We start from the raw sequence: 72,089 nt of genomic DNA, 5'->3' as shown, positions 1-72,089 counted from the left end.
ACTCATTAAGAAAACCACAACTGGATACAATGCAGAGATCCCAAAGACCCCAGCCCAGTGGATACATCTACATCACAGCTCCTGTATCTGCTTGGGGAACATCCTTGAAGAAGCCATGGGAAGACTGTAAAAGCCAGAGCACCAGGAACTCTGCTGTAAGCCTGTCTTTTTTTTTTTTTTTGGTTTTTCGAGACAGGGTTTCTCTGTGTAGCTTTGCGCCTTTTCCTGGAACTCACTTGGTAGCCCAGGCTGGCCTCGAACTCACAGAGATCCGCCTGGCTCTGCCTCCCGAGTGCTGGGATTAAAGGCGTGCGCCACCACCGCCCGGCTAAGCCTGTCTTTTTTAGAAATAGCTGTATAAACGAGACCATGACAATGACAATGTCAGTAGACATACTAATGTGGAAGGGGGAAATTCCCTAGACAAAAAACATAGTCTACTACTGAGGGAGAATTAGCCTTTCCCAGGGATGAGACCCCCTAACAGGCTACCTAACACAAAGTAGTCAGTTCTGAAACCACATACATGTAAAAAACAAAAATGGACTCAAATACACATATGCATACACACACACATATACACATATACATATATACACACACATACATACACACACACACACATATATATACACACACACACACACACACACATATATATATATATATATACACATATGTGTGTGTATGTAACAATAGTCAATGAAAAAGAGGCTATCAGGGAAGTATGGGAGAGGTTAGAGGGAGGAAAGATAAAGTGAAAACTTATGTAATTATACTTCAATTAAAATTATAAAAAGATTATTGAGATCATAAATTATGTATTTTGCTTTGTATTGGTAATGATGTAGACCCAAGGTGAATTAATTATTTTAGTTAAGTATTAAGAAAACTGGGGGAACAGGAGATCCCAGCTGGATCAACAACAGAGAGGGAGAACAAGGAATAGGAGACCATGGCAAATGAAGACCACATGAGAATAGGAAGCAACAAAGTGCTAGAGAGGCCCACAGAAATCCACAAAGATACCTCCACAATAGACTGCTGGCAATGGTCAAGAGACAGTCCGAACTGACCTACTCTGGTGATGGGATGGCAAAACACTCTAATTGTCGTGCTAGAAACCCCATCCAATGACTGAGGGATCTGGATGCAGAGATTCACGGCTAGGCCCCAGGTGGAGCTCTGGGAGTCCAATTAGGGAGAAAGAGGAGGGTTTATATGAGCAAGAATTGTTGAGGCCAAGGTTGGGTAAAGCACAGGGACAAATAGCCAAACGAATGGAAACATATGAACTATGAACCAATGGCTGAGGGGCCCCCAACTGGATCAGGCCCTCGGAATGGGCTTGATCTGTTTGGGAGGCATCCAGGCATCCAGGCAGTGGGACCAGGGTCTGTGCTCATTCCATGAGTTGGCTGTTTGAAACCTGGGGCTTATGCAGGGTTGCTTGGCTCGGCCTGGGAGGAGGGGACTGGACCTGCCTGGACTGAGTCTACCAGGTTGATCTCAGTCCTCGGGGGAGGCTTTGCCCTGGAGGAGGTGGGAATGAGGGGTGGGCTGGGGGGAAGGGAAGGGTGCGAGAGGGGGGAGAACAAGGAAATCCGTGGCTAATATGTAGAACTGAATTGTATTGTAAAATAAAATAAAATTTAAAAAATATAAAAAAAAAAGAAAACTGATCTTGCTGTTTAGTGATGGTGAGTGAACTTGAGTTGGTGGTTGCTGTCCAAACTGGACAAGCAGGACACAAAGAAAAGTAACTGCCAAACTTTGCCAACACAGGGTAGGACAGCTCTTCAAAATTTCCTGCTTCACAGAACAGTCTGTCAGATGTTCTAAGCTTGTAGGCTGAAGATGGATGCCCCAACATTACAGAGGAACTTTGGTTGACTGTTCAGGCAGCCAGATGTCCCTGCCATTAGATAGCATTATACCCTTCTGAGGTCTTTGAGGGAGTTAAAGACTGAATAATTAAACTTGTAGTTTTCTTTAGTTAAAATAAAAAGTAAATGAGGTATAAAACTTAGACTCCCAAAGATAAGATAGATAATAGAGTATTTTCTCTAATTTTGCCAAATACAAATGGACTGGATAAGTAACTGTATTTCTTACTTAATAATTGTTTTTTGTTATATATAGTTGTACTATGTTAAAGTTAAGACCTTCTTTTTATTCCTCCATTTTTTATTAAGAAATTTTCTACTCACCCTACATACCACCCACAGATCTCACCTCCTCCCTCCTCCCACCCTCCAGCCCTCCCTCTCAAGCCACCCCCCATCCCCACATCCTCCAAATCAAAGTCTCCCATAGAGAGTCAGCAGAGCTTGGCACACCGAGCTGAGGCAGGTCCAAGCCCCTCCCTGCTGCACCAAGGCTGTGCAAGGTGCCACACAGCATGCACTGGGCTCCCAAAAGCCTGCCCCTGTATCAGGGATGGATCCTGATCCTCCGGCCTGGGTGTCCCCCAAATATTTCGAGCTAAGCAACTGTCTCCCATATACAGAGGGCTGAGTCCAGTCCCATGGGGGCTCCACAGCCACTAGTCCACAGTTCATGGGTCTCTACCAGTGTGGCCAAAGACCTTCTTTTTTAATTAGATAAAAAGTGGGAAATGGCCGGGCGGTGGTGGCGCATGCCTTTAATCCCAGAAATTGGGGAGGCAGAGGCAGGTGGATCTTTGTGAGTTCGAGGCCAGCCTGGTCTACAGAGCGAGATCCAGGAAAGGTGCAAAGCTACACAGAGAAACCCTGTCTCGAAAAAACCCTGGTAGCTAGGCAGAGGCTATAGGCAGGACAACTAGACAGAAGATGCTAGGAGGAAGAAGGGTGGAGTCTCAGGAGTCATGAAAGATGCAGAGAGAAGCAAGATAAACATGCTGTGTTGAAAGAAGGTACAGCTACATTGCAGAGGCTAGATAAGAAATATGGGTTAATTTAAAATGTAAGAGTTAGCTAGTAATCAGCCTGAGCTACTGGCCAAGCATTTATAATTAATAATAAGTCTCTGAATGGTTATTTGGGAGTAGCTGCTGAGACACAGTGAAACTCTGTCTACAGGTGATGGGTTCTGGGATGAAATGAGAGGATAGATTGGATACAGAAGAAAATCAATTTTATTGGAATCTGAGCTTTAAACCTACTTATGGTGTGAGACCATGTGGTATGATTAACAGTGACATGCAGTGTACTTGACCTTATAAATAGCCTTTACAGAGTAAATTTAAATACAGGACAGTTTTTGTTTGAATTTTTTGTTTCTTTTTCTTTTTCTTTTTTTTTAATTTCTTTTTTGGTTCATATAATAGCAACTAGTTTTAGGATTTTGAAAGATAAACATCAAGAAAATTGATTTTTTTCTATAACTTTAAATAGTTAAAAGTTAGTCTTTGTTAATTCATATGTATGTATACATTAGTGCCTAGGAAGAAATGAATATGGCTTTATTTTTCAATTTTATTCAATACAAAATAAAAATTAAGCTAGCTACTACTTGTTTCCATTTCTCTGTTCCTGCCTTTCTCTCTGCCTTTGCTTTCCTTGCCTCCCACTGTCGCATCCCTTCTTTACTTCCTTTCTTTCCCCCTTCCCTCTCACTTCATTGACATCCCATAAACAGTAGAGACCTACCACTGACAACGGCGTGAATCTTCTATTTCAAAAGTCGGGAAAGTCCAGCCATGGGAAGTGGGGTTGCATCCTTTTACCTGAGGGTGGTTCCATGGAGGAACAACTGGAAATACAGGATGACATCCCGAGCTAAGGACTTCCCCAAAGCAGCACCTCCTTAGTGCATCACACCACAGATATAGGTAGAAAGCTAATTTTCATGTTAGTTCTAGAGCTGAGGAAGCAAGTCCAAGACTAATATTTACAGTAATATAGACAAATTAGAGTTAGAAGAATGGACTATAAATCTGTTGAGTACTTCCTTGGTGTTAAACACCATGCTATTATCATAGTGTCTTAATTAAATTTCAGTTAAAGGAATGGGGTGAACTGAGGTTCAAGGAGACTATGAAAAATAATGGAGGGTGCACTGCAGATTGTAGTTTTGGTAAACTCCTCAGGCCTGTCTTTCTTCCCTTTACCCTCAGCAGCAGGAAAAAAAGACCTGAAAAGCAAGTTATTATAATCAATGATTGTTACTTGGTTAAAGCAATCAAGTGTTCAAACTTTATGCTTTTATTGTATAGTCATTTTCTTTGAAAGAGAAGGAACAAGGACTTCTCACCCACAATTTCACTTTTCAGAGATGTTCTTAATTTGTATCTGGCAGTGTTCTGAAACTTTTGGAAGAATATGGCTAATGTAGGTATAGCTTACTATTTAAGTCTGGTTGGTTGGTTGACTTGGAGTTGGAAGAATGTCTCAGATAACCTTCCTAGCGCATGTACACACATACCCATGGAGACATATATGTAGGTGAACTATGTTATTATATTTAATGTATAAATTGTATGTATGTATTGATTATTTTTATATTCTTAAATATCAGAGTATCTGAATCCAGGAACAGAAAAATGAAAACAAGGAGTAGCTAGCTTAATTTTTATTTCATATTGAATGAAATTGAAAAATAAAGCCATATTCATTTCTCCCTAGGCACTAATGTATACATTTGTATACATTAGTTCCATATCCAGAATCTAATTTCTAGTAGTAATTAAACAATTAAATTAATTCTAAGAATAGTTTAGAGTTCTTCTTTGTAAACTTCAGTGTTTCTAATAATTTTGATAAATTATTAAAACTAGATTTATGGCCCCACCTCCCAAGATTTTGGTCCAGGAAGGCTGGAACAGCATCTGAGATAGGCATTCCCCACAAGCTCCCTCTTGGGCTATTTGGCTTTAGGAAGTGAACTGGGAATAGGCTTGAGATGTTAAGACAATGGAAATCTACATATTTTCTTTTTGGTATTCAGCCTTCAGCTATAGGTGAGAGGATGGACTTCATTCTCTTTCTTTGATGAATTCCTGTCTGAATTTAACTTCTAGAATGTTTTGACTATTTTTATTCCAAATAGTATCATGCATGTTGAATGAAATATATGCTTAATATCTTAAAAGAAGTAGCTGCTAGAGACTCTCACATACTTCAAAAACAGAGTTTTTGTATCAAATAAACATGTAGATGTTCATCATAGTAAAAGAGAAGATAAAGAAAACAAGAGATAATCCAAAAGTGATATTTCTGCATAATGAAAATTTCCAAATAAGGAAGCTGCCTAAATTCATGCAAGTAATTCTGAACATGGCCTAGATTCTTCTGTACACAGCTTAAATTTAAGTTCTTTGTTGGATTTTTGAGAAAAGAAAATAATCTACTGAGAAATATTACTGAGACTGATTTTTTTAAAGAATTGAAAAATTATTATTATTATTATTATTATTATTATTATTATTATTATTATTAATTCAAGACAGGAGTTCTCTATGTATCCCTGGATGTCCTGGAACGGACTCTGTAGATCAGGATGGCCTCCAACTCACAGAGATTTCCCAGCCTTTGCCTTTTGAGTGCTGGGATTAAAGGCGTGTGCCACCACCTCACATGAGACTGATTATTTTGCTTTCAATTCTTTTACAGACTCTAATTTTCTCATGCATGAAATAACACCTTTTCCTTCCTCTGTGTGCCAGATCTCTGTTGCTTCTGTATCCAGTGGCCAAAACAATCCCAAATTGCTTCTTTTTTTTTCTCCTATGTTCATCTTAAGTCCCTCTTTAGTATCCAGTCTTTACTGTTCCTGTTATTATAGCTCAAGATCAGCCCTGTCTTGGCACACACCAAGTCATCTAACTTCCCTTGCATGAATTTGCCCATGGAGAATACCCTCTCTCTCTTGTCCTCATTGGGAATCAGAAGAGAGTACTGATTTAGAACTTGGGTTCTAATAAAAGTCAGATCATAATGCAATCCAAGCTATGGTCCTTGAACAACTCAGTCATTCTAGATGGTCTTTGTTGGTTTTCTTATCTAGGAAATGGGACAATAACAGAAATGTTCATGGATTTGTGTTGGGACTGAAACTGGAAAAGGCATGCAAAGTACTTTGCCTGGTTCCTGGCACGTAATGAATACAACAGGTGACAGCAATGACTATCTCTACTACTATTAACCAACCACACATCTCCCACCTCTTTGAAATTGGTTTCCCCAAATCTCTCTTTAGTGTATGATTGATTACTGCTGATAAGCCCCTTCAGATTTTTCTTTCTTCTTTAAAGCATTTAAAAGAATTTTAGGCATTTTATCCGATGCATAAAATAAAAGTTTGATGGGAAAGCCAATAATCCAAATACTCCTTATACTACTCTCAGCTACTAACCTACCATATACCACCACTGCCTCTCACCATCCCCAGCATTCCCAGCTTCCAATCACGCCACCATCATCTCTTGCCTATTGCACTGGTTGCTTCCTCTGTGTCCTCTGTTTCCTCCTTGATGCTGTGCCATGTCTCTGGAATAATTCAGTCATAAACTGAAAATTGTGCCTCTCTGATCACAATTACTTGATTTTGATTTTTTTTTCTTTTGAAACAGAGACTGGGTTTCTCTATATAGTTCTGGCTGTCTTGGAACTCTCTGTGTATAGACTAAGCTGGTCTGAAAACTCAGATATCTGCCTGCCTCTGCCTCCCTAGTGCTGGGAATAAAGGCATATTCCACCACTGCCCAGCACAATTACTTTATTTCTACCTTACTAAAAGTAAAGACAAGGTCATCACAAGGACACAAGCACATGCAGTACCCTATACCCTTCCTTTATTGTAACTTTGTCTCTCTGGTGGCTTCCTGTGGTACACATTGTTTGAACATGGTTTCCCGTTCTCTCCAGGGGCCTTGCCCTTCCTAGCTGCTCATCTTGCTCCCTATACCTGGAATTGCTCTTTTCTCATATCTCAGGTTATGCTCAAATATTACCTTTCCCTTAGGTCTTTCTCTGGTAATCTACTTTAAAATTATAGTTTCCACTCCCCCATCTATCTTTTCTATCTCCTTTATATTTTTTTCTTTAGAATATTTTAATATGCAGCACACTATATCCTTAATCATGTTTTCTTTATTATCTCTCTGTATGTAATGTATAATTATGTGTACATATTTATTGTTAGAGCAGATGAGGCAGTCAAATTTGATATGAATGTATAAATACTTTTAATATTTTTTATATATTATTTTGAAGCAGAAAATAAACACCAACTTTGTTATAACTACAGCAACTAGAGTTTACCATTTCCCAGAAGGAAAATAACAAGAAAACATCAGCATCTAGTAAATTGTGGAAGACCAAATGCTCCTATCACACGTGTTCTGGTGACTCTGCTCCACACCAAAGGCCATCAAGGACAATTGCCATCATAGTATGGCACATGAGAACTTTTCCCTGTGGGTGACTTCATAGACAACTCCTCAGATAAGAGGCTGAAGGATCATTGATTCAGTGAAGGATCATTCATTGAAGAGCACTTCAGTGTAAAGAGCAGGGCCTTGCTCTTGAATGGAAAACAATAACACCAACATGAACTAACTCATCACGTTTTCTCAGATAGTCTGCCAGCTTTGTCTATGAAGACTTACTTCCCATCTCTACTCTTTTGGACAAGAGAAAGAATTGTTCGCAAGGGGCCAGCACACCGGCAGACAGTTCTCTGGTGCTTTCACCCTGGGCTGGCATACCTTTTAGTTGGTAGTAGCAGACATCTTTTCTGGCATCTACAACAGCTTGATTTGGGGCTGGGGGAAGGTACTGCCAATCATCTCTTCTTGAAGCTATATATTTTTGCTTTTATGTAATAGGTCTGTCATAGAGCTGCCCAAGTTAATAAGCTTTGAACCGCATTTCGATCCTTCTCCTGAATAGTGCACTACTGAATGGGCCTCCATAGACGACACAAAGACTGTGGTAAAAATCCATAGCTGTGCTTCATAGTGGTATTTGCTCCACCCATGACCCAAAGAAGGTGGTCCTTAATAGTGGATCTTAATAGTGTTTCTCATATACAAATACTAGAGTCACAGATCACACACTTGATATCATAGTTCATAGTCTTCCAAAAGAAAGACCAGCTTTCTTGTGGCACAAAATCAAACTTTGGTCTACATTGTTTGTTTGTTTGTTTGTTTTGAGACAGGGTTTCTCTGTGTAGTTTTGGTGCCTGTCCTGAATCTTGCTCTGTAGACCAGGCTGGCTTCAAACTCACAGAGATCCACCTGGCTGTGCTTCCCTAGTGATGGGATTAAAGGTGTGTGCCATTGCTGCCTGGCTAACTCATTTTATTATTAAAAATTGCACATACTGAGGAGCCACACCATGATTGTGGTGTTTGTATATCAATCTAGTTTTGTATTTTTTACTTTTGTGCTTCTTAGTTGAGTTTCTATTGCTGTGATTAAACACCATAATCAAAAGCAACTTGGGGAGAAAAGAGTTTATTTCTTCTTACAACTCTAAGTCACATTCCAAGTTAGAGCATAAGAACTCAGGGCAGGAACCTAGAGGCAGGAACTGAAGCAGAAGCCATGGAGGAATACTGCTTACTGGCTTGTTCCTCAAGGCTTGCTTGGCCTATCTTCTTATACAACTCGGGACCACTGCACCAGGGGTGGCACCACCCACACTGAGCTGGACCTTCCTACATTAATTATTAATCAAACAGATGCCCCAAAGGCCAGTCTACTGGGAATATTTTCTCGATTGGGCCTGCTTCTCAAATGACTCTAGCTCGTGTCAAGATGACAAGAAGCTAACAAGGACATGTGCCTTCTTTAGGCCCTTGCTCACTTGGTCTACTTTCATTTCCCATATGTACATTGGGTGTCTAAAGTTTCCAATGAATGTTATTTCATTTGATCTTGTAAGGTTTCATCGAGGTCACTAAATATAGAGGATGTAGGGAGGGCAATATTCCATAGAGAATTTCTCAATTATTCAACCATTTCAGACTTTGTACAGCTTTAATCATCCAGATTATACTAATAACACTTGACTATTCTCCATTATGAATTGCTCTATGTATTGTATTTTTGTGAAATATTATGAACTCACTTACACATAGAAAGCATGCATGTACTAAGAGAGAATGTTAGGTACATAGTAAGAACTCAATAAAAATATGTCCAATTGCTCAGAGGAGTCATGATATCTTATCTAACATATTTTTCCTTTTAGTGGTCTGCAATTCACTTACCTATATATTTATATTTAGACATTTATATTATATATAATTTGTGGTGATATTTTATTTGTGCTGAAATGTGATATTTTATTTGTATGTTAATAAATAAAGTTGCCTGGAGATCAGAGGTCAAATAGCCATAAAACAGAAGTCAGTCGGTGGTAGCACACGCCCTTAATCTGATCACATGGCAGGCAAAGTCATGGTGACACAAGCTTTTAATCTCAGTACCAACCATAGAGACCTGGAGGGACAGGCAGTGATGAGGAGGTCATGTGGCTGGGCTTAGAGCCAATGAGAGGCAGAACAGGAAGGCAATAAAAATACGGGTTAGACGGGAAGAAGCTCTCTCTGTGGAAGCTACTGATGGTGGTAAGCTAAAGCTAGTCATGGCTATTGCTCTGATCTCTTTGGCTATCACCTCTATATTTGGCTCTGTGTTTTTTATTTAATAAGACTGTTTAGAAATTCATCTACAATAAATGATTTGAAAATAACTACCACCCAATTTCACCTACACTCATGTATTCACATGCACATATATGTATGTTACTGAAGTGCTCAACACAGTCCACTGGGTTGAGAATCAATGACTATGTACTAAAAAGTACTTGATTTCTTTTCTCTTTTAGAAACATTAATTAGAAATCTTAATTAGTGACAATATTTGATATGTGAAATCAATAATGTCAACAAAATAATCAAGATTTGTATCGTTTAAAGTCATTCAGAGAGCTCAATGCTTATCTCTCAAATTTTGAAAAATAAAGTCTTCTATTTAAGAATTGTTTTTATTTGTATTTGTATGTGTGTCTGTGTAATAATACTAAAGCAAAAGAGGCTATTGACTTGAAAGTGAGGGAGACATGGAAGTTGGAGGGAAGGAACTTGGGGAGAACTGAAGGATAGGGACATTGAATCTATTTCAATTAAAAACACACTTTAAAAATTACTAACCTGTTAACCTAGTATAAGAGTGGCTTCTGTAACTTTGAAATGTGTCATGAAAAAGTGTCAATTTTTTATTTCCTTTACACTATAGAGGTGCCTCATCCTTTCTAACCCTAATGAAACATGTATCAATATTTTCAATTTCCTCTCTTGGATTTTTTTCTTCTTTCATTTCTTTATTATTGGTAACTGAATAGCAACTAATGGAAACCTAATATATTTGAGGATCTATTTGGCAAAAACATTTTGAATATTTTATCAAAGCTTTCTCAAGCATCTCTATCACATACAAGTCCAAGAACCCTCATTAGTGAAACCCAAACTGAAATTATAGATAGTAATTCCTCTAAATCTAATATTATACTTTTATTTATAAACCCATGGTTTTCCCTCCAGGGAAATCACTAGATCATTATTTAAATTCCATGCCATTTTTTCATTTGTTTACTGAGAGTAAAGCACCTGAATATTATTTTTCAGACAGCACGTGACAAACTGATAATACAGTGACAGCAAAGGGGATTTTACATTAATGAGTTTAAGCTATGGAGAGTGATAGAAACAGGAATTATTTCATATGTAAAAGTTTTCTATGCATTCTTAAAGAACGTGGATGTACAAACTCTGGAAGTCCCAATTTTCTTCCAGATTGCATTCTTTCTTTAGTGACTATAAAAGATACCTTCTGTTAATCAAGTAAAACAACTTAAAACATAATTCTCATTAGATTTTTTGCCTCAGTATTTATGGGTAAAAAAATCGTGGATCTAGGAGTGATCATGATATTTGGTCCTCCATTAAAACACATTGAAAAGCAGTCTAGAGGGATTAGGAGGACTGTTCAGACATACAATTCCTCAAGAAGAACTGTAATCCTTCAACAATAGAGACAATTAAATGTTGTAATTGGAGAAATACAAACTCCAATCTGGAAAGAACATGGCATAAGCTGTGAAGGTAGTATGATTTGACAGATTACTGATCTGCTTTGTTCTTGACTTTTTTTTTTCATTTTGAAACTTAAATTAGAAATTTTAATTAATGACTATATATATCTTTGATATATAGAATCAATACTATCAATAAAATAATCAAGATTTTTATCAAGTTTTAAATCATTCAGAGACAACAATGCTTATGCCCAAGATTTTGGAGTATAAACTTAAGTCTTTTAAGATTTGTTTGTGTGTGTGTGTGTTTGTGTGTGTGTGTGTGTGTGTGTGTGTGTGTGTGTGTGTGTGTTTTGTGTCCATGCAGATGCCTGTTGAAGCCAGAAGAGGGTATAAGAGCCCTTGGAGCTGGAGTTACAGGTTGTTTTGAGCACCTGACATGGGGCTGGGAACCTACTCACATCCTCTGGAAGAGCAGGAAGTGCTCTTCACTACTGAGCATCTCTCCGGCCCCCAAGGTCTTTTTAAATTTATGGCTTTATGTACTTGCCATTTCTACATCATTCTCTTTCTTCCGATGCCCTTCCTTTGCTCATTTCTCTGTGCTTTTTATTCATCCTCATTTTCTCTCTGTCTCTCTGTCTCTGTCTCTCTCTCTCTTTCTACACGCACACACACATAATATATATATTATATATATATATATACATATTCTTTTTGACTTTATATTTTTAAATAAACACTGTCATTTTCCTCAGGAAAACATCACAGTAAAGTAAATAAGATGCATCTAGAAACCTGAGGTTAAATCATGGATTAATTGAGAGGTATAGTCTTGGATATCCCTTGGGGATAGAGAGAATTGGCATTTTCTAGGGTAAACAAAACAAAAAATGTACTCATTCACAAATAAAATTGACAAATATGTCTATGTAGTCCATCTCAAATCTTTATGGAGACACATAGCCTTAGCTTTTGAGGAATTTATAATTCAACTGGGAAATGAATTAGTTAGTATATAGCTATCCTGAATATGTTAAGTTTTAACTGCAATCATTGGCTAAAAACATCATTGGCAACTGTGACTCAACTATTTACTTATATTAAACCTGATTAGGGGTGTTGGTGAATTTACCGCCAACTGAAGACACCTGTTTAGAAATGGCCTTATCCTGCTGATGACTTAAGGATGCCCTCTACTGGTTAGTCACTTCAGTCAGGACAAGGAATGAAAGCCCTGGGTGGAAGTAGGAGCGATTTTATACCAGTCATGAAAATACTTAGTTACAGAGAGTTACTTATATTATAAAAACTAATATTTAAAATAAATATATTTAGGTCATTTAAAGTTGTAGGCATCTGCAATTTTTCAGTCTGTTTTAAAAATTTGCGGTTTTCAAGGAATGAAATGTATGTATAAGGGCTGCTCACTTCTTTGAGTCTTGACAAAGGCACACCCTCATTTAACTACCACCCCAAATAGGGTATAGCACTATCCCACCATCCTCCAGAAGGTTCTTCATCTCCTGTATGTTTCTGGTCTATAATCATCCTTTCTCATTTACCCAAGATGATATGAATCTTCTTGTCCTTATCATTGTAGGTAAATTCTGCCTGGATTGGGACTTAAAGGATTAACTGAGGCATGGAATATGTATTTTCCTGTCTGACATTTTTTCTACTCAATATAGAAACATTCAGATTTATTCAAGTTGTGTTTAAGAATATTCTGTTCTTTTGATAGACTGAATACTTTTCATTACATGACCATATCATTCAGTATTATTCAGGGATAGGATTGAGTTTGCAAGCTTCTTTCCAAGTGACTTGTGATTGTGGGGCTGAAAAGCCTGGTGTCCATAGGGCTGTCCTACACATAGGAAGCTCAGGTTAAAGTTTAGGCTGCTAAATGGCAGGAGGACTTCGAATTCAGGGATGATTTGTGACCTCTTCAGGGCAATTATGCCTTATTTGGGAACCCTCAGATTTTTCTTGCAAGTCCCCTACTGAATGAATGAGAGGCATTCATTTAGAGGTAAGTATACTTTACAAAAACTCAACTGAATGTAAATTCAGTAACATTAAAAGACTTTCATAGTAGTATCTAAACTAATGTGTCAACAAATTCATGGGCATCATACCCCAGCCAATTTGATCCACATAATTTAATAGTCATAACTGTTCCACAATTCATTTACCAATCTGAGCTTCATGGTCACTTGGATTATGGTATGGATTTAATAATTGGAGTCCCATCACCTAGAACCTCAGAATGTAAATGTATTTAGAGATAGAGTCTTTAAAGATATAAGTTAAAATAAAATATTTCATATGGGCCCTAACCTAATATTGAAAATTTTTCTTTTAAAAAGAAGAAATTTGAACACACACACACACACACACACACACACACACACACACACACAAAGTTGAGGGGGTGAAACACTATGTGAAAACAGAGGGAGAATACAGCCATCTTTTCTAGGACAGAGGTCCTCAGAAGAAATGACTCAGCTGACATCTTGATCTTGGACTGCTACCTTTCAAAATTATGTAGAAATCAATAGAAACCATAGCTTATGAAACCCAGTCTGCATGATGAAGTTTTGTATGCTTTCTAACAATGGCGAATAGAGCTTCTTTGACTACAAAGCTAGTTTTGATAATGTATATTTTCATTTCTCTTGAAACAAGATGACTGCATCAGGGAGCATGCATTTGGTTTTATAATTTGCTGTATTTTCCAAAATATTATATGAGTCGTTCACCTTCCATGACACTCATTCTTCATCCAGAAACTATTACATGGAAAATTACAGAAACAAACAGTTTATAAGGTTTATATTGCGTAGCATTCTGAGTAGTGTGATGAAATCTCAGGTCACTCTGCTCCATCCTGCCAGGAATGTGAATCATCCCTTTGTCCAGCATGTCTATGCTTCACACACTAGCCACCAATGAGTCACTTATGCGCTGCAGTACTTATATTTAAGACACTCTTACTTTTTTCTTGATAATGACCTCAGAGCCAAGAGAAGCAATGGAAAACATTTAGCTTATGCCATAGACAAGTTTGTAAAGTGCTTCCTTTAAGGAAAATGTTAAAAACTCTCAAGAAGGAACTATTAATCACACCAATGTTCCAAAGCTCTGCAGAACAATGTGATGATTTGAGAGAGGACCTGAAATAACATACCTTTTATCACAGCACCTTATTACAATTGTTCATTTTATTATTAGTTGTGAAAATTTTATTGTGCCTAATTTATAAAATTACATTTTGTCATAGGTCTGTATGTATAGGAAAAAATAAACAAACAAGTATCAAATGCATAAGATTCAGTTCTCTGCCTGGCTGCAGACCTCCCATGTATACCTTGAAACATTCCATGGGCAAGGAGAGTGCTGTATCCATGTCACTTTTCTGCGTCAGTAGCGGCATGAGAGATGCAAGCAGCTTCCACCCTCATCAGCATCTGCTACCACTGACTCTGGTGGGTGTAAAACCTACCTCACTGTGGTTTCTATTTGATGTGCTGATGAACCATGGTGGTGAGCATCTTGCCACATGATCATTTTTGTCAATTTATTTTTACTGTGCATCTGTTCAACTCGGAGTAGCTCTTCCTAGCTCTGGAGCCTTGTCCTCTGGCAGCAGTACATGAACAAACATAATATTTTTTTTCTCTTATGATGGATGCTTTTAGTATTCTGTGTAAGAATCTTCTGCCTATCTAAATGTCTTAATTTCATTGACCTGTAGTAACAAAGTTCTACAAGCAGAGTAGCTTAAAGAAAACTAACTTTATTCACTCACAGTTCTGCAAGCTCAAAGTTTAAAACCCAGGTGCTGCTAGGGTTAGATTTTGAAGGTTCTGAAAGATATCCCATTTTCTGTCACTCTCCTGGATTCTATGGTTGCCGGACTACTGACATTCTACTGACATTCCTGACTCCATGTTCATGACAGTCTCCCATGTGTCCATCTTGTCATCTTATAAAGACCCTACTTATATTGGATTAGAGCTTACAGTATTCCAACATGACCTCCTTTTGCTTGACTGATTAAATCTGAAGAGATCCTGTGGTCAGACACAGTAACATTCACTGGAGGTGAGGACTTGAGCATATTCATTCTGAGGATACAATCTGACTCATAAACAAAGCCATGAGCCTGAAAGATTTTTAAAGATGGATGAATCCAGCCTTTATAATTTGGTCTATGATCCATATTATACATATATATTTATCTATAATATAATTGTGAAACTAGTAAAAGTTTATTATTTTCAACTATATACCCAGTAGCCAAAGAATTTTTTCTTAAGGACTCCTTAATATATTACCTTAAAATCTTATTTCAAAAATGTATTGACCACAGTGTACAGGACTATTTGTGGATAATTCTCTGCTTTATTGATATACTTCTCTATTCTCACATCAATATCAAACTGCATTGATAATTATAGGTTGCTTTTGAGTTTTGAAATTGAGTAGTACAAACCTCCACCTTCGTCCTTGTATTTCAAGAAAGAGTAGTTCAGATTATCTGCACTTGGAATAAATTGTAAAATTGAAAAATGTATACTAAGTAGCACAGAGAGAGTTCAAACTAGAGGTCAATTGGGATGAAACTAGAGGTTATTTGGAGGAGGGACATATTTAAGTTATATGCATGAAATATCTTCTTGAGTTGCATGCAGCTGAAGTATGTGGGTATAAATGTCAGTACTGAGAAGACAGTTTGACAAAATCATTTATCAAAATAACAAGAGCAGGTTCTACCATCGGACATCTATCAAGTCAAATTTCAAAGTAGCATCACATCAAGGTAATATACACACAAATAATTATGATTTACTCATCCTTGTCAGCCCAGAAATAACTGTTGTTTCAATTTTAAATCAAATTAACTAAAATTCTTTGGCTTTATTTTAAGAATGTACGTGGCTCTAAGAATTTTTTGTCTTTTTTTCCATTTTATTGAAAATAGATTTTTTTCTCACATAAGATATACTGACTAAGGTTTGCCCTCCCTCAACACCTCACCGTTCCACCACCCCCATGTCCTCTCCCAAACATATCCACTCCATTTCTGTCTCTCATTAGAAAACAAACAGCCATCTAAGGGAAAATAATTATAATATAGTTTAATATAATATAATAAAAACTGACACTTTGAAATAAGACAAAACAAACAGGAAGAAAAGAACCAAGGAAAAGTACAAGAAACATATAGATATAGAGACCCACTTGTTCACTCACTCAGGAATCCCAATAAAACACTGAAGTGGAAGACAAAATATATATGCAAAGGAGCTGTAAGGTAAAAAGAGAGGAAAAATATATAAATACAATGGAATAAAAATAAAAATAAGATAAAAGCCCTGACAAGGCCATTATGAGACAAGGAACCTCCAAAGATGCTGCTTAGGTCCTTTTCTATTGGCCATCTACAGCTGGGCATGCAATCAACCCTTAAGAGTAGTTTGTTTCTCCAGTGATTATCCCAGGGAAGAAACTAAATTTTCATTTGCAGGTTATCAAGTAGAGATTGCTTCTGGATTAGGGATCGAGGCATATGCCCACTTCTTTCAGCTCTAAGATCCTTCTAGTTCTGATGAAGACCCATGCAGGCCCTGTGCATGCTGCCAGACTCTCTGTGAGGTCATGTGCATACCAATCCTGTTGTGTTTAGAAGGTCTTGTTTTCTTGTTGTTCTCCGTTCTCTGTCTCTTAGAATCCTTTCTCCTCCTTTTCCAGGGGGTTTAATGGAGGTATATCATCCTGTTTAGGGATGACTGTTCCAAAATCTCTCACTCTCTGCATAACGACGAACGTAAGTCTCTGTATTTGTTACTATCTGCTACAGGAGGAAGCTTCTTTGATGATGGCTGAGCAAGATACTGATTTATGAGTAGAGCAGAATATAATTAGGAGTGTTTCTACGTTTTTTTTTTTTTAGAACTCTAGTATTTGCTTTTATTCGAAGTCCTTGTGCTATCTAGTCTTAGGTTCTTAGTCACCCAAGCAATATTCAGCATGAGTTCCATCTCATGGAGTGTATCTGACGTCAAATAGGACATTGATTGGTTACTCTCACAAACTTTGTGCCACTAGTACATCTTGCAGGTAGCACACCATTGTGATTACAGGGTTTGTGGCTGGGCTGGTGTTTGTGTTTCTCTTTCAGGAGTTTGCAGGATATCTTCCTGTACCAATGATGCGAGCACATAGAGGTGAAGGCTCTGTGGAGGGACTAGCTTGACTTCTTTGTGTTAAATGAGTGTTGTTTTCAGGAACTGGGGCTTAAGCCAGTTTGCGGAAAGCAATCTTGGCAGCAAGCCTGAGTTGCTTGGGGATTTTTATGGAACCCCTTTGGTTAACAACTCAATTAGATGTAACCTAATCCCAGTCATGGAAGCATCATTTGTTGACAAGAGATGTCCAGTGGTGCTCTTTCTCTCCCATCATTAGGTGATTTCATTTAGATCACATTTATATATGTGTATATTTCAGGAAGTGTATACTGAATTAGGTTTTCACACTATCCCTCAAATGGCTCTTAACTTTAGCTATCTCTTCTCATATTCCCTCTTTGGTTCCCTCTTCCCTCTTTACTTGATCCTCCCATTCCAGTATGTCCCCATCAACTCATAACTATCTATTCTATTTCTCTTCCTGAAGAAGATCTATCTTTCCTGACTGGTACCTTACTCTGTAACTAACCTTTGTGGTTCCATGTATTATAGCTTGGTTATCATTGACTTAACAGATAATATTCACATCTAAGTGAATGCATACCATACTTGTCTTTCTGGGTCTGGCTTACCTCACTCAAAATGATTTGTTTTTCCTAGTTCAGCCATTTACCTGAGAACTTCATGATTTCATTTACTCACAGCTAGTAAGATTCCACTGTGTAAATGGACCACATTTCCTTTACCCATTCATCTGTTGATACATTCTAGGTTGTTTCCAGTTTCTGGCTATTATGAATAAGAGCAGCAACAAACATGGTTGAACAAGTGGTTCTGTGGTACCGTCCTTTGAATATATATGCCCAAGAGTGGTATAGCTGGATCTTGAGGTAGATTGATTCTCATCTTCCTGAGGAAGCACCACACTGATTTTCATAGTGACTCAACGAGTTTGCACTCCCACAAGCAATGTATGAGGGTTCTTCATATCTCATAGCTTGCTAGAATGAGCTATCATTTGTTTTACTGATCTTAGCCTTTCTGAGAGATGTAAGATGGAATCTCAAAGTAGCCTTGATTTGCATTTCCCTGATGGCTAAGGGTGTTGACCATTTCATTAAGTGTTTCTTGGCCATTTGAGTTTCCTCTTTGAAGAATTCTCTGTTCAGATCTGTATCCCAGTTTTGAATTGGGTGTTTGTTTTCTTGATATCCAGTTTTAGGAGCAGTTTATGTCTTTTGGATACTAGCTCCCTATCAAATGCCTAGTTGGAAAAAAAAAACCCACAAAAAAACCCCACAAAAAAAACCCCAAAAACAAAAAACTACCTTTACATATTCTATAGGCTGCTGCTTTTTCCTAATGATGGTGTCTTTGGCCTTAGAGACATTTTTCAGTTTCATTAGATCATATTTATTAATTGTTGATCTTAGTGCCTGTGCTAACAGTGTTCTATTTAGAAAGTCTTTTCCTGTGCCGATGAGTTCAAGACTAATTGTTATGAATTTTCACAAGTGGGGAACCCCCAGCTGACCAGACCAAGGTATCCCAAGTGTGAGGGAAAACATACTGGGCAGATGCAGCGGGGGTGGTGACACATGGAAAGTCATTCACACCTAGGTGCTGTATCCATGTGGAGAGTTTATTATAACAGAGAGATGAAGAGAAGGATAGGAAAGAGGGAGAAAAGGGAGAAAGCGGAGGTGTGCATGCCTCCTGGCAATGAAGAAAGAGAGAGAGAGAGAGCAGAAGAGAGAGAGGAAGGAGAGGAGTTTTTCCTTAAAATGAGATTTTTATGTCAGGATGCAGGACGTCCCCAAAAGTTTCAAGGGGTGGGTCAGAATATTAACACTAATACCTATTTTTTTTCAGTCAGTGTATCTGGCTTTATATTGAAGTCTTTGACCCATTTAAAGTAGAGTTTTGTGCAGGGTGATAGGTATGGATCTATTTGCAGCCATCCAGTTTGATCAGCACCATTTGTTGAAGATGATTTCTTTTTTTCCATGCGTATTTCTGGCTTGTTTTGTAAAAATCCAGTGTCTGCAGGTATATACATTTATGTGTGGGTCTTCAATTATATTCTGTTAATCAAGGTGTCTGTTTTCTGCCAATACTATGCTGTTTTTATTACTATAGCTTTGTAGAACAATCAAAAGTTAGGTATGATGATACCTCCACAATTTTTTTAATAATCAGGATTGTTTTAGCTATCTTTTTTGTTGTTTGTTTGTTTCCATATGAAGTTGAAAATTGTCCTTTCAAGATATGTGAAGAATTGCATTGGAATTTTAATGGTATTACACCAAATTTGTAGATTGCTTTTGGTAGGCTGGTCATTTTAAATGTATTGTTGGGCCATTATGTGGTTTGGCTATCAGCATAACTGGGGGCCTATAAAACATTTAGCCAATGTTCCTTCTGTTTTTATGTTGTGGAATAATTTTATGACTATTGGCACCAACTCTTCTTTGAAAGGCCAGTCGAATTTTGAGTTAAGCCTTTGACCTGTGTTTCTTCTCTTTCTTTTATTTCTATTATTTTTAGATTTGGTCTCTTCATAGTGTTCCAGATTTCCTGGATGTTTTGCACCAGGATTATTTTATATTTAACATTTTCTTCTATGGAGGGATCCATTTCTTTTATTGTGTCTTCAATGCCTGAGATTCTCTCTTCCATCTCTTGTATTTTGTTGGTGAGGATTGCCTCTCAGGTTCTTCTTTGAGTTTCTAAATTTTTCATTTTCATATTTCAGTCTGTTTGGTATTTTTTAATTGATTCTATTTACCTTTAGGTCTTGAGCTCTTTTTATTCAGTTCCCTCAACTATTTGTGTCTTTATAGATTTCTTTAAGGGATTTATTCATTTTCTCTCTGTCATATTAATAAAGACTATTTTAAGGTCTTTTTCTTGTGTTTCAGCTATGTTACAGTTCTCAGGGCCTACTGCAATAGAGTTGCTGGCCTCTTTAGGAGACATACCATCTTGGCTGTTACTGATTGTGTTTTTATGCTGATATCTAGGCCTTCATGTTTGGGAAGATCATAATTCTAAGTTCTGATTATGTGGCCTTGTCTTTGTTGAGTGCGTGAGTTGTTCCTTGATTTCTGTTGTCCTTTCTCAATCTTAGGAGGGTGTGGTGGCTGTGTGTTGCCTGGTAAGAAATTCTTCTGGGATCCTGCCAAATATAGCCACTGGGGTTTCTGGGTAAAATGTGTTTCTAGGTATCGAGAGCTGACAGAAATGGGGTGGGCAGGAGAGACCTGGAGGGTGGTCCACAAGAGGGAAGGAAGCAGGGTGTTCCACTAGGATCTGCTTAGTCACCTGGGAAAGGAGGCAGAGAATATGGAGAGGCCACAACAGAGCTGGGGATGAGATTGGAGCATTGGATATGGAGGATAGAAGGGAAAGTGAAGATCTGAAGCTGGCCTCCTTACTCCTCTGGCTGATGAACTCTCTGGTAATGTCTGCTGGAGTTGGGGGCTGGGGCAATGGAGGAATGGTAAGGAAGGTTGGAGGAGATCTGTGTGCTCTGCTGGAGATGGGGGCAGAGACTGTCGAGATGCCCCAGCAGGTGGTCTTCTGCGGAGCTGGGGATGAGACTGGGGGATTGGATTTGGAGGAGAGAAAGTGAACATCTGATGCTTATCTACTACTCTATGATAGCTGGCCTTCTTGCTTCTCTGGAAGGCTTGTACACAAGGTTCTCTGCCTGCTGCTATTTAGGGCTGGGACAATCAGGTGAGTGAGGAAGAAGGTTGGAGAGAAAGATCTGTGTGCTCCACTGAAGATAGGGGCAGAGATGAGGGGCTGGTCCCAATAGGTGGTCTGATGTAGAATTGGGGATGAAACTGGGGTACTGGCTTTCGAGGAGAGGAGGAAGAGGTGAAAATCCCCAGTTAGGCTACTTGCCAAGAGTGAGATCTTGCATCAAAAATATTAAAAACCCTCATATATGTTTTGGAGATTCATGATACAATTAATCCTAAATAGTCTATGAAAATTTCTATGTTACTGAAACCTTTTGAACTATATAATTCTTACCGTTTCCCAGCTTTACAAGACCACAAAATATTTTCATCTTACTAAACTATGCCTAAAAAGGTAACAGAACAGTAACACTTGTTTATTGTGGAAAGTGTGGATGAAGCCACTTGCTGGAAGTTCCAATTAGCAGTTATTTTTATCAACACAGAGAAAGCCTGAGTATAGTATTAGATTTAGTTGGTGTGTCTATGGCAGGTCAGAGCCAAATTATGGAATAAATTGAATTCTCTCATTAGTGACTTAACAGTCAGGCTCTCATTAAAACCACACATGTGTTTATGGACAATATTTTACTCACGGGAAAGAAGAAAACACCATCCATATTTAGTTAGCAGACTCCCAGGAACATTGCCAACAGCTTGCTGTGCTCTTGTGCGTTGCTAGCAACAAGAAGCCGTGTGCAGAACAGCCCAGAATAGGAGTCTTCTGCAGTTTCTCATCTCAATGGGGAGTGCTGGGACTGAGATTAACGAGCCTGGAGACACAAAGTAGTTTTTAACCACTGCAAAGTATGTTCTGCTCCGAACCGGAAAGGAGCGTGAACGCAAGTGGAGTGCCTAGAGTTCTCCAGGCGTTTAGGTACAAATTAATAGCAATGAGTGCTACAATTCCTTGAAATAATAAAATATTCATATTATTTAGGTCTACCATCTTTATTGCATTTCAAGCCCACCATGCATATTTTTTTTTTCAGAAAATAGTGATTATTTTTTTAAGTGGATGCATTTAGTAAATGGCAGTTTTCCTTCATCCTTAAATTCTGATAGGAAACTATTTCTTAAGGGTTTACATTTCTTTAAGGTACAGGGGGAGGTGGCATATTTTGTCCACATGACTTAAATTACCGTGATAAACTAAGAACAGTAATTTATTTGGGTGAGTTCTTTGAAAGAATGGGGCAGTTGATGCCTGATGGATTGCTGTTTACTGAGTACTCAGGATTCTACTAAATTTCTGTGAGAAAGAGAATCCAAATGCGGGGAATTTTAGGTCTGTGCCCTGGATGAGAGGGCAGTTGGGCAGAACGCTTGTGATGGACAGTATCCATTACCAAGGGAGCAGAAAAGTAGTCCGTTTTGACACGGCCCTGGGTGTGTGTATTTGCTTGCTGGGGCTGCCTTAACAAAGGCCTTAATACCACTCACTGGTGGCTTAAACAACAGAAGTGTATTTTTGTGCAATGCCAGAGGCTGGGTGCCAGGCACCAAAGTGCTGTCTTGGCTGACTTCCGTGGCCTCACTCTTGGGATTGGAGATGACTGTCCTGCCACTCTATATCCAGATGTCTTCCCTTTGTGAATGCCTGGGGTCCATTTCCTCTTGACATCAGTGATTCAGAGCCCACTCTTATGACTTCAGGTTAATGCAGTCATAATTTTGAAGATGATGTCTCCAAACACTGAGATCCTGGGAGTCAGAGCTGGACAAATGAAATTTAAAGGGACATACAAACTCACCTACTTTATTAAAAAAATAGGGCTTTCAAATATGTATATATTTGAAATATATATATATATATGTTTTATATATTTCAAATATAAATGCATATATATATATATGTAATGAGGTCTTGGGGGAATCTATAAGAGAAAATTTTATGGGAAGTGGTGATATTTTAGTTGATCAGTAATGAAATGGAAACCTTGAAAATAAGAAAAAAAAGAAACCATTTTTTTGGAAAGGGAGGGCCATGTTCCCTTGGGACTGGAAGTGAAGTTCTAGCCTTCTGTGATAGAGTTTCCTGTGGCTGGAGGACAGATGGAGGAGAAGTGTCAGGGAAGAAACTGGCTCAATCATTTTCATCAATCATCAGTCACTGTGCAGAGACACCCGAAGAGCAGAGTGTCATCAATAGATTATTCTTGTTTATCATGTTTAAAGTGAAGCTAACCATCTAAGATAACCATGTTGTTGAATATTTTAGAAAACAGCTGGTCTGATACTTCAAACCACTGAAATCATAAAAGGCAAAAAAAAAAAAATGGTTCATGTTGGGTCACTATTCCAAATTAGTAAAGAAATGGAGCATCTGGTTACAATGTGGGATAGGTGACTGGGTTGGAGTCTGGAGAAGAAAACACGCAAGTTTTTTTTTTTCATTTTTCTTTATTAAGAAATTTTCTACTCACTCCACATACTATCCACAGATCCCCCCTCCTCCTTCTTCCCACCCCCAGCCCTCTTTCCCAAGCCACCCCGAATCCCCACATCTCCCAAATCGAGGTCTCCCATGGGGAGTCAGCAGAGCCCAGCACACTGAGCCTAGGCAGGTCCAAGGCCCTTCCCACTGCACCAAGGCTGTGCAAGGTGTCACACCACAGGCACCGGATTCCAGAAGCCTGCCATAGACCAGGGACAGATCCCGATCCCCCCTGCCTGGGGAAAACACGCAAGTTTAAAAAAAAAAATGGAAGATGTTATTGGCATTATTGGGAAAAATTTAAAATGGACTGCATTACATAAACAGCATTCTTACATTGATAGTATTGAATTACTATAAATCTCCAGAATGATACTGCTTTTATAACAGAAAATAAGCTAGAGATATACAGGGATAGGGATGAAGTGTTCTGGTGTTAAAAGCAATTCTCAAATGATCCAGTACAGATCACACACACACACACACACACACACACACACACACACACACACAGAGAGAGAGAGAGAGACAGAGAGAGAGAGAGAGAGAGAGAGAGAGAGAGAGAGAGACAGAGAGACAGAGAGACAGAGAGAGAGAGACAGAGAGAGAGAAAGAGAAAGAGAGACAGAGAGAGAGAAACAAATCTAAAGGTTAGCCTGGGTTATAAGGACAAGAGTTATGTAGAACTTTCTTGTACCATTTTTATTTTTATTCCTATAGATTTCGAATTTTGAAAATAAAATAAAATATAGGAAGTACAGAAATTTCAATTAACATTTGGATGCTCAGTTTTTGTCTTTTATGACTTCTTTCATTTATTGATAATCAGAGAGCACCTGTTAACAAATGGCTGCATGGTGGCTTCGTGCTGAGTCTATGGCTGTTACTTTTCTGGAAGTATTTGCTTCATTAACCACATTAATGTAGTGTGAGCTCATTTTAATTCTGAAAATGATTATAGAATTTTAACAAATGTTTTCCTTGAGTGATAGCTTTGTATCCACTTGTACTCGACATTTCTAACATAGCCCCAGCACCTACTAGTAGTTCAAATATTTTCTTTTATAATTCTAATTCTTTCAAACACTTATTCTTGTTTGAACATATGTATGAGTGCATGCCATGGGTGTGGATACCTGTAGAGGCACAAAGAGGGTGTTGGATCCCCGGGAGCTGGAGTTACAGATGGTTGTGGCTGCACAGATGGGTTCTGGGACCTGTACATGGGCTTTCTTAAACAACAGCAAGTTCGCTTAACAGCTGATCCATGTCTCTAGCCACGTAAAATATTTTCTTTTTTTAAAAAATTCATTTTACATAACAACCACATTTCTTCCTCCCTCTCCTCCTCCTGCTCTCACCTCCATCCCCCGACCCCCATCCACTCCTCAGAAAGGGTAAGGCCTCCCATGGGGAGTCAATAAGGCCTGGCACTCAGTTGAGGAAGGACCACCCCCCCCCCCACCTCGCGCCACATCAAGGCTGAGCAAGGCATCCCACCATAGACAATGGGCTCCAGAAAGTCACCTCATGCACCAGGGATAGATCCTGGTCCCACTGACAGGGGTCCCACAAACAGACCAGGCTACACAACTGTTGCCCCTGTGCAGAGGTCCTCGTTTGGTCCTATACAGGTTCCTCAGTTGTAGGTCTAGTGTGCGTGAGCTCCCATAAGTTCTAGTCATCTGTCTCTGTGGGTTTCCCCGTCACGACTGATCTTGACCCCCCCCCCCCTTGCTCCTATAATCCCTCTTCCCTCTCTTCGACTGGACTCCTGTAGCTCAACCTGGTGCTTGGCTGTGGGTCTCTGAATCTGCTTCCGTCAGTTACTGGATGAAGGTTCTATGATGACAATTAGGGTAGTCATCAATCTGATTACAAGGGAAGGACAGTTCCGGCACCCTCTCCACTATTGCTAGGGGTCTTAGCTGGGGTCATTCTTGTGGATTTCCTGGGAATTTCCCTAGCATCAGGTTTCTCCCTAGCTCCTACATTTATTTGTAGGTGCCCATGAAGTAGTATACATTAGCTTTCCATGAAATAAAGCTCAATAAATATATATTGAATACCTGTAACTTCCTGTGACTCAGGTAGGCAAAGATACTGCCCTCTGTAGAGCATATGTTGAGCAACGTATTCCAGCAATGATGAAATGGTGATTGTCATTTGGCATGGGAGTGATAAGAAAGCGTCAGGCTTTTTTGGTGACCCATGTGACTCAAAAGCAGAAACTCTGATGAACTTCATGAAGGTCACAGGAAATGGATATCCTCTAGCAATCCTGTCTTCTGTGAACTTCCATCAGTGGATGCATCTCCTCATTTGAACTTGTACTTCGTGGTTCCCCCTAGGAGCAGCCTGTCAGGAAAGCATTGGCTACACCGATCCTTGGTAACATTCCTTTGTTAACATCTGGAAGGAGTCATTTTTAATAGGCTTTTAATTTATAAAGATGATTAATACCTGAGCAGACAGAGATCCGTTGTTTATCTTAGAGGAGCCTATGAATGTGTGTTGACTCACTCCATCCTTCATACCCTGTACCCACTGCGATCTTGAGACTGTGTTCCAAGACCATGGTCAGGCCAGTGCCAGGCTGTAACCATAGGACAAAACCATGTAAAGCATTGCCTAGCCTTAACTTTGCCGAGGAAGCACACCATTCCAAATTAGTCTACGGTTTTGCATAAGAATTGTCAGAGTTTATCTCCACCATGAAGTGAGCATTAATAGAAAATTCACCTCATGTTAGATATGGTCTACATAATGCAACCACAAATTAAGCAAAATTGGCATTGGTGAAAATTCAAACCATAATTTAACTTATAAGCCCAATAACTAAAGAGAATCAGAAAGTGGGAAGATTAGAGCTTGATTTTTTGAAAAGAAAAATAGAACCCTGATAATTCTTAAAATAGCACACCGGGAAATACAAAATAGAGGATACTTTCTGTTGTTAGGGGAGGCTTTGGAGACCACTGGAACAATTAACTAATTAACCATGACAAAAATCAAAAGCAAATATTGTAACAAAACTAAACTGGAGCTGCTCTTACAGTTTAAGATTAACAAATACTTTTAAGATGAAACTTACATAGGGTCTATGAGAGGTCTGAGGATGAAGCTTAGTTGGTAGAGTGCTTGCCTAGCCTGCGTAAGACCCTGGGGTTCGACCCTCAGCACTGCATAAAACTGACCATGGGCACAGGCCTGTGTTCCTAGCACTAAAGAGGTGAGACACAGAAGGCTGGGAAATTCATGGTCATATCCTGCTGCATAATGGATGGATGGTTAGCTCAGGCTACATGAGACCCCGTCTCAAACAAACAAAAAATTAGGAGAGGGAAGTCAGAATGAAAACGATGAGAGAGGAGCTACAGTGAAGATTAGAAGTCAACAATAAGGAAGTGTAACATTGGAAAGTTACAAAGTGATGTTATTAAAGACACATTTAAAGAAATATTTACACTCCAAGTTTTAGAGGCCTTCACTGAAGAAGAAAGTTTAAAAATAGCCAGTCAATCCTCCATTTTAAAATGTTTGCTATTGGGAAAATAGCCATCAATTAAATCCTCAAAATATAATACCATAAAATTTTTGTTATAAGAATGATGTAATAACCACACATGTGACAGATCGTTGAAGTCCAATTTGTTAATTTAAATCATAAATAAAATTGCTAGACCATTGGCAAGTATTACACGATACCGAGAGACTGTAATATTCCCTGCTCATTTGCAGATCAAGTCTAGTATGCTATTATCTCATCACTTTATGTCAGCACACTAGAAGATGAACACATACTATACAAAGATAAGTAAAAATTGCAAAGACCCAGAATAAATCATACCACTTGAAAAATATCATTACAGATGCAGGATGCAAAATATTTTATATGCAATTAGTATCAGTAAAACTCAGAAAGTTGATGGCTATAGGCAAGGCGCAGAATCATTGCATTAGGAACAAAGAAATTAACAAGACACTTTTATAAAAGGTATAAAAGCATCAGATACTTAACTCTAAATCCATGTGTGAACACTGTGAAGGACAGTGTAAGATAGTCATCTTGAATTAAATACAAAATGAACGTAGGGGCCCTGCTACTTTCACAGACTCTAAGACTCTAAGACTGGGCGTTCTAAGAAAATTGATTGACACCTCTCAGCTGAATACCAAAAGGCTTCAAAAGTGTTTTCAGTTACATCAACCTGTCTGTCTGTCTGTCTCTTTCTCTGTGTAATTGAGTTAGTTGGTTCTTTCCTTGAACCTTGTGGGTCTAAAAAATGGAACCCAGGTTTTCAGAGTTGATGGCAGGTGCCTTTTTTTTTCTTTTTAATTTTATTTTTCTTTATTAAGAAAATTTCTACTCATTCCTCATGCTATCCACAGACACCCCTCCTCCCTCTTCCCACCCCCAGCCCTCTTTCCCAAGCTACCCCACATCCCCCAAATCGAGGTCTCCCATGGGGAGTCAGAAGAACCCAGCTCACTGAGCCTAGGCAGGTCCAAGCCCCTTCCCACTGCACCAAGGCTGTACAAGGTGTCACACCACAGGCACCGGATTCCCAGAAGCCTGCCCATGCACCAGGGACAGATCCCGATCCCCCTGCCTGGGTGCCCCCCAAACAGTTTGAGCCGAACAACCGTCTTCCGTATCCAGAGGGCCTAGTCCAGTCCCATGGGGCTTCACAGCTACCAGTCCACAGTTCACGGGTTTCCACTAGTGTGGTCTGTCATCTCTGCAAGTTGACATCCCTCGCCTGCAGTATCTCTCCTCTCTCTCATCAGTTGGATTCCCGGAACTCAGCTTGGTGCCTGGCCATGGATCTCTGTATCTGTCTCCATCTGTCACCGGACAAAGGCTCTATGATGACAGCTAGGTTATTTGCTAGGCTGGTCACCAGAGTAGACCGGTGTTGGCACCCTCTGGACCACTGCCAGCAGACCAAGGTGGGGTCAACCTTGTGGATTCCTGAGAGCCTTGCCAGCACCCTGCCTCTTCCTATTCCCATGATGTCCTCATCTATCATAGTATCTTCCTCCCTGCCCTCCCACTTGTTCTCATCCCTCACTCCTCGCCCTCTGCTACCCCCCCTCCACACACACCCAGTCCACTCATGTAGATCTCATCCACTTCTCCTTCGCTGGGTCATCCATGTGTCCCTCCTAGGATCTTTTCCTGTTAGCTAGCCTCTCTGGAGTTATGGGTTGCAGTCTGGCCATCCCTTCCTTTCCATTTAATATCCACTTATGAGTGAGTACATACTATGTTTGTCCTTCTGGGTCTGGGTTACCCCACTCAAGATGATATTTTCTAGATACATCCATTTGCCTGCAAATTTCATGTCATTGTTTTTTACTGCAGAGTAGTACTCCATTGTGTATATGTGATGGCAGGTGCCTTTACCCATGATCCATCACGCTTGAAAACCCCAGTGGGTTTTCCAAAGTGATTTTTCTGTATTATTATCAAATATTAATTATACAAAATAATAGGCTTTATTGATTACGACATTTCCGTGCATGTATTTTAGGCACTTTGGTCATGCTTTGTTTTTAATGTTTTGTTTCTTTGTTAGTTTATAGGTGTGTTTGGGGAAGAGGTATAAAAACTGAAAAAAAATTGATTTCTTAGCATGGGGTCATTTTTTTTGTAGACCTATGAGATGTTTTTCTGATGTCTTGAGAAGTTCCCTACACTTTGCTCTAGCACCTAGTAGGTAAGCCTGTCTCATTGGGGCCTTGGTCTTTGTATTCCCAGACATATGACCTTTCCATCATAATGCTTTCTGTCCCTGTTCTAATAATTCACATACTGTTTAATTATAAGTTTAAAAAACTGTATATATGTTGAATGACTTTGCTTTAAAACTTATATACATATGTGTTGGAAAACATAATTGTCATAAAACTGTGAAGCTAAAGATATTATATTTTACCTGAAATATTTGCCCTCTATAACATACATATGTTCTATCTATCTATCTATCTATCTCTCTCTCTATCTATCTATCTGTCTGTCTGTCTGTCTGTCTGTCTGTCTGTCTATCTATCTATCTATCTATCTATCTATCTATCTATCTATCTATCTATCTATCTATCTATCTATCTATCTATCTATCTATCTATCTTTTTGCTCTTTTCAGTGATTGCTGGAACAAGGGAAGCATGTTTGAATATGATTTCTGTGAGTTTTGAGAAATCAAGAGAAGTTAGGCTCTATTACAGATTTTCCCCTGTACTTTTCTGCCCTCTAGTGGCGAAATAGCAAAGAACAAAGAAAAATTCCAAAGGTCAAAGCCAGTCAAGTTTCTGAAAAACTACTGCTTAGAGAAAGAACAAGGAAAGAGATACCATGATAAATGAAGGCACCATGGGAATAAGTAGAAACAGAGTGCTAGAGAGGTTCCCAGGAATCCACAAGGGTGACTCCACCATAGACTACTGGCAGTGGTCGAGAGGGTGCCTGAGCTGACCTACTCTGGTGACTGGATGGCCAAACACCCTGTCATGACAGAACCCTCATCTAGTGACTGATGGAAGCAGATGCAGAGATCCACGGCTAGGTCCCAGGCAGAGCTCTAGGAGTCCAATTGACAAGAGAGAGGAGGGATTCCATGAACAAGAGATATTGAGACCATGATTGGAAAAAGTACAGAGACAAATAGCCAAACTAGAAACACATGAACTGTGGACCAGTAGCTGAGGAGCCCCCATGGAACTGGACCAGGCCCTTTGGATAAATGAGACAGTTGTTTAGCTTGAACTGTTTAGGGGGGCCCCAGGCAGTGGGATCAGGACTTGTCCCTACTCCATGAGCTGGCTTTTTGGAGCCTGGTGCCTATGGTGAGCCACTTTGCCTGTGGCCTTGGCGCAGGGAGGAGGAGCTTGGACCTGCCTCAACTGAATGTACCAGGCTCTGTTGACTCCCCACGGGAGACCTTGCCTTGGAGGAGGTGAGAATGGGAGGGGAGGCTAGGGGGTAGGAGGAGGGAGAACAGGGGAATCTATGGTTGATATGTAAAATGAATAGAAAAATCTCTTAATTAAAAAAAAAGTAACTTCTTGGATAACCTATTTAGGAATTAGAAATCTTTCACCTGCTAATAACGCACATTGACACAGTACTGATTTCTGATATTACTGTGTCATAACTTAAGGAGATTGAAGAAAAAAAGGACTAATACTAAAATAATTTTCACATTTAAAAAGATAGTAAAATAGAGCTGGGTGGTGGCGGCGCACGCCTTTAATCCCAGCACTCGGGAGGCAGAGCCAGGCGGATCTCTGTGAGTTCGAGGCCAGCCTGGGCTACCGAGTGAGTTCCAGGAAAAGGCGCAAAGCTACACAGAGAAACCCTGTCTTGAAAAACCAAACAAATAAAAGATAGTAAAATAATATAAAAATAAATTAAAATTATAAAAAAATCGATTAATTCATTGACTAATTGTTCACCCTGAGAATAACCTTCCATGCTTTTACCTGTTTTATTTGTGTGACAATTCCAGAAGGTTCCATTTTTATAGAAAAAGAGGTTCTAGTTAGTATAGCTAAATCACTCAATAAGAATATCATTATCTTATTTTAATTTTTAATTATTATTTAATTAATAACAATAATAATAATAACCACCAGCATTTTAAATGTGTTTTAGTGTCGGAAACTCTGTAACGCCTTTGGTCTGTGCTGGTTTAGTAGGGAGCAGAGAATGCACTTAATAGGCAGTGGAAGACACAGAGTGAGATCCTTATAGTGAGTGGGTAAGAAGGGGGCGGGGGGGGGGGGGGGCGGGACCTTCAGTGGATCTTCTAGGATTCCTGGTGATACAACATGCTGCTGACTTGCTGGAAGCTTCCACCTCTGATGTCATCAATGCAGCTAGGCCACATAGTGAACAAACCTGGAATGTGAGTGCAAATCCTTCAAGCTACTTCTGCCATGCATTCCGAGTCAGCGATGGGGAGTGTGTGGGGTGCACATCTTTAATCCCAGTGCTTGGGAGGCAGAGGCAAGTGGATCTCTGTTAATTTCAGGAGCTTGGCCTGTATACGGAGTTCTGGGCTGGTGAAGGTAAGACCCCGTCTAAAACAACAGTGACAAAAAAAAAAAAAACCAAAAAAACCATAAAATAAAATAAAGCAGAACAACAGGAGGATTGGCTCTGAGAAATGAGTTTCCTGTGATGAACATGACCACATGATTCTTAGACCACTGAGTCTGGCTTGTGAGATGAATGAGTTGGAGGCAGGCCAGGGAAGCCATACAGTGCTATAAGTTGGGCTTGATGATTCATGCTGTTGGCTGTCTAGAAGAACAAAATGCTGTCAGAAACATGGACGCAGATGTGCTCATGAGATTTCAAATAGAAATTATGCTAGTCTCGGGAAGTGGGCTACAGGCTCTTCATGTTATAATTTTGGCAAAAAAAAAATCAATCTGGTTGCATTTTTTCCGTATCCTGAAAATGCGAGGGAGACTGAATTCAAAAGTAATAGATTAATTTACTTCTCAGAGGAAACTATAAGGCGGCACAATGTTCAGGCTGTGACATAATTATGAGTGGTTTCCGTTAGTCATGCTTGTAGTGAGAATTGGGAGCAAAAAGTAGAGCAAGAAGGTGTGAAAAATATGTGATTTGATATGGATGCTTTATCTATCTATCTATCTATCTCTATCTATCTATCTATCTATCTATCTATCTATCTATATCTATCTATCTATCTATGGTTGTGCTACTGGAAACGGAATCTAGGTTCTCATGCATGCTAAGCAAACATTTTACCACTGAGCCATATCCTCAGTTCCTTTTTTACCTTTTATTTTGAGGCAGGGTCTAACTACATTGCCCGAGTGCTATATCCCAGGTAAACCTTGAACTTTTGATACTCTGCCTCAGCTTCCTGAGTACCTTGGATTATAGACTTGCATTATAAGGAGTAGAAATTAGTGCATTTAAAATTAAAGAATGTAGATATATGTATGTGCATGTGTTTATGTGTATGTAGGACATAAATGCAGAAAGAAGACTGTAAGTTGGGCAAGAAATAGAATATATATGCCATAAAGGCAGAAGGGGGAACTATTTAGGAGCAGGAAGGGGACCAGGAGAGGGGGGGATATTGGTGGGGGAGAGCAGTGAAGACAGAGGATAAGAAAAAAGGAAGATGATATGACAGGTATGAAAATGTCCCGTTAAAATCCATTCCTTTGTATACTAACCAAAACCATGTTGTGTTCAAGGCTAGTGTAGAAAGGGGGGGCTGCAATTGCGTGAGATTAACACTATTCATAGAAGCTGTTGGGTGGCTGAGATGGCTGAGTGGGTAAAGGTGTCTAAGGATCTGCGTTCCATCCCTAGGACCCGTGTGGTGAAGCAAGATAATTAACTCTGACAAATTGTCCACTAACCACCACATGCATTCTGTTGCATGTATGTATGCAGACACACATATTCACACAGACACACACACTCACACATAGATGCATACACATAATGCACACAAAACACATAAAGATTTAATTAATAAAGTAACTTGAATATTTTGCGCTGCAGCAACGGGAAAGGTGCTTTGAGGGCAAGACCTGACCCATGTCAAAGGCTCCAGGGTTTAAAACTGAAGGACAGTCCTGTGAAAAGAGAGTGTCCCAGGAGCACCTTGCTCTCACAGGGCCACCTAAGAAGAGCTGTCTCTGGTTCAGCTGCAAAGACACTTGGAGGCTGCTGTAGCCACGGCCCAAGGGAGCACTGTTGTATTTCAAGCTGGCAGTAGAACCTGGTAGCATCTATGCCGTGCTGGATTAGCAGCTATGCAGAGTGTAGGAGTTACAAGGTCATGGGGGCTTGTACCGTGGCTCTAGTAAAAAGCCTTTGAGACTAGCCAGGTCAGGATCACATTTTATTCACTGAGCTCCTAAGTGAGCTACTACTCATGACGCTGGAAAGGAAAATACGAACTTGCAATGGAGACTCGAGGATGTTGAAGATGCCAAAATGTGTAGCATTTGTGAAGCAGAGCTGCAGGAGGCACCATGAGGCTCCTTGGAGATCAGACGGTGCCACCTTGTTTCCCAGCTGTGTGGAGCTACAGGATTTAATGTCTGTCCTGTTGGATTTCAGTCTTTCGTGGGTCTGATCTTTCCCTGCTCTTCAATTGCTCTTTCCTTTTAGGAATAGGGACGCTTGATCTGTGTCATTGAAACAGGATAACTTGTCTTTTGATTTTACAGAAGCTCATAGTTAAGGGTTTTCTTGAGTCTTAGAAGAAATTTCAGTCTTATCAATAATGCTGAAACTATGAAGACCATGGGGACTCTTAAAGCAATGACAGAAAATTCTATATTATGATATGGTCTATGAGCCCTCAGGGGTTGGTGATGTAATGCTATAGTTTGAAGGTAAAATTACCCCCTACCCTGCCCACAGGCTCTTGTGTTTGAACGCTTGGTCCTCATCTGGAGACATTGTCTTGGAAGTTTTGGAGCCTTTAGAAGGTTTGCAGATGGATTAGGTCACCTTAAAAGGTCCACTGCTCCAAGGATCGGGGGAGGGGCTTGGACATGCCTCAACTGGATGTGCTAGGCTCTGCTGACTCCCCATGGTAGTCCTTACCTTGGAGAAGGTGGGAATGGGGTGTGGGTTGTGGGGGAGAGACTGGGGGGCGGGAAGAGGGAAGAGAGGGGCACCTGTCATTGGTATGTAAAATGAACAGAGAATTTCATCATCATCATCATCATCATCATCATCATCATCATCATCAAAAGGTCCACTGCTTATGACCCTACTCTCTAATTCTGGTTCTGCTGTCCTATAATAAGCTCTGCTACACAACAGTGCTCTGAGTCACTCTGTCATGTTTCCCCAGCTATGATAGATTCAAATCCCTCTGAAACTGTGAGCCAAGGCTTCTCCTGCCCCCTGAGCTTTCCTTCAGCTATCCTGTCACAGTAGTGAGAAAAGTAACTAATATAGATATCGTTATTATTTCTAATGTAGAATAAAGTGGATCCCTTCTCATTCCACATTATCCATGGAGTTTCATCAGGATGAAATGCAGCTTTGGTGAGAAATGAGCTGAGGTATGTTTATTAATACCCGTGAATTAGTCAAACCTAGTAGGCTAACGGCAGTTTCTAGAACTGGAGTATAACTATAGTTTGCATATTTAGAAGAGTTGAGGGGCAGAATCTGCTCAAAGCTGAAGAACATTAGGTAGTGGTGAAGAAGCTAGAAATGGTGTTTGTTTGTTTGTTTGTTTTTTAAACCTGTGCAACCTGACTTGGTCACTGAAAGACCTTTTATTTTAAACCAGAAAGCACCTAAAGAATGACATCCATAATGTTCCTCCGGCTTCATGCATGTGTACACATGTACACATGCTCTCTATTCCACAACACATACACACACACACACACCCCACACACACAGAAGATGAGAAATAGCTCATAGATTTAAATTTTAGGAGTTGAAAGTTTGAAATTGTCACCATTAAGGATTTAATGTTCTTAATAAAAAATTGATTCCAGTCTCTTTGAATGGCATGGGGAATTTCTTTTTAATAAAAAGTGTCTATAAAAGAGCTGAAGTGCCCTCAAGTGGCTAAACTCAAAAAGAGTTTATTTGAAAATGACAAGCCAAGAAGAAAAATTGTTTTGAGTCCAGGACTTTTAGTTTCAGATCCTGACAACTGTGTTCTGAAAGGCTGTGGTGGCTGCAATGGGTGGTGGAATTCCTGCCACCACTGCTGCTGAATTATTTCCGCATGCAAACTTGATGTGCACTAGGGATAGGTAACACCCTGAGTTTTTGTTTATTTTTTTTATTGGAGTCTGAATCGTGTTGTTATGTGCACCAGTCTCCTTGCATTAATCCTCCATCAAAAGCACAAAGATTTTGTATCCTGGGTTAAGTGGGAAAATAAGAGTTTTGCTTTTCATTCGGAACATCCACTAATTTATGCGCCAGTTATTAATTCAGCACCTGTTTTCCACGAGCAATGCAGTAGGGCTTTGTCAGCCGGGTAGAAAATATCCTCTACCTCACTGTATGCAAAGGGTGTGTGTAGAGTGTATACTAAAATAATACGAAGTCCAAATGATGTCCAGCCTATGAGCATAATTTCCTCCTCTCTCTCCTTCCTCCAGCCTTTCCCATGCCCCTATTCCCTCTCAAATGCAGTCTCTTTTTCTTTAATATTGTTATTTATATACATTATACATACATATATATGTGAATAAATAGACAAATCCAACCTACTGAGTCAATTTAGTATTGCTCATATGTTCTTAGGGTTGACCACTTGGTATTGGACAGCTGATTGAGGGCTCAACCCTAAACAAGGGTCATTCTTCCTCTCTCTGGAGTCATTATATACCTACTGATTTCTTTTCTTTTTACTTTATTTCTCCTGTCAGTTCTCCTCACAGTACATGAGTGGGTTTTTAAAATATAGGTTCAGTTGAATTATTCTGTGCAGTACTGCACTGCTCAAAAATTCTTAGTGGGTTCCCAAAGAACTTAGAATAGAGTGGCTAAGACCTAGTTTGTGTTCACGCCAGCTTGATCCATTTGCTCCATTTCCCACCATGCTTTGGGTCCCCTGGGTTCTTTCATGTTCCTGTAAGCACACTCAACCTCTCCCTCCTGAGAGTCTTTTTCTCTACCTACTTTGCTTCCTTATCATTCAGACAGCTTTCCCTCCCTCCCTCCCTCCCTCCCTCCCTCCTTCCTTCCTTCCTTCCCTCCCTCCCTCCCTCCCTCCCTCCTTCCTTCCTTCCTTCCTTCCCTCCCTCCCTCCCTCCTTCCTTCCCTCCCTCCTGCCTTCCTGCCTCCTTTCCTTCCTTCTATCCTAACTCCCCACAAATGTCGCCTCAGTCTATTTGTACCAACCGTATCTAAGCTGATAGCAAACTGCTGGACACACTCTGTCATACTTCAAAGTTCTTTATTTCCCTTTCTTTATCTTTCCCCCCAACACCCCTGTGCCTCTCCTTCGTCTCTTTCAAATTCATGACCTCTTTTCATTAATTGCTGTTACATACATATATGTATATGCATATGCTTATATGTGTATATTCCTAAATACATAAATACAACCTGCTTAGTCTGAGTAATGTTACTTGTATGTATGTACTTGTTTTCAGGGCTGACCATTTGGTACTGGATAACTAATTGATTTGCTCTTCCCTGGGAAAGACTATTTCCCCAGCTCTCAATATTTCTTAGTTTTTCTTTGTATAGAGTTTAGGACTCATGGGCTCTTCCATGGCTGACTTCAATGCATTTATTGTTGTTAATTTCAAATTTCAAATTGACAAGAAGCAAATATCTAGTAAGTACATAAATGCATGGAAATTAAACAATGCATTAGCCGGGCGGTGGTGGCGTACGCCTTTAATCCCAGCACTTGGGAAGCAGAGCCAGGCGGATCTCTGTGAGTTCGAGGTCAGCCTGGTCTACAAAGTGAGTTCCAGGAAAGGCGCAAAGCTACACAGAGAAACCCTGTCTCGAAAAAAACAAAACAAACAAACAAACAAAAAACAAAAAACCAATGCATTACTGAATGATGAATGGGCCAAATGGGAAAAAAAACCAAGAAAAAAAAGTTCCTGGAACTAAATGAAAATGAAAACACAATGCAACAAAGTCTCTGAGACACATTAAAGCAGTTCTACAAAAGATTTATATCTCCAATCTCCTATATTAAAAGTCAGGAAAAGTCCAAATAAATGGTTTATGGCACAACTCAAGAACTGGAGAAAATGAGACAAATCAAATTTAATCCCAGTCAATGGCAAGAAAAAAAAATCAGAGCAGAAATGAATGGAATATAAGAAAAAAGTACAAAGACTAAAGGAATCTAAAAGATGATTCTTTTAGGAGACAAACAAGATCAATAGATTTCCTGCCCAACTAATGAAAAGAAAGAGAAGACACTAATTGAAATAACCAGGAATGAACAGGGAAACATTATACACCAAAGAAATTCAGAATAGTATAAGGGCACACTTTCAAGACTTGTACTCCATGTCAGAAAATTCAAAAGAAAAAGACGCAGTTCTAGATTTATATGAACCCCCAATGTTACACCAAGAAGAGATTGGCACCAAAATAAACCCATAACAAATAAAGAAATAGAAAAAATAATAAAAAGTCTCTGACTGAAGAAATCCAGGCTCAGAGAGATTTGTAGCAGACTTCTACCAGACTTATAAAAAGAGCTACAACCATTACTTTTTAAATTATTCAAAAATGTAGACACAGAGGAGTACTTCCAAACTCCTTCTACCAAACCACTATCACTAATACAGAAACAAAATATAGACACAGTAAAAAAAAAAGAAAAAGTATAAGTCAATATCCCTGATGAACACAGATGTAAAAACCCTCAATAAAATACTTTCAAGCCAAATACAGGAATATTTCAAAAGATCATCTACCACAACCAATGAATATATGGTTCAACAAAAGTAAGTCAATAAATATATTAAATCATATAAAGGAACTTGACAGAAATACTGATCTCAATACATGAAGAAAAAGTCTTTGCCAAAAGTCAATGTGCCTTCATGATATAAGTTCTAAAGAGAATAGGGCTGGAGTGAACATACCTCAAAACAGTAAGTCCATATATGACAAACCCACAACCAACCTCATCCTAAATGGAGAAAACTTGAAGCAAAACAGAGTTTAAACACTTTGAAAGAAGTAAACTTGGAAGTGTGACAGAGTTTTTGGCAGCTTACAACAACTTAGATAGGGTTGGCATGGATAGACTGAAGTGACATTTCAGGCAAGATAGAAAGGACGGGAGGAAGGGAGGGAGGGAGGCAGGCAGACTGTCTGAATGACAAGTAAAGAAAGCAGGTGGAGGAAAAGGAAGATACAAAGACTCTGACTGTGTTTACAGGAACATGAAACCAAGGAATCCAAAGCCTGGTGGCAAATGGAGCAAATGGCTCAAGCTGGGGTGGACACAAACTAGGTCTCACCTACTGTATTCCAATTTCTTTGGGATGCCACTGAGGTTTTGTTTTTATCTTTCAGTGTTTTTAAACTGAAATAAAATTACATAACTTTCTGCCCATCTTCCTCTATCTAGCCATTCCAATGTCTCATGTCCCCTTCAAGTTGATAGCCTCTGTATCTTTGATTATATTTGTTACATACATACATGCAAATAGATAGATGTATGTTCATGTACAGATACATATATATAACCTGCTGAGTCCATTTTTTTATTATGGCTTAAAACCTGACTGCTCTGTATTGAATAACCAGTAAAGGGGCTCATCCCTGGGAGAGGCTAATCCTCCTTCTCCCTAAAGTCAATAGTCATCTGTAATGCATTATCTAGCAAGAAGTGGCATTCACATATTAGTGACAACCAACAGCTGTCTAATTGGACTCAAGGCCACTCAACAGGAGGGAAATCCCACCTAGTACTGAAAACCCAGCCAGCTTTTCAAGGCTAGTGAGGTCATGGATCTTTGTAAAGAATCTTCTCCGACTACCTGGCTAAAATAGCACAATTCCTTTCCACATTCTAAATCTTATCCTTAAATGCACAGTACCACCCCTCATTAAAGAAGCTTCTCTTTACAGCAAATGGAGACTGTCTGAGTTCCAGTTTTATTTATGTGATGAGACACCCTGGGCGAGCTAACTCATAAAATAAAGCATTTAATTGGGAGCTTGCTTAGAGTTTTAGAGGGTTAGTCCATGATTATAATGGCAGGAAGCAGACAGGCATGATGCTGGATCAGTAGCTGAGAGCTTTACATCCTAATCTACAAGCAACAGGTAGAGAGGAGGAGTTACTGGGCCTAGTGTGGGCTTTTGAAATCTTAAAGCCCACTCTCAGTGACATACCTTCTCCAATAAGGCCACATCCATTCCAACAAGACCTTACTTCCTAATCCTTCTCAAATAGTTCTGTTAACTGGTGACTAAGTGTTCAAATATATGAGCCTATAGAGGCCACTCTCATTCAAAACATCATAGAGACCATCATAGAACATCACAACTGAACATAATGCAGAGATCAACAGATCATGTGGAACCCAGTTCCAATAGATACCTCTGCATCACAACTCCTACATCTATGGCCTAAGGAACATCACAAACCAAGTGTCAGAAAGATAGTAAGAGTCAGAATACCAGGAAGTCTGCTGTGAAATAGTGTCTCCAATAAATTGCTATATAAACAAAACTGGAATAACAACAATATCAATAGCCATGTTATCATGGAAGAGGAAAAATTTCCCCATTGAGGATTTTTAAGTAGTGTAGTACAGTATAGAATAATCCAATCTGGCTTATGCTGAAAAAAAACAACAAAAACAAACTACTCATGTACTATGAGGATAATTGACTCGGTGGGGGGGGATTCAAATCAAAGGAATAAAAGGATCAATTATCAGGTTATATCAGAAGTTCTAATTAGTTAAGATATTAGCTTGAGCTAATCTGGTAGACATGAAGGCATATCAATGTGGAAATAATGATGATAATTAATTAATGGAAACTTACAAGTGTTGTCCATGAATTTGATGTGAAGGAAAAGAGAATGAGAGAATTAGGGTTACATCAGCATTCAGTGTTTTTACGAACGATGGTATCTCTTATTGTGATAGGCAACCCAGGAGCAAGAGTTATCCTTTAGACTTGTTACCTTTGAGATACATGTGACATGATTATTGAAGCATCATAAGCAGTTATAAGAGTTTATAACTCATTGCAGAATTAAAAATGAGGACTATATATTTAGCAATCCTAATTTATCATGACATACATTAAATCCTTGAAAATGAATGAGACTATCTATCCAGAGTTGAAAAGAACAGAAATAAGCTGAACTGTGCATTGTCTATTATAACTTCTTGAGATTTGATAGATACATCATTAAAATCATAAAAGGAGACTAAAAGGAGACATGTCGAAAAGCTGAAAGTGTGTTGCTGTAACAAATAGGAGCATTTCTAGGAGTGGGTGCCAATTATGTAGAATTCCAATGGATGTGAAATCAGAGAGGAATTGGAGAATCCATGTTGAATTTGGCAAGGAGGAAGTTTTGAAAACCCTGATGAGAACTATTTGAGAAAAGTGGTGTGGAGAAAATCCAGACTGGAGTGTGTTGGAGTGACGTACAGAATTGCTAGGAAGATATACCAAGTTGAAACTCTCCAGGACTTGTTATACTGCGGAGAGGTAAAAATGACAGCTTGACATTTTCTCAGTGATGTTTTCTTCCTAAGGAAAGTGGCAAGGGAAGATTTTCCTGTGACACTGGCATCTTAGTACAGAAACACATCAATAAAACATTGAGCATACAGGAATGATGTCCCTGGGAAAGTAAGGAGATGAGCACAAATGACTTGGACAGTTCTTCAAAAGGAAAGGACATTTTTCACGTGCAAGTATCAGGAGAAGTAGTGTGGGTGTAGATGTCCACAACACCCATTCCTAGATGATACACTTGACCACCTGTAAAGCTCTTGTACTTGTGAATTTTATGAGTTGATATCCCTTTCCAAAGTTTTTTTTCTGTGGTACAACATTTAGTGAAAATCAGACTAAGCAAACAATTTACTGTAGGGCTATTGAGTATTTTAACTTATTTTGTGCATTGTGAATATCCCAAAGGTAGTCTTTATGACATGGAGTGGTAATTAAGTTGATTTGACCATACAAACACTTTCATTAAAGAGGGTGTTTAATCTTAATCTCTCTGTAAAGAAATTTTCTAAGGAACACAATTCTAGAGCGCGTGAGTGATCAAAAGGATTTGTATTGTGTTTTTAATTAAACTTGATTTTAAGAAAGGATATTCTCTTCATGTTGTTTATATAAGCTCTATTATTTTATCACTCAAATACAATGAATCAGTAGGATATCATGCACGAAATATGTAGCCCTATTTGATTTTAACTGCTTTCCCATCTTTCAAAATTTAACATTACTAATAATATAATGAAAACCTTTTACTTGATATTAAAATGGCAATAAAATTTCTTTATTTAGAAACACAACTAAAATGCATCACAATTGAATGTCACTGAAGCTTCAAATATAGAGGAAGATTTAGGAATGCCTCATATTACATAGTACCTCCTAAACAGGAGGCATTTTACAAATACACATTGAATAAGTAAACAAACATACTAATTCCTGTTTACCAAGACATTTAGTGTTAATTAGAAAGGAAAGCAGAATTACTTGTAGTATTTAGAGGCTTTAACTTTTCTACACTTACTGGGATGGCAACAATATTTTTACTGTCAGAATAGATCAGAGAGAGAGAGAGAGAGAGAGAGAGAGAGAGAGAGAGAGAGAGAGAGAGAGAGAGAGAGAGGAGAAGAGCAGAAAAGAAAGAGACAGACAGATAGATATATAGATACATAGGTAAAATATAGCATTTTCCCTTATCTAGACCAATTAAAATCTCAAATTTTAAAGTTAAAAATTAAATTAAGTAGTAGGTATTCTATTTGCTACTCAAGGACTCATATAAATATCTATAGTAGGACCTTGCAGAACTATGTGGCCATAGTAAAGAGACTGACAAGTATACACTGAGTTACAGTAATTATACTCCTTAAAGAACTTGATATAAGCAGCATGGAAAATTCCACGTATTTGTATCTTTTCAGGAAAGTTGGGAAGGCTTAGGTACTTGAAGGCATTTCCTCAAAAAGACCAAAAATGATGCCCGAAATGACACATCAGAAAACCACCTATTTAGACATCAAATCTAGATAAAATCATGCTTCTATGTAGTGTGTGTACAATGAAAAGATACACAGGTATGGTCTTTCCAGAGGTTAGGTAGGTATACAGTTCTCACTTATTCTGCTGCATTTATTTTCTGACAAATGTTCTCTATCTTCCTTTTGCTCAATGGAGTCCACTGTCATCCTTTTCCCTTTCTTTTCTTTATATTCTTCTTCAATTCTGTTCTTCCTGGATTGCTGAGCAGGCCTGAAGAAGAGCTGGGAGAGATGATGGAACAGAAGATGGGCTCACAGGACACAGGGGACTAGGTACTGAACACAGCGTTCTCCAAACATTTTCTTACACTCTTTGCTATTCTAGAGTAACAGGAAGGTGGGCTGGAGGCTCTGTGATAGCCAATGTCACAGATTTCTGTCTTGGAATAGTGCAGTGTGTGTTCGTGCACAAACCTATTTGAGATCCTTCATCTCCTCTCCCCCAAGCAGGTCAGGATCAGGAGATGCTCAGCTGCCAGCTATTCCTGGTATTGCTGTCGCTCCCAAGGAAAGAGAAATTTTCTCTATATTTATTCTTTCAATGGTTCTAATGTTCTGTCTGTTAGTTGCAACACAAAGGCACCAGAAGTCTCTCCCTGTCAGTCTGTCCTAAAACCTCGCTGTTCTAAGCACCTTTGTCTGTTCTTTATAGAACAATGATAAAGTTCTGTCCACAGTGACTGGACTTTCCTGAGATCTCAGGCAGCCTTTCCAATGTCCTCCGTCTAATTTTCACTGTTTTTCAGAACTCATATTCATGTACTTTCTTTTAGAATCAAACTTTCTTTTATTTCACTGAAGAGGAAGTAATCAAGTTTTTTGTTTGTTTTCTTTTGTGTGTGTGTGTATGTGAGTGTGTGTGTATGTGTCCATGAGTGTGTGTGTATGTGTGTGTAGATGAATTTCTAAACAGTCTATTTAAATAAGAATCACAGAACCAAATGTAGAGGTAAAAGCCAAAGAGATTAGAGAACTAGCAAAGAGCCACAACTACCTTATCTTCCCACCTCGCCACCGTCGCTTCCCCAGAGAGAGTTTCTTCCTGTCTGACTTGTGTTTTTATTGCCTTCTTGTTCTGCCTTCTCATTGGCTCTAAGCCCAGCCACATGACTTCCTTGTCACTGCCTATCTATACAGACCTCCAGGTCTCTATGGTTGGTACTGGGATTAAAGGCTCGTGTCACCACACTTGGCTGTGTCCTTGACCACACAGAGACTCTGCCTGCCATGTGATTGGATTAAGGACGTGTGATACCACTGCCTGACTTCTGTTTATGGCTCGCTATGTGACCTCTGATCTCCAGGCAAACTTTATTTATTAAAATACAAATAAAATCACATTTTAGCACAATTAAAATATCACCACAAGTGTGTGTATATGTGAGCGTGTGTGTATGTGTGTATGTGTTTGCAAAGAGAGGTACAGACTCTTTAACTCAGCCTTCCTTTCAAGAATTCTCACAAAAGGTACAAAATGTAGCCACAACAGGAGTAAGGGGGGGGGGGGGGAGAGAGAGAGAGAGAGAGAGAGAGAGAGAGAGAGAGAGAGAGAGAGAGAGAGAAATATTAAAAACTGTTGGCAGCAGAAAAGTAAAGTTGAAGATTTAGGAGATGTGGTAATTTTGGATGGCTACAAGTTTGATAATAGGGATAGCACCAAAGACAGAAAGATAAACTATAATGGAGATAAAATGTACACAACTCTGGGACTGCAGCCTTGATGCTATGATCCAGGAGACAACGGAAGGACCTAGGGTTGATGGGAGATTACAGACGGTACAGAATTCTCAGGAAATGAGCATGAGTTGGAAGCTATGAGGGAGTTAATGAATAAGACAGCAAATATTTCTTGCTGTGTTTAAGAAAGAAGCTGGCTCCTTGGCTGGATCCGGTTCAAGAGACGGCTCATGTAGCAGCTGTAGTAAGTGAGTGTGGACGGTGGGTGGCGATGTCTGCACACATCCTCAGTGCTGGCTGAAGTCCGGAGGACAACAGCTTGCTTTCTGAAGCAAATCTCAGTTGGAAGCGAAGGCTCTCACTGCTGCATTAGTCACAGGAGCATTCTCACGATCTGGGCTTGTGCCTTTCTAGTATATATTATGATACACAGAAACTAGGCTAAAATCTGTAGGGAACATTTCTGATTTCATTAAATTTTCACAGTGGTATTTTTGCTTCTTCTTAATTAAGTAATGATAGAGTTGAAAATGCGATTAAAAGCCTGACTGCGGATGTTTCTGACTTCTAATGGAATTGCTTAATTTATCTCCAGGGAAAATGGCTCTTTTGTTGATAAAAGGACCAGGAGGGCTCTGATTGGTGGCTTGCTTGCTTGTAAGATGCAGGGCTCTGGGGGTAGTTTCAGTAGAGTGGGTGACAGAAAGACATGAAACCATTTGACAGAATAAAGCTAAACTTTGGGGTTTGGAATTACTGTGAATTAGCATGATGATTGCATTTTAGGAAAAGAATCACATAGGTGAATGAGGAGAGGTATAGACCATGAAGGAATGAGGCTTAGGTATGCCACGAGACAAAGTTAATTATTTCTGTGTCAGAAAAATAAGAAAGTACCTGGAAATAGTGGTGACCTCTGCTGAATTTGCTGTATCTCTGCTCCATCGGTAACAGTCAAGTTTCTATTGAAAGTCGTGTTAAGCCAGGCCTGGTGGATACAGGCCTGTAATTCCATCCAGCTGCTTAGGGAGCCAAGCAGGCAAATGACAGCTTCAAAGCCTGCTGGTTGCCTGGGATACACAGTGAGTTCAAGGCCATCCTGGGCAGCTTAATGAGACTCTGTTGTGAAATTTTTTAAAGAAAGAAGAGGGCTGGGGATTTAGCACCATGGTAGAACACTTGCTGAGCATGGATGAAGACCCATTTTTGATCTCTGGTATTGTAAAACAAAATAAAACAGAACCCCAAAGTGTGTCATTTGTATGTTTGAGAGACTTTTAGGAAAATGGTGATATGTGGTTAGAACTGGGAGTTGCAGAAACTTGAAAGGACATGGCTTAAATATGATGGCAAGCTTATCTTTCACGGAAAGAAACAGCAGTCCATGGCAGGATCATTAGACTGGTGCCTTCTGTATCTCCACACTGCCTTCCTGAGGCTATAGCTGTCATGTTTCTCCTTCTCCATGTAATCACCACTGAAGAGCATCACTTCTGCATTCCAGAGAGCATGCAGTAGGGGGCAAATAAAAGCACACATGCTCTTTTCTGCTGAGGCCTTTCTAGAAGTTCTAGACTTCCATTTACTCAGGACTTCACGTCTTCACAGTCAGTGCTCAGAGATAAGGAACGCTGGAAAACAGACTCTTAGAGGACTAAAACTTTCTAAGACTTAAACTATCATTTTACTATGTTGATAGGTAAGGTGGGAATGCACATCTGGAAGGGGAGAGAAATCCAGCTTGGGTTAAATGAAAGTGGGGTTGGCTGAGCCAGGCATCCGAGGAGAGCCAAGCATGAAGAAACTGACTCCAGCCTGAACCCTTCAGCACTGCCCTCCAAAAGATTCAGGAACTTACTGCAGAAGACAATTAGGGCTGCTGCAGGGTGCACAGAGGGGCGCAGGACATTAGGAGTCTTTTACATGCTATTAGTAAGACTTATCTGACAAACTGGTAATTATACAACAGGAGGCCATTTAGTCTCTTAGGTTGTTTGCAGTCCAGAGTTTTCTTTCTTCTTCATTGTTATCCCCTGCCAACTCCCACATTTATACACCCATAGTCTTTCATCTAAAGCAGTGCTTTGGTAAAAATGTTTGGTTAGGTACCTTTTAAAATTACTTTTAGCAAATATATCTGTGGGGGCCCACAGAGACCCAAGCTTGTGGCTTGTTTTCATCTTGACTCAAAGTCAGAGAGTCTGAGATTGTTTCCCCACCTGCAAGGCGGCATAATAGGATGTTTTGGCCAAAGGCGTGGTCACCAGATGTCTTGACTACTAGGGAGGTGTTTACACTTGACTGTACTTTGTACTTTGAACTGTGATGTCCTTCAAAGAGGGAGGTCTTTTTGCTCCCTGCCCCCTTGCCTTGGGTATTTAAAGGCCGTGAGTTCTGTGTCTCTGTCTTTTCCTTCATCTATGTCTGTATTTCATAGCTACCATTTCCCAATTCCACACTCCCCACTTCGGAACCGTTCAACAGATTGAGCAGGACTCGACATATATCTATTCTTTTCTATCAAACAGACACTTAGTATATGAATTCAGAATCATTTTCAAGACCAGCTGTATAAACCTTGGCCTATAGACTAAACTTCTGATCCCCACCACAGATGTCCTATCTGAAAGCCTTTCTTGGGCTTTTCAGGGTAAATTGAAGGGATCGTCAGAGTCTGTGGCCAGGTTATTGAAAGGATTAAGTTTCCCAAATTAAAGAGAAAGGTAAGAAACTTTTCCCTGAATCCAGTAGCAAAAATTCCCTTTTCGAGAAAAGGAGTTAAAAAAATCCTGTTTTCCAGTTTGGGGCATGAGGATAAAAATTGGTATATATGGGCTTCCAGTATAATACTGGTGCCATTGCCAAACTCCCTCAGGCCTATCTCCAGAAGAGTTGATTGTCAGAGTCTTGACAAAGTAATAGGGAAGGAGAAGAGTAAATTGATTTAATTTGTCTCTGTTTTGAGATTTATTTTTGACAGGATTTAAGAATGTATCCTGGGCTGTCCCCAAACTTAAGATCTTCCTACGGCAGTCTCCCACGTGTGGGGATTATAAGTGTGTGCCTCTGTGCTTGGTTAGGTGAAGGGATTTGAGTTTTTATTACACTGTTACAATAAACATATGCAATAAGTTTCAAATTTTAAAAAACGTGATTCTCAGGTTGTTTGTTTGGACTGGTGTAATTTATGAAATAAGCAAAACCTAGTGTTTAGAGCTCAGCGGATAACTGAGGATAAGGTACTGTTTTAGTTTACTTTCATGCCGTTGTGACAAATGCCTTGACAAAAGTCACTTAAGGGACCAAGGGCTTATTCTGGCTCACATTTCAAGGTGTAGGCCATCATAGCAGAGGAAGTTGAAGGAGTTGGTCACATTTTATCCATAGTCAAGAAACACAGCAATGAATGCTTCCTAGGAATCAGTTTGCTTTCCCATCTTTATACTGTCCAGGAATCCCTGCCTGAGGAATTGGCTCACCTGGAATTAAGATGTGTTTTCCCCACTGAATGCCCAGAATCCTAGGTAACTCTAAATTCTGTCAAGTTGACAATAAACTAACCATCACAAAAGTAGAAATCATGATCAATGGTTGACAATAAACTAACCATCACAAATAGAAATCACAGTCAAGAGTGATTTTTTTTTTCCTTATCAAAAGCAGTGTGTCTTAAAATTTTGGGGTTTAGAACACCAAAGATATCTTGGTTATATTTATTCACATTATAATAGCAGACACTGGAACGGAATTTTAAAAATGATATTAATGCACTTTAAAAACCAATAATCCCATTGCATGCACCATAATATATTTGGTGAGATAAGTTTATTTTTAAAATAAAAATTTAAAGAGAAGAGGAGTTGGCAAGATGACTGGAGCGTGGAAGTGCCTGCTGCCCAGGCTGACAATCTGAGAGTGATTCCTAGAACCTACATGGTTGAAGGAAAGCACCCACTCTTGCAAGTTGTGTTCTGACATCCACATGCATGATGTGGCATGTGAGAATTATAACCCTCCTCCCCACTCTCAGATACACGTGTGTGTGCATGCATACCACCTACCCCCACACAAATTAAAAAAAAGTTGAGAATAGCACTATTTTATAATTTTGTAAATCCCCTTATTAGGGACCTAATAGAGGATATCTGAGTTACTATATCTGCCTTATTCTTTAATTTTTTTTTGTGATACCTTTTACTGACTGAAGTATTTTAATGGCTGTTACAGAGTTGTGAATAGCTTCTTTGATACTACAACCAAACTTGACATGTAGTAGCTAGCTTTATAATGCTTAATTGCACGTAGAATCTAAGCTTGCAGAAACAGTCCTTTCATTCCATGTTACATTAGACTTTTCCCGGCCCATCGCCATAATTTGAAACCATAATTGTGTGGGTTTGTGATATAGCATAGAACACAGAATCTTTATAGACAATATCGTGGGGCTGAGTTAGGCGGAGCTTCCAAATGTTGATGAATTTAGTTATCCAAGCCGTGAAGCTTCACTCATTAATTTCACTAACAAATTCATGAAAACAAGTCTCTGAGCATTGGAATGCTGTCAAGCTAATGGAAGCTTTCATTTGAAGCTTGAATTAGTCTTGGCAATAAATACTGTCAGTTATCTTCTTTAAATGACAGCCTCATTTTGTTCATTTTTAAAAACAGAGTATCTGCCAGAAAAAAACAACTCTGAGTAACCACATCTATTTGCCAATTGTTTTTTAAAGTACAAATTCTGTTTTATGAAAATAGTAGCAAGTTTAGTTCATAATTTAGACAATTGCTCACATTTTTTTCATGTTAACTATCATACTTCAGTGTGTAATTGAAATGTCCCATTTAGTCATACATAGAATATAAAAAAAGACATGTACTTAAATATCCAGATTTAATAACATTAGTAATCTTGATGTTTGATCAAGGACTTACTGAGGGGACCATTGACACATTGGCCACTAAGAGAATAGTGATCCCCACTGGTTTGATGGAACTGCTTGACTCTTTCTGATGCGAGGTTAGGTCCACCATTGTTTCCTACATTCAACACAAATGTCAGTCTGGTAAAAGCAGAGAGTGATGAGTTCATATTTTAAAGATAAGTCTGAAATAACTAACTCCCTAAATGGTCTTGGGGAGCCAAAGGTCATTTTGAAAGCTGCTAAAGTACCCAGTGGCATTCTTCAACCTAACTATCATTACATTTTAAAGTTCAATTTTATTTTTGGACTCTTTAAAAATTAATAAAATTAAAAATTATGTGTTCTTCATCTCTATCAAGTACATTCTTTGCTTATTGAATAAAACTATGTTTTGATAATTAAAGATTTCTGGTAACATAAAAAATTGTTTAATACTAAAATTGTTGAATGTTACCTCTTTTCTACTAATGTTCATGCTTGAAAAGCATTAGACTATAGATGATGTAGTCTGTTAGTCTAATCTTAGATAATAATGAGGGAATAAGGAAAATGTTTTTCACTTGTATATCACTTTAAACTGTACATCATTAACAGTTACATTTTCTTCAGTAATTTAAGACCATTTGTAGCTAGAGTTTTCCTGCCTGGCCCACAACCAGGACAAATCTCTCTCACCTGCCAGTCCCACAGCCGCTCAGACCCGACCAAGTAAACACAGAGACTTATATTGGTTACAAACTGTATGATCGTGGCAGGCTTCTTGCTAACTGTTCTTACAGCTTAAATTAATCCATTTCTATAAATCTATACCTTGCCACGTGGCTCGTGGCTTACCGGCATCTTCACATGCTATTTGTCATCATGGCGGCTGGCAGTGTCTCTCTGACTCAGCCTTCCACTTCCCAGCTTTATTCTCCTCCTTGTCCCGCCTATACTTCCTGCCTAGCCAACGGCCAATCAATGTTTTATTGACCAATCAGCAACACATTTGCCATATAGAACATCCCACAGCAACCATTTTATTCTTTAATTTTTTTCAATTTCTTATGAAACTTGTTAACCTTTGTGATTTGGTGTGATTGGCTATTTCTTATATATAATAAGATTTTAATTTTTTCTTGTCAGTCACCTGTTTTTCTTTTCAGAGCCATAGAGGGATTTTGTGTGGGTGGCCTCAGTGATCTCTGCCAGCTCCTTTTGTTTGCTCTTTCTTCTCTCCTGGAAAACTCATTCGTTATCTGTTCTCCTTTGCCTTTGCCAGTTTCATCCTGATCTTAGGTTTCCTCTCTTCTCCAGTGTACTTGCAAAGCACACTCCACTCTCTCTTGTTCTTTTCTGCCTGGAGAATAAGAAGCAAACATACAGATTTCTCTTTTCGTTTTTGATAGTAGCTGGAAATCAATATGGGGTCTGCTAACTATTTGTAAGCCAACTCAGTCACTGCTTCCCGTCTTCCTTTTGGAGCTGAGTTATGCCTAGGGCCATGATGCTCTTATGTAGTAAACCCTACTGGCCTTCATATTCACTCCCAATCATTAACAATTCTCACTGCCCAGATCTCAATTTTTTTAATCATATATTTAATTATCTTTTAGTTTTTATTTTCCATGCTGCTGTGACTGAATTGTATTTCTTGTCTACACATTTTATATTGATGCTTTAACCTTAAAAATATTTAGAATTTGGAGACAGGCTGTTGGGTAGCACTTAGGTTTAGTAGAAGTCCTGAAGGAGGTAACCTAACAATGAAATTAATGTCACCATAAAAAGAAACACCAGAGAGCTTGTTTGTGCTCTCTTGAACACATTAGAATACAGTGACTAGGTCTACAACATAAGGAGTGAGCCATCTCCACGAAATGACTATAGCTTATCCTCCAGAACTGTGAGAGATGGATGTCTATTTTTAAATCCACATAGACTGTGGTATTTTGTTAAAGTAACTCAACCTTATATGTTATCATCTATCTGGAAATCTTTCCATCCTAGATAAACGTAACTGCCCACTTTTCTCATTGCCACGCACAATTGATCTGGTGTGCAATCTTGAGATTTCTAAATGACTTATAACACAACCCATTTTGTAGTGGGTAGCCATTCCAGCTTTGATCTGGAAGTTCCAACCCCCATTGAGGCTTTGGTAACTGTCACACCTACAAGGCAGGGCTGAGAGAGGACCCTGAAGACCCAAGATCCAGACGCGCTGGCTCTCTTGGTTCCTGGACCCTGGACGCTGGAGGTAGACCGAGCAGAGTTCTCCAGAGAACACCACCGGACTGTTCTACACCTTTCCCAGACCCTGTAACCTATCCCTTCACTTGTAAGTTACCCCACAAAATAAATCTCCCTTTTAACTACATGGAGTGGCCTTAATAATTTCACCAATACCATTTCTACTGATTTTCCGCACTGTCTGGAAGAGTACAGCTCTTAGATTACAGTGGGAGAAGTCAGCGGCACTTTTGAGCCTTTCTACTCACTAATGATGTCCATCTCCATTTCTTCCTTACTCACAGAGACAACTGCTCCTGTTTCATTGGAAGATTGTTAAAGAAACAACATTGGAATCTGGATGCTTGCCTTCGATTCTAGCACATTTTAGTTGCATGATATTAACAAATTATCTTTTGGGATATATATGTATATATATATTTGCAAACTGTGAGTCTATCAGTGTCAGTGTTCTAAGATGGTGTATGAGAAGAACTTGAGTCATACTGATTAGTACATAAAATGTAACCAATAAGTATGGATTTCTGTATTTGTTCATAATAAAAAATTGAAACTTTATAGTGAAATTCTCTCCAAGTTTGTTTTAAAACTAAAGTTTTAAGCTCATCTGTTATCATGTTTTGTTTCTGCTCTCTTTCCATCATGGTGCATTTAGTCCTTCAATAAAACTCATTCCTCTGTGGCATTACGTCTGCACAGATTCCTGTTAGATTAGTTACATCCCCTGCTCTGTCCTCTGGTTTCCTGTTATTCCTCTACAGGATCTTTACTATCATTCTTTGGATGCAGACAAGACCCTCTGTATTTTATAGTAACGCTATCCATTTTCATTTTTCCTTGCTTTATCATCTTCATTTTCTTCAAACCACTCACACTCTTTCATCTGCCTAATGGCCCGTCACTAAAATTTCAGTTTCTGTGTCACTTTATCTTGAAACCTTTCTTTAATCCCTGTGATCTGGCCTAAATGGCTCTTTTTATGTGGTCCCTTAGCAAACTGCTCCTTCTTGTCAAAGCACATATCACACTCGAATTGCCTCACTGCTTGTTTGTGTCTTCTAAAATATTGCCAGCTCTTTCAAGACCAGAAACCTGTATTTATCTTATTTACTATCAATCCTGTGCACAGTTGTGGAATATAGTAGGCATTCCATAACCATTTATTAACTATGTAAGAACAGATGTAAGCTTAAGAAAAATAACAAGAGGAGAGAATGTTGGCAATATTTTAGAATCATTGTCTTGACTACTCACTGACTTATATATTTATTGTGCTGCAGTTCTATTTGAATTTGAAAGATATACTTAAAAATCATCAGAAACACGATGGCATAAAGTCTTAATGTTAATCTTACATTAAGTAACTTAAGTGACTTAAGAGTAATTAAATCGACATTTTAAGTTTGTTTGCTAAATTACTTTACCTGCCCGTCCCACTAGCCACCTGATTTTTCTTAGGAATAATTGTGGAAAAGTCTACACCTTTTTTCTGCAATAGTTTTCCCTTTATTAATTTTATTCCCAAATAACTCATAATAATATCCTTGAAATTTTCGATATTTTGTATAAAATTAACCATACTTAGAAAAGGGACTTGGGATGTTCTGAACTGGGTGTAGATGAGGATGTGGGAAGTGGTATAAATCTTCAACCATTAAAAGGGCCAATAAGCAGCCCAGATAAGATGTCATGCTCTCCCACTTCTTTTGTTTTGTCATGGAAATGGGAGGAGATCCCAACTGGGAAATCCTGGAGAACACAGTGTACTACTCGGGCTCGTAAGGTTTTTATGAAAGTGCTTCTCCGAGTTAAATTGTGTTTCCTGACTTCTAATGTACAGAGGATGTCCTGTGGCCAATAAAATGTTCTTACATTTCTTCAGCCATGGTCTCTGTTTTATTTTTGAAATTACACCCACCGCAAAGGGCCATGATGACTTCAATAAAAACATACTGGGGTTAATAGATGTAGCCACAGACAAATAGCTTTTCCTGTTCTGTAGCGGTGACTACAAAACTCATTAAGAGTTTTCCATCATGTAAATGGGAAAGTATCTTCCCAGATAAAGAAACTCCCTCTTCCTAGGAGGTAGCACTGAAGCCCACATTAGAGGAATAAGAAAGAAAGCAAGAAAGAAGGAAAGGAAGAAAGGAAGGAAGGAAGAAAGGAAGGAAGAAAGTGAGAAGGAAAGAAAGAAAGTAAGTTTGTATCATTTAATCAATACCCATGAAATGCCTTTTTACTTTTTACCCAAGTGGCAATTTGTAATTCAGTCACCACTTTCTAGTTCCATCCCAATTTAAACCTCTCACTAGATGTTCTGAGAACATTAGGTGCTTTCTCCAGGGCCACATGTCCTTTCTCTTATTCCCTGGTTAATAACTGGAGGAAATTAAGGTAATTGTGTTGTGAGCCTGAGAGTTGGTGAGACAAAATGAACCAAAAGACAATGGAAAGGCTGGTCTTAGGACCATTTTCTTAGGCTACTTCTTCACTTGAATAAAATCAGGAGATATTAATATTAATTGTCCTGTTCATTACAGAAAAGCAAAAATGACATTGTAACACCCCTCTAATGCTTTCTTTGAACTTAATAATGTTTCTTCACGAATGTACATTCCAGTCATGGTTCTTAATCTAGTCCACAAACTTTGGTATTAGTGCACCTCTGCAGGTAATATTGAAATTTTTACACAAGCACATGGGCAATTTCCTTAGATTTTATCTCATACCCCCCAAAATTTAAGATCTGGAAAAGACAGTAACCCGCACATACACACACACACACACATACACACACACACACACACACACACACACACACAAAATCTTTATATGAATATATAGACATTGTTATAAAGATGTACTCACTGTTGTCATATAGATATGGTGTAAACATACTTGAATGCATTGAAATGCATTTATGCATGTACTCACATACTACTATATATAATTAATTACACAGTAATATATATTCTTGCAATATCTATATGCCTATATTGTTATAATAAAACTTTGGCATTTAAATCCCTTTGTTTCGGCTGCTAACACCCAAGGCACTCTCTTTCTGGAACCCTGCTGGCCAAACCATTCCAAGGAAACAGGTAGGCAATCTTTATTCTTTTCCCTATACTCCAATTCCGATTCCCCAGTGTCTTAGTTATGGTTTCTAATACTGTAAGGAGACACTATGGCAACTCCTACAAGAAAAATATTTAATTGTGTAACACGAATCTTAAAAGGTCTTATTAATAAAAAAAAAAAAAACCCCGGAGCCAGGTATTGGGATAACGTTGAAAGACCAGAGAAACAGAACAAGCAACATCCAACCTCACCTTGTCATCTTCTCAGCTGATCCTGTTTCCTCAGACTGAAAGCCTCTGAGTCCTCATCCGAATGGATCTCATCTGAACTGCTGCTAAAAGCTAAAAGCTTAAAAATACCTCTAGTTCCTGGTCTTCATACCTTATATACCTTTCTGCTTCCTGACATTGCTTCCTGGGATTAAAGATGTGTGTCACTATGCTTGGCTGTTTCCAGTGTGGCTTTGAACTCACAGAGATCTGAATGGATTTCTGCCTCTGGAATGCTAGCATTAAAGGCATGTGTGCTACCACTGCCTAACCTCTATGTTTAATACAGGGGCTGTTCTTTTCTCTGAACCCCAGGTAAGTTTATTGGAGTGCATAATATATCAACCACATAATTGGGGCTGGCTTACAGTTGCAGAGGTTCAGTTTATCATCTTCATGGTGGTGTGCAGGCAGGCTTGGTACATGAGAAGGAGCTACATCTTGACCTTCAGGCAACAGGGAGTGAACTGTGCCCTACACTGGACGTAGCTTGAGCGTATGAAACCCCAAAGCCTGCCCCACAGTGATACACTTTTTTCAACAAGGCCACACCTCCTAATAGTGCCACTCCCTATAGGCCAAGCATTTAAACACACTAGTCTATGGGGGCCATACCTGTTGGGAGTTCCTGCCCATTCTTCCAGCAGCATGGCCGTTACATGCGCGCTTCAGTGGCCAAGCAGTTGGGGGCGGGGGGTGGGGTGGGATGGGGGTGAGGGCTTGCGTCCTACATGTAATTTGTGCACTGTGCTGCATGATCACGTAATTTGCCCAAAGCGTGATCATGCAATCTGCGCATGCTTGCGTAGCTCTGTGGGCCCATGTGTGCACGTGCAGGGGGATCCTTAAGAAGCCGGTCACAGGCCTGCAGTGGTGGCGCATGCCTTTACTTTTTTAATTTTAATTTTTTTTTATTATTTAAGACCTTTATTAACAGGTGCTTGCAGTTTGTTGACTTTTTTTTTTTTTTGAAAAAATCAAGTTGTAAACTTTTATTACAAATTAAAAATGAAGTTCTTAAAAATCTCAACTTGACCAGATATGAAACAATTTAAAAACCATTAAAGGTGTATTGAGAAAAACCAGACTTTAAAAAAAAAAAAAAAAACACATTTGTGGAGGAGGTGGGAATGGGGGGGGTGGGCTGGGGGGAAGGTGAGGGGGGCGGGAGGGGGGAGAACAAGGGAATCCGTGGCTGATATGTAGAACTGAATTATATTGCAAAATAAAAAAAAAAGATAAAAAAAACACATTTGTCATTACCAAAAAGAGACATCTTTAGGTAAAAATAATAAAACCCCATGCTGCATAAATAATGCAGATAGTTCTAGCGTATCTGGTCAACGGGCAAAAAAGCAAGCACTTAAGGTCTTCAGCTCCAATCTTTGTTCATTTCTTATTGCTGGAATTTCATATCATTTCTTCTTGTTGGATGACCAAACCGGATAATGGTAGAGATGGCAAGCCGGCATTTACTCAGCCCCGCCCTGCTCAGCCTCGGGAGCGGACGGATTCTCAGCTGGTGGATCGGCTGCTTTTGTCTCTTTGCCATCTTGTGGTTTAGGGTGCTCTGGGCGTCTGTGTCGGTAATTGAAGTTGCGGCGGTACCGACGTTGAGGTGGCTGCTGACCTTGGGTCTCGTCTCCTTGATTTTCCTTGTCCTCTTCATTGCCATCCTCTCTAGGCTGTCCTTTGGCGAGGAGGGCCCCTGCGGAATCGTGGTGTGTAACCCCGATACATATTCTGTCTCACTGGTCTACCTTGCTCTCCTGCACCCTGGTTGTCAGCACCCTCCATCACTTCTTCCACAGGAGGGTTGGAATGCTGTGGTCGACGCCCACAGGGTCTCCTCAAGTAGTAAGGTGGGAACCTTCGCCTGCGATAGGGCCGGCGTTGTTGGGCTTGGCCTTCAGGAGCGCTTTCCGGTCCCTCGTTCTTTTCCCCACTCTCACTATTTTGGTAATTTTGTAGGGAACGGATACAGTTTCATCAACAGGAATGACACCAAGGAAGACGTATTTGTACACCAGACTGCCATAAAGAAGAATAACCCCATAAAGAAGAATAACCCCAGGAAGCACCTTCGCAGTGTAGGAGATGGAGAGACTGTGGAGTTTGATGTTGACGGAGAAAAGGGTGCGGAGGCAGCAAATGTTACAGGCCCTGGTGGAGTTCCAGCTCAAGGCAGTAAATACGCAGCAGACCGTAACCATTATGGACTCTATCCACGTCGTAGGGCTCACGCCTTTAATCCCAGCACTCGGGAGGCAGAGCCAGGCGGATCTCTGTGAGTTTGAGGACAGCCTGGGCTACAGAGCAAGTTCCAGGAAAGGCGCAAAGCTACACAGAGAAACCCTGTCTTGAAAAACAAAAAACAAAACAAGACAAACAAACAAACAAACAAAAAAGTGGGTCACAGACTCCTCCCCTCTCTCTTCTCTTTTGCTCTGTTCCCCTCTTCTTCTGCTCTCTTTTCTTCCTCCTCTTCCCCACGTGTCCCTTCCCAGGCCTGGTCACGCTATCTTCTGTCTCTCCCCCATCACTTCTAATAAAACTCTGTTCTGATAATGGGTTTTGTTGCCCTCCTGATCCTTCTCCCAGGGTAACCGCTGCAACTGCAATTAAACCAACGATACCTATCAAAGCACCACACCCAGACTCTTTCCCAGCCCTTTAGCGGACAATCTGCAGGGGCCTGTTTTCTCTTTCTTCCTCCACTCCCTAGGATTCCATAGATCTTTGTGGCAGACCCAGCTTTCTTCCCTTCTGCAGATCCTCTCAGTTCTATTCCACACTGATTCCATTATGTTAGCTTCCAATGCCTAGGAACAAGTTTCATCCTTCTATCCACTATCTCCAGTGGCCACACCTGGCAGTGACTTAGAAGCATTTCCTACCAGGCAACGCAGAGCTACCACATGCTCCTAATATCCAGAGAGGGCAACAGAAACCAAGGACTAAAAATCTCACCCAGCAAATGTGTGAACCCGAAGTGAAATAAAACAGGAAATGAAAGATTTAGGAAGTTGAACAGGACCCTCAAAAGCAGGCCTCTCCAACAGAATACAAGAGATGGAAAAAAGAATCTCAGGCCCTGAAACCAGGCTAAAAGAATGGATACCTCAGTCAAAGAAAATGCTAAATTAAAAAAAAAATCCCAAAACAAAAAAAAAAAAAAAAACAAGCCACAAAACGTCCAGGGAATTTCGGACACTATGAAAAGAAAATCTACAAATAATAGGAATAAAGGAAGGAGAATAAACTCAGGGCAAAAGTGAATAGAACATTTTCAACAAAGTCACAGAAGCAAATTTTCCTAACCTAAAGAAGGAGATGCCTGTCCAAGTACAAGAAGCAGACAGAACATAAAATAGACTGGACCAGAAAAGAAATTCCCTGGTGCACATAATAATCAAAACACTAAACATATATGCCAAAGAAAGAATATTAGAAGATGTAAGGAGAAAAGACCAAGTAACATATAAAAGCAGACCTATTAGAGTAACATCTGATTTCTCAATGGAGATTCTAAAAGCCAGAATGACCTGGGCTAATGTGTTACAGACTCTAAGAGAGAGAGATGCTAGCCCAGACTACTATACTCAACAAGAGTTTCAATTGCCATAGATGGAGAAAATAAGTTATTCCACAATAAAACCAAATTTAAGCAGTATCTATTTACAAATACATCTCTACAAAAGGCACAAGAAGGAAAACTTAAACCTGAAGAGGTTAACCACACCCAAGAATACTCAAAGAATAATAAAAAAAAAAATCTCAGACCAGCGACGAAAAAGAAGGGAGAAAGCCTCACAAAGCAACACCAAAAAAATGGGAATCAACAAAAACTGCTCATTGATAACTCTCAAACTCAGTGGTCTCAATTCCCTGATAAAAAGACCCAAACTAACTGACTGGAATAAAATACAGAAACTTTCCTTCTGCTACACTTTAACATCAAGGGTAGACGTCACCTCAGAGTAAAAGGATAAAAAAAGATATTCTGAGCAAATGGGCCCAAGAAACAATCAAGTATAGTCATTTTAATATCTGAAAAAAATAGACCAAGTCAAAACTAATCTGAAGAGATCTTGAAGGACATTATGTACTCATTAAAGGCAAAATCCAACAAGAGAATATTGCCATTCTAAACACCTGTGCACCCATGTTCTTAAATATAACTACAGTTAAAATCACATATTGTGCCTCACACACTGTTAGTGGGTGACTTCAACACCCCACACTCACCAATAGGCAACCCAGACAAAAACTAAACAGAGAAATGCTGGAGCTAACTGATGGCATACACCAAATGGACCTAAAAGATTTACAGACCATTTCACCTCAACACAGAAGAGTATACCTTCTTCTCAGCACCTTATGGAATTCTCCCCAAAACTGACCACATTTGAGAAACAAAGCAAGTCTCAACAGATTCAAGAAAATTGCAATAACCCTTCATCCTATTTTAATACTACAGATTCAATTTAGATACCAATGACAACAGAAACAATAGAAAGATTACAAAGTCATGGAAAATGAACAACTTATTTCATGAATGCAAAAGGGGTCAAGACAGAAATTAAGAAAGAAATTAGAAACTATTTAGAATTTAATGAAAATAAAAACACAACATACCCAAACTTATGGAACAAAATGAAGGCAGTTATGAGGCAAATCCATAGCACTAAGAGCCTAAATAACATAATTGGGGAGATCTCATCTCAGTAATTTCATGGCACACATGAAAGCTCTAGAACAAAAACAAGAAACCACACCAAAAAGAAGCAGACAGCAAGAAGTAAACAAACACAGGACTGAAATCAATAAAATAGGAACAAACAAACAAACAAAATATAAAGAATCAATGAAACAGAGTTGGTTCTTTGAGAAAAATCAACAAGATTCACAAATCTTTATCCAAATTAACTAAAAGGAAGAGGTAGATAATTCAAATTAACACAATTAGAGATGAAAAGGAGGACAGAACAACAGACATTGAGGAACTCCAGAGAATCATAAGGATGTGCTTTAAAAACTATGCTTTACTAAATAGAAAAATCTAAAAGAAATGTGTAATTTTCCTGAAATATACCACCTGTCAAAGTTAAGTTAAGATCAGATAAGCAATTTAAACAGGCCTATAACCCCCAGTGAAAACAGGCCTAATACATCCAGTGACATAGAAGCAGTGATTTAAAGTCTCCCAACTGGTCCTAGAGTTGAAAAGATAAGTGGACACATGCCTCCATCACTAACCCAGAAGCTATCTCCAACTGATTACAAATGAAAATTTAGTCTCCTTCAAGGGAGTTGCACTGGAAAAACAAACTACTCTTAAAGATAGTCTGCATGTCCAGAAGTAGATAGTCAACAGAAAATGAGCTCAGTCTTTCAAAGTTCGTTGTCTCATAGTGTTGTGTGTGTGGGAACATTTCAAAAATCTTTCACTCTTGCACAGCCTTGAGGCATGGGGAGGGTCTTGGATCTGCCTCTACTAAATGTACCTCTCCATGGGAGGACTTACCTTCTTGTAGGAGGGAATGAGGGGTGCATTGGGATGGGGAGGCTGGAGGGGTGGGAGGAGGGAAGAGGTGGATCTTTGATTGGTATGCAAAATAAATTAAAAAATGTTCTTAATAAAAAAAATAGTAGCTTCCCAATCCACAATTTTATAAATTTTTTTTATACCAAGATAATTTTAATGTGATTCATATTATCATTGATTTAATAGTAAACTAAGTATTGCTAATTATTGGGGCATTATAGTTGCATATCCAACTCCATTTGCAAGGATTTTTACTAAGTATCTGGTAGAATGAAATGGTGACTTCAATGTTTATTTTAATAAAAGTTAGACAAATAAAATGCTGATCCTTAAGATTATTATTTTTATTCAACAGTTCAATCATCTACTTTCTCAAACCACCAGAATGTTAAGCTACTGTTGTGCCAGTGTCAAAAGACCCCCAAGCAAGACCACCACAGAGCAGGTATCTGATGCAAGCACACAGGGGTTTAATAATAGCAAAGTAAGCCCAGGCTTGGTCTATGTCCAACATTCAATACAGCAGGTGGAGAAGGATGGCCCCAAGCACTCACTTCAAGGGGTTTATATAGGAAAGGTTTATGTGCAGAGGGTTACATATCTCGGTATTGGACAAGGGGACTAGAGGTGAGGTAGTTCTTTGAAGTTACTGGCTGAACTATAAGCATGAGGTTACTAATGGCTAACAGGATGCAGGGTATTTACACATTCATATTTTTTTTTTTACTCCCTATACCCTATTTTTGCTGAGCCCAGGATATATACATTCAGACTTATTATTCCAGCCTTGTTTTCCCACCAGGTCAATCTCCAGTCAGCTCTAAAACTTCTGGTCAGCAAATACTTTTGGGGGGTGGGTAGCATCTCTCAAGAGGGCTACTGATTTTCCCCTTTCACTACTAAAAAAAACATTTTTATTAGATATGCAGTATGCATGATGTTAGAAATAAATTTTTGTCTTGTTCATGTAACCATCATCTTCTCTCTCATTAAAAAAGAACGAAGTAAAAATTAAAAATCTTTCATCTTATTTATTACTTTTATTTTTAATATATACTCACATATATACATATATATGTACACACACACACACACACACACACACACACATTTTCTTCTCTCTTTATACCATGCAGGTCCTTTGCATATTATGGCTTCCAAGAAATCAGTCCACATACTCACACACCTAAGGACACCAGATTTTTTATAAAGAAGCCAGAAATACAAACTATAAATAGACAACATCTTTAACATATAGTGCTGGTAAAACTGGGTGCCTGCATGTAAAAGAATTCGAATAGATCCATATTCATCACCCAGCACAAATCTCAAGCTGAATGGATCCAAGACCTCAACACAAGGCCAGATACACTGAACCTGATGGAGAGAAAGTGAGGAATAGTCTCAAACTCATTGGCCTGGGAAAAGACTTTCTGAACAGAATACCAATTGCACAGGCACTGAGATCAACAATTAATAAATGGAACCTCATGAAAATGAAAAGCTTCTGTAAGGCAAAGGAAAAATTCAGACAAAGCAGCAGCCTACAGAACAGAAAAAGATTCTTACCAACTACACATCTGACAGTTGGCTAATGTATAAACTACTCCAAAACTAGATATCAAAAAAAATAACCTAATTTAAAAATGGTAGACATATCTAAACAGAGAATTTTCAAAAGTGGAAACACAAATGGCTGAGAAGCACTTTAAAATGTTCAACATCTTTAGTCATCAGGGAAATGAAAATCAAAACTACTTTGAGATTTCATCTTACACCTGTCTGAATGGCCAAGATCAATAAAACAAGTGATAGCTCATGCTGATAAGGATGTGGAGTAAGGGGAACACTCATCGGCTGCAGGTGGGAGTGCAAACTTGTACAGCCACTGTGGAAATGATGTAATCAGAACAGATTGTATGAGGGAAAACATCTGTTTTCAATCTATTTAAAAAAATGTTGACAATTAGACAAAAAAAGTTGTCAAGGGTTTTACAAATAAAACCTCTAAATATATTGAATATTTTTCTTGTAAGAAATATGTATCTTGGCCAACTATGGTGATCTATGCTTTTAAACCCAGCACTGGGGAAGCAGAGGCAGGTAGATGCCTGTGAGTTTAATGCTAATGTGCTCTATATACAGAATTCTAGTCCAGCCAGTGGTATATGGTAAGACCCTTTATCAAAAAGAAAAAAAAACCCACCCCCCCAAAAAAAAATCAAAGAAGCAAAATGAGAAAACATATCTAATTATGCAAGGGTTACCAGGATGACAAATTACTTTGGTAAAGCAAAAGTGATACACAGATGACTTGCAGAAAAAGACAAATAAAGGTTAAAATCAAGACCTCTATATAATTTCAATCTTTTAGAAGTTTTCATTTTCTTACTGGCTTGCTTTTATTGAAATGTCTATTAAAGACTGGCCCTTCCAATATCACCAGGGAATAAACAAAACAGATAACTTCATTAGTGTCTTCCCAACCCTTACAATAGACAACTATATTATCTTCACATTAATTCCAGATTAAGCAACTCAAATTTAATGTAAGTTTTAGATTTCTTTCTCTTCTTCACAGTGACATGGAGATCATACAATCAGTACAAGAAGATGGCAGAGAAAAAAATCAATATTTTGTCATGTGGACTTTACCAATGACTTCTATGAACAGATTTATAGAGACAAAACCCTGACAATGGAATTCTTCAACTACTTTTCAGATGCCTTGAGTTCCTTTGTCCGTGCTTAGGATTTCTCACTTCCATTGCCATTCAAGGAAGAAATGTCCCAGTATTCACCAATTTTACTTGGTGTTTAGTTGGAGAAAGATAGTATTGAACAATCCAGAGACTATATTCTTTAAAAGTGTCTCTAAGCACAGTTTGCTCACAGTCAGTGATGCACTTGAGCCAGCAAGTGTTTAATTTCTTACTTAATAAAATTACCAAAATGTGGATCTTAAAATAGAGAGGTATTTAAGAAATGCGTCTATGGGGAGTGATTGTTATCAACCGCACATAAAGCACAATTGGATATTGCAATAGTACTTACTGTAAAAGAACATCTGTTCCTGGACCTATTAATCCTCTTCCTTATAAAAACCACCCATCCCTGAGTGCACAGAGGGAAAGAGGGCATTGAGCAGGATGCTGACAGCTGTAGGTGGGAAGGGGCCAGGGCCACGGAGAGCATCCCTGAAAGCCACTTTAAGGCACTAAAGTCCAGCATCTGTTTGCTAATAATATTTTATCACTCTGCCAGGTCATGTCCAGTTTATTCAACCTAATGTAAGTAATGAACATGAAATCTTTAGGGCAGCTAAGGACATTTCCTAATGAATATAAGAACCTTAGAAAGGAAAATGATAATAATGGATGGAGCAGTGTTCTTTGAATCACTAGACCAAATAAATTGGACATGACATAATAGCTTCTTGTTTTTGCCAGAGACTCACTCTGGCTCCTTAGAGAGAAATTCAATCATTTCTGTTTCGGTCAACTCTTTATCAGCTGTTTAAATTACTTGATGAATGGCGCTAGTGAATATCCTGGGGCCTGGAATTTTTATAAATAGCTGAGGGTGCTTGTCAGTGTAATAGAAGGGTTTAGAATATTTGGGCTGAGCATATTTTCCTTGCCAAATCTTGTATGCAAAATTACTTGCAATGAACTGATGGGCCTAATTGCTATCTTTTGAGAGTTGCTTTCATTTACATCTTGGAATTGCAGTGAAACAGTGCAAATGAGACCACATTGAGGGTGAAACACATTGATTAAATTCTACTAAGATTAATAACTACTTTTGAAATAGATGATGCTGTTTTAAGATAGGAATATATATATATATATGTGTGTATATATGTATATAAATCTTTTAGCCTTTTTTTGTTTAAGTAAAAAAAATCCTAGGAATTAGTGTTTATAGTAGCTGGAGTTCTAAATGATTTACATATCCTGATTAATTTAATTTTCATAAAAATACCTGCAAGGGAAATGTAATCAATATTCTGTTTTATAGATGGTGGAATCTTGACCTAGAGAAGTTTGGAAATCACAAAAGATCACAGAATTCTAACCAATGTTCTTCCCACCATGTTGCAACTTCCAAAAATTTATCTACAAATTGGGATTCCTTTTTTTAGTGTTACAGAGGAAATATTTGGAAATAAAGAGGACAATTTGATAATTATCCACGTGTTACTAAATAGAGTAACTAGAACTGAAACTACTGATATTCAAAACTACCGATCACAGCCAATTAAAAATGTTTAATGCTCATGGCCTCGTGCTGCTTTAGTTCCAGTGTGCAATGGGGGGTTTATCTAAGCAAGGTCAGAGAATAGTCCAGATAGCTACATGTTCAGCCCTGGTTCTATCACTGAGAAGGAAGCTGCAACTCTGGTGTTGGATCTTAGGATGGAGTGAGACAATGTGCTGCCTTCAACACTGATACATGATTACCTACTTCTGCCTCCAGAAAAGCCAGCCCAGTGGTCTCCCGGTGAGGCTGACACCTTCTCCTAGTTAGCCCAAGGTTCTCTTCTTGTGAGCTTTCCTACATTGTCCCCACCCACCTATGTCTCAACTGTTTTAATTTCTACCCACTTACATTTTGTTTCATATTCACTGTCCACAGTGAAGGCATTTCAGAGAGGAGCCTGAGATAAGCACCTGTACAGGTGCCTGCTTTAGAATCCACTATCCATCACTGATCCAAATAGCTATGGCCAAGATCTACAGTGTGTCCTTAGAAATTCCTGGGACCAATGTCGTCAGAAGAGAGCTAAAGGACAATTTGATAAATCAACATATTGCCTACAAATCATACTTTTGCCCATATTGTCTTTTAAATTCTAGCCATATTAACAGATTTTCTCACTTGTATTTGTATCAATAATATTAGTAGCTAATACATTTTTGTATCTATTTGTATCAATAATAGTAATAGCTAATAAATTTTTAAGTTTTTAGGTAATATTTTTTAAACATGTAATTAAATAAACCAAGTATTAGCCAAGTATTAAATATAAAGAAATGTTATGAATTAATATGAATTTAAATATGCCCAGCCAACTTTCTAAACCTTACACTTCCTATATAGAGATTTAAGAATTGTTGGTAGGTATGACCTCTTTCTTTCTTTCTTTCTTTCTTTCTTTCTTTCTTTCTTTCTTTCTTTCTTTCTTTCTTTCTTTTTTCTTCCTTCCTTTCTTTCTTTTTTCTTGTTTTTTTTTAATTTAATTTTTTTCACACATTATATTTTTATCCTATTTTCCCCTCCCCCAACACCTCCCAGATCCTTCCCACCTCCCTATCCACCCAACTTGATCTTCTCTCTCTCAAAACAAAAACAAAAAAACAAAAACAAGTAAACAAACAACCAATAAGACAAAAATTAACCAAACCAAACAAAAAATAGCCTCCCCAACTGGAGATAAAGCATATATTGGCCAACTACTCCTGGCCATGGGGCTTGTTGTAGAATGTGATTGATATACCCAGTGACACTCTATTAGAGAACTGATTTTCCCTTTTCCAACAGCTACCAACTGCAAATAGCTTCTTGGTTAGGGGTGGGGTTTGTTGTTCGCTTCCCCTTCTCAGTGCTGGGATTTTGTCTGGTTTGAACCTGTGCAAATCTTTGTGTATCAGTTCTGTTGTATCTGGAAGACACTGTTTCCTTGGAGTCATCCAGCAACTTTGGCCCTTACAGTCTTTACACTTCCTCTTCTGCATAGATTCCCCACCCCAAATTTAGGGGAGGGGTCTGATGATGTCATCCCATTTAGGATTTAGTGCTCCAAAGTCTCTCAGTCTCTACACATTGAGGGTCTTTGTGTTTCAAAGGTATGTATTTCGTTAAAGAACAAAGGAGTTTGGAATTAAACTCACAAAAGACATAAATTATTGACTACTATTCATGTTGTTTCTGTTTATTTGGTTGTAAAAATAATCTATAACTTGTAGACTGTGATATGCCTTTCAGATTTTAAAGAATGCTGAAATAAATAATAGGGTGCACAATCTGAAAGGGTCCATTTTCTCTATACCAATGATTCTGAATCTGTGGTTAGAGACCCATTGGTAGGATGGTCAAACCACCCTTTCCTGGGGGTCACCTAAGACCATTGGCAAACACAGATAATTACATTATGATTCATAACAGTAGCAAAATCACAGTTATGAAATAGCAATTAAATTATTTTATGGTTGGGGCTCATGACAACATGAGGAACTGTATTAAAGGGTCACAGCATTAGGAAGGTTGAGAACCACTTCTCTAGAGGGATATGTGTTCTGTGTGTCTATTACCTTGGCTTAGAGATGGCATGTCCCTGATGGATTATTCACTGGAGTTCCCCTCACTACCAAGTATGTTTTATTCCCCCTGTGCTCATTTGACATCTTAATATGGCTGAGCTCTGCACTTATCCTCCCAGAGGAAGGTAAATGACCTGTTGAGGGAAGAAGAAGGAAACTAACCTGGGAATAAAAATGATTTGTGGTTAGCTGAACTTTCTCAGGAAACTAAGATATCTAGTCTCAGTGGCTCTTCTTCTTTTTTCAAATGTACTTCCTTTGTTAATGTTTGACATGTTTTTAAGTGAGAGCTTTTATTCACTGATTTATTTCTTAATCTTCATTTAATAGTTGGAATCTAAGCTCAACATGCCTTTTCATTTTTGTTACAAAGAAATTTATTTCATTAAAAAAACTACAATTCTCTTATGTTATGTGAATGCAAAACTCTTATTACCTACATTTTCCCACCCGCTGATCTCCAGACATGTGCTGGGAATTGTCTTTTGTACTAAATTCTGGCTGAACTTTGGTTCAGAGTAGCTCAGGGACAGCTCTGTGCTACTCATTAGTGGAGTGTTTTTAAGCCCGTGGTGGCAGGTAAAGGAGAAGCTCATAAAATATTTATAAGAAGTAGAATAACTGGATTAGGACTTGGGAGTGTGCCACAAAATTGTACCACAACTTGAGATAAGTCACTTAACCCCCAACCCTCAACTTCTTCAGTGGCAGAAGGGATGTGCGAGTATTTGTTTTCTGAAGTGGCTGTGAATTTGAAATATTGTCAGTCATTTGGTACATGATGCCACTTTCAGGTGATTTCGAACTGCTGCTGTTTTTCTTAGTGGAATATGTTTCCCTTATAAAATAGACACTCTATTAACTAAGTAATGCATTTTGGGGAAATGAGTCATTTGTTAATTCAGTTAACATATAGATTATTCCTCATGGATTTGTTCATGATGTCACAGAATGACAAACAACAACAAAGAAGAGACTTTTGTAACTCAGTATATTTAGGCTTTGACCTTGGGTGTCATCAACTATTTGTGTAGTTTCCAGAGAGATCCAGGCATGCAGCAGGGGGAAGAAGTAAATTAGTGGGATTGTGTTTCTCTTCTCTGTTTCTACTAATGAAATCCCTCTATTTTTGTCCATTTCTTTGTGTGCCTCTAAAAGATTTCACTCCAGGTATTTTGCAAAAATAAAGTTTGAAGATTACTAGTCTGTCAACATCCTCATTTACAGATAAAGCATCCTATTTCTAAATCTGTTTCTAAATCATGCAAGTTTGTGGTTTTAATTACAGAAAGAATGGTATAGTTTAAAGAATATTCATTTAAGATTTTACACTAGTGTTTCATCAACCTTCCCTGTGCATTGGAATCACCTTGAGAGATTTAAAAATCTTGATGCCCAGGTGGCTCCCAGACCAATTATATCAGGTCTCCACAGGTGATTCCGATGAGCAGCCAAAGTTGGAAACCACTGGCTTGGCGGGAGGGAGAGGTGACTTTGATTTAAATTGGGAAGAAAATGCTTATGGAGAAAGTAGGATTTGACAGATGGGCTGAATGTTGATGGGAACAAATGGAGGAATTTTTGTTGATATAGTAATATTGGTTTAAGAGAGTATGTAAACAAAACAAGAGAGGGAGAGAGGATGAGGGAGAGGTGAGTATGAGATTATAAATCAGAAGTGTAACAAGGCATTAAGAAATTATTTCTGGGGGCTGGAGAGATGGCTTAGCAGTTAAGAGCATTAGCTGTTCTTCCAGAGGTCCTGAGTTCAATTCCCAAGCACCCACGTGGTGGCTCACAACCATCTCTAATGGGATCTGGTGCCCTCTTCTGGCCTGCAGGCAAACATACAGGCAGAACACTGTATGCATAATAAATAAATAAATCTTTAAAAAAATTAAAAAAATAAATCTTTAAAAAAATTTAAAAAAAGAAAAGAAATTATTTCCTGGAGGCATGTGGTTAGGTGGGTAGGGAGGTAGGAAGGATCTGGGAGAAAGATGGTAGAGGGAAAACTGATCAGAACATATTGTATGAATTTTTTTTAAGATAAAACAAGAAACAATTTCCCTTGGCTCCATAATTTGACATCTGTGAAAATGTGACAAATGTAGTTAATCTCTAAATATCTATTTCTTCACCTGCAAATTGGGAGATAAAAGGGTCCATTGACAAAGTTTAATACAGACTAAATGAGAAAATTAATACAAAGCATATCTTTCATTATGTCCCCAGAGGGTTTGAATTAAATTGAGCAGCTGTAATTTGAATACCCAGTGATGAAGGAAAACACGAGTAGGTAGCCCTTATACACCCCCTCAGAGCTTTAACCATAGAAAGTCTCTAACCCTTCCCTGTATCTCATGAATTAATTAATTAATTATTGATATTCTTAGTTCTAAAAATGTGCAAACTACATTTCCCCCAATCAGCACCCAGTGCCACTGTCTCTGATCCTTTTTAAGAACACAAGTGAATCACATTATGTGTTTTCATCTGCAGTTATCACTCAGGTGGTTGTAAAATCATGTGCTATTGCAGCTGGCTTCTCCTCTTAGTGAGAAACATAAATCTAAGTGAAGACACCTCACCAGAAGACTCATGCAAAATAATCAACCAACTAACCAACCAACCAACCAACCAAACAAACAAACAAACAAACAAAGAATAGGGAGAAGGAAAAACAAACACTACAGTACATATCCATTCCAACAGATGTGTAAAACACAACAAAGAAATATACAAGACATGATAAAACAAGACATTACAAGACCTCTAGAAGCTCACAGCTCCTCAGTACCAAAAATTGAGATAACAAGATAAACTGTGCTATCCTCAGAAAAACCAGGTAACAACACAATAAAATTGTAAATGGACTTCCAAAGTCAATATAGACACAGATATTTTCAACAAAAATGCTTGCAAATTGAATTCAAGAACACATTAGGATCATAGATCAAAGATAGGATGGTTTTATTTCAGGGAATCAAGGTTGTTTCTAGATATGCAAATCAGTATATGTAATATAACATGGTTAGACCCAATGACAGAAATCACATTACCATCTCCATAGATTTAGAAAAGGCATTAGATAATGTTCAGTACAGGATATCTTCATGATAAAAGTCCTAAGGAACATAGGTCATTGAATTTTATTATAGAAACAGAAATACAATGTGTGTGTGTGTGTGTGTGTGTGTGTGTGTGTGTGTGTGTGTGTATGTGTGTGTGGTATGTGTGTGTGTAGTGTGTTGTGTGTGCGTGTCTCACAGTGCATGCATGAAGGTCAGAAGACAACTTTTGGGAGTTGGTTCTTCGACTCTAACTCACATCACCAGGCTTGTTTGTAAGTACTTGTAGCTGTTGAGACATCTTGTCCACTCAAAAGCATCAGCTTTTCTATATATCAACAACAAAATTGTTTTGTTTTGTCTTTAGGCTTTATTTTAAATTTCATTTTATTTTTTGGGAGGGTCACAAGGGCAGAGGGTGGAGGTGAGGTAATAGGGAGATGCGTGGGATCAGGATACATGGCATAAAATCCACAAATAACCAATAAAAAAGCTTAAAAAAGAAATTAAAATAAAGATCCTATTAATAATAGCTTTAAAAAACAAAGCCAAGCAATAAATTCAACCAAGGAATTGAAATGCCTCTGCAATGAAAACTTTAAGATACTGAAAAAAAAAGTTGAAGATGCTAGAAGCTGGCAAGGTGTTTTAACTTATGTATTAGCATAATTAATATTACAAAAATGGCTTTATTACTCAAAGCTGTATACATATTCAGTATAATTCCTATCAAAATTGCAATTACATTCTTAGTAGTAGTAGAAATAATTTAGTCAGAAGATCAAAGACTCTCATTAGCCAAAACAACTCTAAGCAGATAGAACAACGTTGAAAGTATCATGATTCCTGATCTTACGCTACACTCCAGAAGCATAGTAACAACAACCCAGGCTTCTAGAACACACTCATACACGCAGTCAATAAATAGGGGAATAAGGGACCCAGAAATAAACACTTAGAGTCACAACCAACTAACTTTTGACAAAGCTGTCAAAAACCTATATTGGAAAGATAGTCGTCTCTTCAACAAACATTGGGGAAAGTGGAAATTTATGCATAGAAAGGTAAAAATAGATCCACATCTCTTAAACTGAACAAGAATAAACTTAAAATGGACAAAATATCTTAATATATTGCTAGGGACCAGCCTCAGCAGTTTCGGGGGTCCGAAGGACAGGATACCTGGAAGGCACAGTAACGATTCAGAGACAGTGTTCGTGCAAGCTGACAGGTCACTCAGGCTTCTGCAGTTGCTAAGTAGCTTCTCTGCTACAGTTTCTTTAGCTTCCCTAGCTTCTCTTAGCTTCTCTAACTTCTCTTAGCTTCTGCTTTTGCCCTGGTAACCTCAGTCTTTTATTATCATAAGTAAAGGGGGAATGGAAAGAAAAGGAGAAATCACTCAATACAGAATGTTTTCATAATTACAAAGGTTACTCTTAGATAATCACCAATATATTCTTTATCATCTTTTACTAAACACAGGAACTCTCCCAGACTTAACACCAAAGCAAGTATAATCTATTTTTATTATTAGTGATTATACAATCTTCTGAGCACTTCACCCAGAGGCTAGCAATATGCAATTTTGCAAAAAAAGTAAAAATAGGAACAGTGGTCAATGTACCAGACAGTCATTTCCTTCTCACAAAGCCTGCTCCGACCTCAAGACCCCTGCAGCCACCTAAGTTCCTCCTTAGCCCTCTGCAAACACCAAACCCCATGACTGGTGGGTCACAATGACCTAAGACAAGAAATCTACCCTGCAAGTCAGTAACTTCTGTCCTTCTATATCTCAACAATTCCAAGGAAGACCTGATCTAATTTTTAGAGTTTCTGTAGCTAGAGTTTTCCTGCCTGGCCCACAACCAGGACAAATCTCTCTCACCCACCAGTCCCACAGCCGCTCAGACCCGACCAAGTAAACACAGAGACTTATATTGGTTACAAACTGTATGGCCGTGGCAGGCTTCTTGCTAACTGTTCTTACAGCTTAAATTAATCCATTTCTATAAATCTATATCTTGCCACATGGCTCATGGCTTACCAGCATCTTCACATGCTGTTTCTCATCATGGCGGCTGGCAGTGTCTCTCTGACTCAGCCTTCCACTTCCCAGCTTTATTCTCCTCCTTGTCCCGCCTACACTTCCTGCCTAGCCAATGGCCAATCAGTGTTTTATTTATTGACTAATCAGCAACACATTTGCCATACAGAACATCCCATAGCACTTCCCTTATTTTTTTTTTTCAAAAAGGAAGGTAAAATTACATATAATTTGGGAATTTGGGCGTAGCTTCTCTTACTACTTCCTGCTGGAGGGGGGTGCTGTATCTTATGGGGACACAAAGAAAATTTTAGGATTATGGAGTAGTCCGTGAGGGTGTATCGTCTGAGCCAGTTGCCTTGAAACAGTTCTGGATGTTGGATCATCTGGGCCATGGTGTCATCGGAGACCTTTCAGGGGGTCTTGGCTGGTCAAACCTGATGTATCTTAATCTGGAACAAATCCATAGCCTCTGGCTTTCTGTGGGAACAAAAGCAGAGACTCCTTTCCAAAGTAACATATCCTTACATCCAAATTTTGAAGTCAAGATATCTTTAAAATATGCATATTGGTTTAACTCAGCTTCCTTTACAATCAAATATCTCTCTGCAGTTAAGAATCTCAAAGACAGCACAATCCAGATTCTCTGTGTAATATTCATCTTCACGTGGCTTATTTTTTATATTAATTTTACTGTCTCTTTAAAGACTTTATTTTTTAAAACTATGTATTTGT

General features: G+C 38.8%; 2 long non-coding RNA genes and 1 pseudogene across 3 annotated transcripts; 1 reads left to right on the top strand and 2 right to left on the bottom strand.

Annotated features, from left to right (window-relative positions):
* Positions 1-14,966: 14,966 nt before the first annotated feature.
* Positions 14,967-51,573, top strand: LOC131925574 (uncharacterized). Of its 2 annotated transcripts, XR_009383293.1 has the most exons (4): positions 14,967-15,143; positions 16,794-16,869; positions 34,413-34,495; positions 51,300-51,573. It is a non-coding gene; the product is annotated as an uncharacterized LOC131925574 (long non-coding RNA). The 2 variants fall into 2 exon arrangements; XR_009383292.1 differs by lacking the exon at positions 16,794-16,869.
* Positions 49,787-55,051, bottom strand: LOC131925575 (uncharacterized). Its single transcript, XR_009383294.1, has 2 exons — positions 54,984-55,051; positions 49,787-50,122 (listed from the first exon to the last, which is right to left on the bottom strand). It is a non-coding gene; the product is annotated as an uncharacterized LOC131925575 (long non-coding RNA).
* Positions 55,052-55,717: 666 nt separating this feature from the next.
* Positions 55,718-56,351, bottom strand: LOC131924932 (Y-box-binding protein 1-like; annotated as a pseudogene).
* Positions 56,352-72,089: the final 15,738 nt, after the last annotated feature.

Source organism: Peromyscus eremicus, chromosome 15, assembly GCF_949786415.1.
Source record: "Peromyscus eremicus chromosome 15, PerEre_H2_v1, whole genome shotgun sequence".
In the NCBI taxonomy this organism is placed as follows: Eukaryota; Metazoa; Chordata; class Mammalia; order Rodentia; family Cricetidae; genus Peromyscus; species Peromyscus eremicus.
This window is presented reverse-complemented; position numbering and strand designations above follow the sequence as displayed.